General features: G+C 38.0%; 1 long non-coding RNA gene across 1 annotated transcript; it reads right to left on the reverse strand.

The window, feature by feature from the left end:
* Nucleotides 1-28,380: 28,380 nt before the first annotated feature.
* LOC106036992 (uncharacterized) lies at nucleotides 28,381-33,946 on the reverse strand. Its single transcript, XR_007169430.2, has 3 exons — nucleotides 33,673-33,946; nucleotides 29,151-29,318; nucleotides 28,381-28,471 (listed from the first exon to the last, which is right to left on the reverse strand). It is a non-coding gene; the product is annotated as an uncharacterized lncRNA (long non-coding RNA).
* Between the last annotated feature and the right edge of the window lie 38,143 nt (nucleotides 33,947-72,089).

Below are 72,089 nucleotides of genomic sequence, written 5' to 3' on the forward strand. Positions count from 1 at the left end.
TGAATCTGCAGAGTATAAATTACAGTTTCTCAAATGGAAGCCTTATCCAAAACGTTTTTCCTTGTAAGAATGACAGACATTTGTGTTCCCAGAGAGATATAGTAGCCTTTCTCACCAATCGACTCAAACTTGTTTTGATTTTCAACACTGCAACACAATGCTGGGAGGGAGAAAGTTTAAGATACTGGACTAGAGGCAAAGACTTGTGTTCAGGGGAGAAGAAAACATTTTGCATTTTGATTGTCAGATTTCTGATGTCCTTAATAACTACCATCATTTCTCACTCAAAGTTTAGGGATCTGAACAACTTTATCCTTCACAGAGCATTCAGTTAATATATATAACAGCTTTAGAAAGCAACACTTTTACGACCATGGCAATGGATATTAAATGCAATGTAAGGAGGCATTGTTCTGAACACAGCAATAGAGTACCTGAAGGTTTTTTTTGTTTTGTTTTGTTTTTTTTTGTTTTGTTTTGTTTTTTATCTATACATTAGGTGAAGTGTGCTACTGAGCATATCCAGATACTTAAAGGCAGATATTCATCTGAACGGGCAACTGAAGGGCATGGAAACATGCAACTGAAGGGCATGGAAACTGTATATACAAACTCACAAAACATTAAAGAAAACAAAATTGCAGATAGTGCAGAAGATTTCCTATTTGTAGGTTTACTTTAGCACTCTCATTCTCCTTTAAATTTTACTCCATTTAAATCGGGCGCCACCGCCATTTCACAGCCACTTGCCAAGGCGATCGGCTCCAGAGCAGACGCGTTCTGCAGCGGAGTGGGGGATCGGGACAGGCAGGGTTTTTTTTCCGGCATCGAGGCCACTCGAGGTAGCCGCCAGGACCTGACAGCCCTTGCGAGGAAGGCTGACGAGGCATAGGTGGAGCCAGCAGCGCCCCCTCCCCGGCCGTTCAAAAGCAGCCCCTAGGGAGCGCGACTGACCGGAAGTGTGCAAACAGGGCGGGCAAACTGGGCATGGTGCGTCAGAAGGGGCGCGGCAGTTTGCGCGACAGTTCGTGCAGGAAGGGCGAGGAAGGAAGGCAGAAAGCACAGAACGTTCCCTCCCCGACCATACGAACAACTCCTCTAATGGCTGTCGACCGCTAGCTGGGCTGCAATGGTCTACACCAGGCAGACTGCTCTCTCTAGAAAGTCTGTAACCACCCTCAAAAATGCGGCAGTTCAGGTCTCCGGATGCAGGGAGTGTCTGAGCCTGTTGCTGCCATCTGAGGGAGGCAGAGAGACTGTGTGTGTGAGGTGCGAGCAGGTGGATGACCTGGTCCGCTTGGTGTCAGAGCTCAGGGAGGAGGTGGAGAGGTTGAGGGCTATCAGGGAGTGTGAGCGGGAGATAGACTGGTGGAGCAACTCCCCGCAGGACCTGAAGGAGAGGTACCAGGGTGAGACACCCCAAATGGGGGTGGACCCCCTGCCCTGTCAGGCAGAGGGAAGGGACCTAGGAGTTGAGGAGGGATGGAGACAGGTCCCTGCTCGACCTCGCAGGAGACACCACCCTCTACCACCCCCACCTTCCCAGGTGCGAGTACGCAACAGGTTTGAGGCCTTAGAGCTTGAGAACTGGTGGGTGAAGATGAGGTAGAAAGTCTACCCAGGAGGATACCTAGGGCGAGGAGGTCGATTCCACACCTCAAGACTGCCTCCACCAAGAAAGACAGAAAGGTAATTGTTGTAGGTGACTCCCTTCTCCGGGGGACAGAGGGCCCTATTTGTCGGCCTGACCCTACCCATAGGGAAGTCTGCTGCCTCCCTGGGGCCAGGGTCAGGGATGTTGCCAGAAAGCTTCCCAAGCTGGTTCGACCCTCTGAGTACTATCTGCTTTTGATAGTCCAGGCTGGCAGTGATAATATTGAAGAAAGAAGACTGAAGGCTATCAAACGGGACTTTAGGGGACTGGGACGGTTAGTGGATGGAGCGGGAGTACAGGTGGTGTTTTCGTCCATCCCTAAGGTGGCAGGGAGGGGTACAGAGTGGACACGGAAAGCCCACCTGATTAACATGTGGCTCAGAGGCTGGTGCCAACACAGAAATTTTGTTTTTTTTTGACCATGGGGCGCTTTACTCGGCACCCAGCCTGATGGCCGCAGACGGGTCCCACCTATCTCTAAGGGGAAAATGGATCCTAGCCCAGAAGCTGGCAGGGCTCATTGAGAGGGCTTTAAACTAGGTAAGAAGGGGGATGGGGCTGAAATAAGGCTTGTTGGAGCTGTGCCAGGGGGAACAATGGCAAGGCCGGGGGAGAAGGCAATGGCCCAACTGAAGTGCATCTACACTAATGCACGCAGCATGGGTAACAAACAAGAGGAGCTGGAAGCCATCGTGCAGCAGGCAGGCTATGACTTGGTTGCAATCACTGAAACATGGTGGGACCACTCTCATGACTGGAGTGCTGCAATGTCTGGCTATAGGCTCTTCAGAAGGGACAGGCAGCACAGAAGGGGTGGTGGTGTGGCTCTCTATATTAGAGAGTGTTTTGATGTTGTGGAACTTGAGGCTGGGACTGATAAGGTTGAGTCTCTGTGGGTTAGGATCAGTGGGAAGGCCAACAAAGCAAGCATCCTGGTGGGGGTCTGTTATAGACCGCCGAACCAGGATGAGGAGACGGATGAGGAGTTCTACAGGCAGCTGGCAGAAGTTGCAAAATCGTCGATGCTTGTTCTCGTGGGGGACTTCAACTTCCCAGACATATCCTGGAAGCACAACACAGCACAGAGAAAGCAGGTTTCTGGAGAGCGTGGAAGATAGCTTCCTGACGCAGCTGGTTAGTGAGCCGACCAGGGGAGGTGCCCCGCTAGACCTTCTGTTCACAAACAGTGACGGACTGGTGGGAGATGTGGTGGTCGGGAGTTGTCTTGGGCAGAGTGACCACGAAATGGTCGAAGTCTCTATTCTTGGCGAAGCCAGGAGGGGGACCAGTAAAACTGCTGTCTTGGACTTCCGGAGGGCTGACTTTGAGCTGTTCAGGACACTGGTTGGCAGAGTCCCTTGGGAGGTGGTTCTGAAGGGCAGAGGAGTCCAGGAAGGCTGGGCACTCTTCAAGAAGGAAATCTTAATGGCTCAGGAGCGGTCTGTACCCATGTGTCCAAAGACGAGCCGACGCAGAAGAAGACCGGCCTGGCTGAACAGAGAGTTGTGGTTCGAGCTTAGCAGAAAAAAGAGGGTTTATAATCTTTGGAAAAGAGGGCAGGCCACTCAGGAGGACTATAAGGCTGTTGCGAGGCTGTGCAGGGACAAAATTAGAAGGGCCAAACCTCATCTGGAGCTCAATCTGGCTACTGCAGTTAAAGATAACAAAAAATGTTTTTACAAATACATCAACACCAAAAGGAGGACTAAGGAGAATCTCCATCCTTTACTGGATGCGGGGGGAAACTTAGTTACAAGAGATGAGGAAAAAGCTGAGGTGCTTAATGCCTTCATTGCCTCAGTCTTTAGCGGCAAAACCAGTTGTTCTCTGCATACCCAGTACCCTGAGCTGGTGGAAGGGGATGGGGAGCAGGATGTGGCCCTCACAATCCACGAGGAAATGGTTGGCGACCTGCTACAGCACTTGGACATACACAAGTTGGTGGAACCGGATGGGATCCACCCGAGGGTACTGAGAGAACTGGCAGAGGAGCTGGCCAAGCCGCTTTCCATCATTTATCAGCAGTCCTGGCTATCAGGGGAGGTCCCAGTCGACTGGCGGCTAGCAAATGTGACGCCCATCTACAAGAAGGGTCGGAGGGTAGACCCAGGGAACTATAGGCCTGTTAGTTTGACGTCAGTGCCAGGGAAGCTCATGGAGCAGATTATCTTGAGTGTCATCACGCGGCACTTGCAGGGCAACAAGGCGATCAGGCCCAGTCAGCATGGGTTTATGAAAGGCAGGTCCTGCTTGACGAACCTGATCTCCTTCTATGACAAAGTGATGTGCTTAGTGGATGAGGGAAAGGCTATGGATGTGGTCTACCTTGATTTCAGTAAGGCTTTTGACACCGTTTCCCACAACATTCTCCTCAAAAACTGGCTGCTTGTGGCTGGGACTGGCGTCAGCTTCGTTGGGTTACAAACTGGCTTGATAGCCGGGCCCAAAGAGTTGTGGTGAATGGAGTCACATCCAGTTGGAGGCCGGTCACTAGTGGAGTCCCCCAGGGCTCAGTACTGGGGCCAGTCCTCTTCAATATCATTAATGATGATCTGGATGAGGGGATTGAGTGCACCCCCAGTAAGTTTGCAGACGACACCAAGTTAGGTGCATGTGTCGATCTGCTCAAGGGTAGGAAGGCTCTGCAGGAGGATCTGGATAGGCTGGACCAATGGGCTGAGGCCAACTGTATGAAGTTCAACAAGGCCAAGTGCCGGGTCCTGCATCTGGGGCGTAACAACCCCAAGCAGCGCTACAGGCTGGGAGATGAGTAGTTGGAAAGCTGCCTGGCAGAGAAGGACCTGGGAGTACTGGTTGATAGTCGGCTGAATATGAGCCAGCAGTGTGCTCGGGTGGCCAAGAAGGCCAACAGCATCCTGGCTTATATAAGAAGCAGTGTGGCCAGCAGGTCTAGGGAAGTGATTGTCCCCCTGTACTCGGCTCTGGTGAGGCCGCACCTTGAGTACTGTGTTCAGTTTTGGGCCCCTTGCTACAAGAAGGACGTCGAGATGCTCGAGAGAGTCCAGAGAAGGAGAGAAGGGCGACGAAGCTGGTGAGGGGTCTGGAGAACAAGTCTTACGAGGAGCGGCTGAGGGAGCTGGAATTGTTCAGCCTGGAGAAGAGGAGGCTCAGGGGCGACCTTATTGCTCTCTACAGGTACCTTAAAGGAGGCTGTAGCGGGGTGGGGTTTGGTCTATTCTCCCACATGCCTGGTGACAGGACAAGGAGGAATGGGCTAAAGTTGTGCCAGGGGAGGTTTAGGATGGATATTAGGAAGAACTTCTTTACCGAAAGGGTTGTTAGGCATTGGAATGGGCTGCCCAGGGAAGTGGTTGAGTCACCATCCCTGGAGGTCTTTAAGAGACATTTAGATGTAGCCCTTAGTGATATGGTATAGTGGAGGACTTGTTAGTATTAGGTCAGAGGTTGGACTGGGTGATCTTGGAGGTCTCTTCCAACCTAGACAATTCTGTGATTCTGTGATTTATTCTATTAGAATGGAACTGTTTTGCATATATCCCTCAGAATCTCGACAATCTTTTTTCCTCAGATTATTCATTAAAATATATCAACTAATATTGACCAACAAAGAAAAGCTAAGCAAGCCTCCAGAAATTTTGCCTCCCCGTGTATGTCCTCCAGTGTACGCAGACAAAAAAAAAAAAAATTACAATAGTCAGTTTGTCAGTCCTGATGTGCTTAAATTTAGTTTTTTGTTATCCCTGTGAATCTATATGCATAGGCCACTAGAGCAGATTCTATAGATCCATTGAAACTAAACATCCTTTTCACTGTCGTTCATAGTTATGTGCAGGTATTTTAGGGAAGTATCAGAACTATTCATATTCCTATCCATTTTCATTCAGAAAATGGAAAAAATGCAACAATCTGAAGTGTGAAAGTGAAAGTCAAAAGGGAAATGTGATTTTTTTTTAGGATTTGAATTTTTCAGAAATGAGAAGCCACAATCCCTATTCTCCTATTGTATTTCTCCTATTGTAGATAACAAGCATACCTCCAATTAGCTACAATCTGATAAAAGGAGGCACAGAATATATCTTCAGTTAAATTCATTTATCAGGTATGATGGCCCTATTACAAATACAAAAAATAACCAAACAATCTTAAGAAATTATTTAAATTACACCTTCAAAAGAATGAGATATGACCTTAGTATCATTCATTTTATACTTTCCTAAGTCATGGTAGCCTTAATCGGCTAGAGTATCAAGGTTCAGTTCCAACAACTATTACTTTATTCTAGACTGTCAGAACTTATTCAGGTTACTGATTTCTTACATCACTGATGTATAGATATACTCCCACAGGATGACTTCACATCTGCAAATGCATGGCCAAGTTTGTCCTGCATAATATTATTATCAAATGAGCCAGCTCAAAACTTGCAATAAAATAAAAGCACTTTCCTTTTCCAAGATACAAACATTGACACAACCATCACCATCTTCTATCCACCTCTAATATCCACTAGAATGATTTAAGAAGGAGGTTTCTATCCTCATTTTTTTTGTGTGCTGAAGAAAGAAGGCATCTCCAATGGCAATGCTTCACCTGAAAATGTTAAGTTTAGCCAAGGCAGTCTAGTACGCATGGCAACACAGCAACAACTTGGTGAACTGAATTATACTCAAAGTTTTATCAGGGATATTCTTGGTGAATTAAGACACCACCTTGTTTTGCTACTTTTTCAGTTGCCATCTCTCACACGCTGTTGCCGTGAATCTGGTGTTTCCCAGAGTAGTAGATATAATGGTCATGACGATGATTCAAATTCCAGCTTTATTATTTTAAAGATTCTTATTAAAGTTGCAAAAGCTTAAAAGTGTGAATTCTGAAATGATCACAAGCAGGTAAGAAAAGATCTTCAAAGCTATTTAAGGTATCTCATAATTTGTCACTGATCTTTCTATTGTGCTAGTGTATTTTAAGGATTGAAATTAACAAATACTGATATTTTAAGTTCTTCAAACCACGACATCTATCTGGCTCTATTTGAATAGTGTTTTCGACAGTGGTTTTCTAACTTTAATCAAGGCTTCCAGATATTTTGTTTATTAATTTTACAAAGTGCTGCCTAAAATCAAGGCTACTCTTTCTTACAAAAACAATGCATAAATGCCCTTTTCAATCTTGCATGTTTATCTGTAGCTAACTCAAAGATAGATGTATCCAAAAATATAAGAAACTACAATAGCACCTTTTTTGTTGTTTCTGATCCACTTTAAAGTTAACAGCTGTTTTTTTCATTGCCCTTAAAATGTTTATACAAGTATTGAAATGTTCATAAATGATTGCTTAGTTCATGTTCACCGAGTTTTCTCTATTTTCCTTTTTTCATTTTAATCAACATTCTCTAAAACTATTCATTAATATTAGAAATTAAAAATAAGCACAATTACACTAAGGATGCAACTAGCTTCTGTTTAAAGTTATTTAGCAATAATTAGAGCACTAAGATGGCTGTAATCACCCTGTAGAGGATAGTTGCAGTTATTAATTCAACAAAACTTGACTGATAGAAATGAGCTCTTGGTCTCAACTGTGTTTGGGAAAAAGAACCTCACAATAACATAGAAACTAATACTATTGTAACTATATCTGACTGTAAGCACAACTCAAATACATTTTTTTTTCTGTTTTTTAATGGTTCAGGTGGTTTTGTTCTTACACTGAAGAAGAAAAGAAATAATGCTTCAGATTGATAACAATTACAACAAAACAGTGGTAATTGAAAAATCAAGCTTTTTGTTTACAAGTGCTATTGCACTCACAGATAGTGATTTCTGTTGATCCTATAATGAGTATTACCTGGAAACTATACACTGAAGGAACTTAAAGCTTTCATGCTTATCAGCACAACAGTATGTCAGATATGTGCCCCCAATTTTCCAGCTTCCACTTGTCTCACTTTCCAGACTGCTCTTTCTGGTGAATTACCAAACAAGAGCCTTAGTTATTGAACTCATACAGCTCGCTGCTTTGAGTTTTAGAGTTGCTACTATGGGTCAAAATCTAGTACTCTGAAAGTAGCAAACTTGAGGAGAAATTTATGTGCGTAGTACATCTTACTTAAAAAATCTTTTTCTTCTAACAGTAAAAAGCAAAAAGTTCAAGAGATTCCTATGGATAGAGATGAACCCAGATTTTAATTGATAAATGTTGTCATCTAAATCTCTTTATACTATATATATAGAGAGAGATATCATTAAGAAATTAGCACTGATTTAAGTAAACTTGCCAAAGCTTGTATGAGGTCTGCTTTCTCACCAAGAACCAAGAAAATAAACTGTTTAAGCCATTTTCAATCAGCACTGTTGACTGTTCAACCAGCAAGTTACATCGTCTATATTTTTCCCTTTATTTATATTAAGGTTCCCTATCACTATTAAAAAATAAACTAGATAGAATGGATCGAGCTTGCTTCCCTCCTCTCCCCCAACTCAAAGTGCTGCTCTTCTTTCTCCCCCGTATCCTCTCCTCAGATTGGCATTCCCTACGCCACTCCTGGAGCACTAATGGCTCTCGTGCAAACCATCTGGTAAGCCAGGTCCAGGAACTTGTCTGCCCCAGCCTAACAGTTAGTGCTTCAATTTTCACCGTCTCATCACCCTGAACAGACCTATCACTAATCGAGCAGAAGAGAACAGAACAGTTCACTCGGGAGGGACCTTCAAAGACCATCTAGTCCAACTGCCTGACCACTTCAGGGCTACCCAAAAGTTCAAGCATATTATTGAGTGATGTGTCAAAATGTTTCTTGGACATTGACCAGCATGGGGCATCAATCACCCCTCTAGAAAACCTGACCAGTACTTGACCACCCTCACAGTAAAGAATTTTTCCCTAATGTCCAGTCTGACCCACCCCAGCGCAACTTGGTGCCACTCCCTTGTGTCCTGTCATCGAAGATCAGGGAGCAGAGACCGGCACGTCCCTCTCCACTTCCCCTCCTCAGGGTGTCTCAGAGAGCCATGAGGTCACCTCTTGGCCTTCTCTTCTCCTGACTGGACAACCCAAGTGTCCTCAGCCTCTCCTCACGGAACATGCCTTATCGGATTTGCTGCCCTCGTCTGGATGTTTTCAAGTACCTTAGCATCATTTTTATATTGTGAAGCCCAGAACTGCATGCAGTATTTGAGATGAGGCTACACCAATGCTCAATGTAGCAGGAGAACCACCTTGTTACTCCCTGTAAGGCCAGACCTTGCTACCATATTTTCTTCTTCAGCTCTAGTTCCAGGCAGAGTTCCCTGTTCAGCCAGGCTGGTCTTCTGCCCCTCTTGCTTCGCTTGAGGCACAGTGAGATTACCCACTCCTGGGCTTTCAAAACTCGGTTCTTGAAAAGAGACGAGCTCTCATGGAGCCCTAAACCTCCTAGATCAAATTCCCAGGGAACACTGCTAGCTAGCTCCCCGAGAAGCTTAAAGTCTGGTCTCTTCAAGTTCACAGTAGCAACTCTGCTCACTGTTTTTCTCCTTACACCAACATTTTTGAACTCACCTAATCCATGATCACTGTGGCCAAGACAGCCACCTACCGTCATGTCTCCCACAAGGCCTTTGCTGTTCTCAAACAACAGGTCCAGGAGGGTTTCTGTCCTCATTGGCTCACTCAGTGCTTGTGGCAGGAGGCTATCTTTAACACACTTCAGGTATTTCCCAGCCTTACTTATCACAGCAGTATTATATTCCCAGTTTACGTCTGGGAATTTGAAGTCTCCCATAAAGGGCAACCAATCCCAAGATTTCCCCCAGCTCATCTGTGCCATCATCCCAGGTGGGCAGTCGATAGAAGACACCCACAACAACATCTGCTTTGCTCTTAATCCTCACCCAGAGGATTACCTCACCCAGAGGACTACCACATCACCCCTAACAGCAATGGCCGCACAGTCTGATCTCTTCCTTACCTACATTGCAACCCCTCCCTCTTGCCTGCCCTGCCTGTCCCTCCTGAACAGCTGACAGCTCTCCATCCCAGTACTAAAGCCATGGGGCTTGTCCCACCAAGACTCACTAATACCTGTGATATCATAGCTCTGGGAAAGGTCAAAAACTTCCACTGCATTCTTTTCATTCCTCATACTGCATGCGTTGGTATACAAGCAATCCAGGTGTGCTCCTGAACCCACATCTCTCCCTGGAGTGGCATAGATGCTCCCATTAGCCTTGCTGTCCTCAGACAGTACCACACCATCCCTTGGCACAACCTCACTGTTCCTAATGATATGCTACAATTGTTCCCAATGCCACAAGCATCAGAACTAGTGCACGAGTTCTTGAGACTTGAATTTTCCATGTTCATACAAAAAGTTACACAGTGCATAGATATTTCTGCGTACAAAGTAAACAGACATCGAACACACTGAGAGCTTACTTATAGCTACAACTTCAAAAATTATTCAGAAGAGGTGTTTTGTCAAAATTATAATCAAAGCATAGGAACTGTCTAGGAAAACCATCAGTCAAAACACTAGTAAAAAGACAAAAACTGATAGCAGTGAAGGTTATCATTGTATTGATTATTGTAGCTTGTGCAGGTCCTGAACATCCAGTGAGCTTTCTGACCTTGGAAACCTGATGAAATACAGGATATAATCAATGAGTGGTGCTTTTATCAAAACATCTGGTGATGGAAAGAGATTTCATATAGTTACTGATGAAATATCCCATGTACCATCAGCACCGAACTGCTAGCAGGTAGGCAGTATTAGGGGATTTTACTCTCAAGAGGCAGGATTCTTTCCTACCTCTTTATTCTAAGCAAGAGATTGCTAACCCATCTTTAAACAGCATCATCTTTTTCTTATTCCTTTTAAGGAGAATCAGATATACTGCTTTCTACTGACATTGAGAAGTAGGCAAGGAGAAGGACAGTAAAATTCTATTTTACCTTCATCAAAAAGGAACACTTCAGCTGCAAGTTACTTAAAACTTTGTAAAGTCCCTTTACAGGCTCAGGAAAGCCCCAAATTGAAATAAAGTCACCAGGGGATCAAAGATCAAACACGGCAGTAGTTTAATATCCGCTATGTCCTCTGCTGGGTGAATGTATGCTGCCCTGGCAAGAGAATAGAATTTTATGATCCAGTAATGGGTCTTTTCCATCTCTAATTACCACCTCACAGGAGCACTGTGAAGATTATTTAGTTAATGTTTGCACACTTCTCTGACCATGTAAAGTACTGTTAAAGTATTAAGCATTACTATTATCATCCACTTATATAATCAATCCAAATTTGAGTAGCACTAAAGTAAGTTCCAGTTCCAATTATGCTAATGAAACTGCAAAGGGACTGTACATCCAGGAGTTCATACAATAGCCAATGCTGTTGTCATACCTTTGAGACCCCTCACTACAGTGACTTTCCCCTGCATCCATTAAACCAGTATTTACTTGAGGCCAGACTAGAAACGTCATGTGTGTGCTTGTACAGGGCAGTGCAGACCTATATAGCCCTCAAAGACAGATGATGAATACAGAAACACTAGACATAAATTTACTTCTGGGTCCACAGTGCCAAAGCATACACTCGTAACAAACATTAAGTCCAGGTCAACTAACCTCTTGTTTAGACTGGTAAGCCCCTCACCCAAGACTCAGGGGAGCGTTGGGACAGAGTTCAGGTGGTGGGGCTGGCTTGCTTCTATTTTGCAATTTAAACAGTATTCAGTTCACAGACAAAGGGTTTTGAAGCTTTCCCACCTGCCTTTCACTGTTACCTGTGTAAGTTCGACAGAAAAAACTAGAGGGAGAAAATAAATCTCTACTCTGCAGTACTGGACTGACTCCAGCATCACCTTGAATGACAGAACTCTGAAAGCAGCCAAATAGAGGGGTGTACTGTTTCTAATCCTTCATTTCTGGGCTCCAGCTTTACTCTAGGATCACCTCCTATGCAACTGATAGCTCCTGTGTCAAGCAGTGTAAAGGACTAAAATGACTCTGCAGATACTATTTGTGAAGCTAGACCCCACTGTCTGACTGTGAACGTAACCAGGGGGCAGGCAAACTTGACTGCTTGTACTTGCACTCAAGCTTTGGTCTCAGAATCCATCAGAAATGATCTAACATGGGCTCTGTGGAGTTGGACCAAAGAAGTCCAGAGCAGCTACCTAAAACACTTAAAAAACACTACAGCTAGTGATTTACATACATATCTTCATATATCCCAAGAAAACAAAACAAAAAAGTCCCACTCACAGTATCAGTAGAAGTTTCTCTCTTCAACATGGGAGCAACAGCTTTAGGAGAAAGGAGATTTTCTACTCTCTGACATCATTCACATCATGGAAACCTGAGATCTTTCAACCCACCCCCTTTCTAACTTAACTAGTGTTCATATGCTCATAAAAATCATCTGCCTCATTAAGGATCAGGATAGCATATCTCCACATGTTAGCTTGGAAGAGATTGATGGTGGATATTTACTGGATTATTATTGCTACCCAAAAGATTTCTCGACTCTGCAGGGATTTGATCCATTGGATACTGGCTCTTGATTTCTCCTGATGTTTTCTTTTGGTGTGTACAGTTGAAGGTTATATCCTTGACTAAGGAGTTCACATTTGCTGCAGGGTCCTCAGAAGATAAAATGCGGTAGATATTTTAGAAACTCTTCAGGGGTAAGGGCCTTCTACATGACTGTGTGCAGAACAGCAATTCAGGCAGGATCTTTTAGTTCTGTGTTTGCAGTATCACTGTTAATAAGCAAGCAAACAAACTAGTGAGCTGTCTCTTCCCTTTAGCTACTATTAACTTCTTTCCTTCAACAATCCCTTTCCATGTACAGATTCTGCTTGTCACAACTTTTTAAGCCTTCTCCCATAACAGATATAAAAAGAAGATGGGGGAAATGATATATTCAAACCATTGCAAACTGCTTAAGTTATACACTGCACAATCTTCTATACACAGTGTTCTGCTGTTTGGAGCTTTTAAGCACAACCCCAAATTCAGTAGCAAACTCAAATACAACAGTTCTACTTGCACTCTCCCTTACAGGCATGAGAGAAGACAAGACATGGCTGGAGCTACAATCAACTATAATAGCCTCAAAAGGGAACAGAGACTCATTCTGAAGCACATCCCTCAGTTATTCATCCAAAGACATACATAGATTTTTAAGGTATTTAGCATATCCTTATTATACAAACAGGTTCTTTGTTTATTTGTTTTTATTTCTTCCTAGTATTTTTGACTCTTTCAGAGATTTTAAAGCCTTATCTATATCTAAAGGAGTCTTAGACTAATTAGTTCTGCAATTATCAGTATTTTTAATACATTAAAATCTCAATTTATTAAACTCATACAAGTCAAAACTGCTTTCCAAATACATAATCCAGCCATCATGTGAAGGCAATGGAAATAAAAAGGCAAAAATATAGAAAGGGATTATTTCTTTCATCATAAAAAAAACATGATTCTCCGAAACAGAACCACTTAAGAGTACAAAATACTACCACTTTTTATATAATGGCTCCAAAAAGCAATATCTGAATCTGAACATTATATTTGGACATCTGTGTACAGATGTGAATATACATATATCTGGAAAATATAATAGCATATAAAGTGTTATCTTCACAAATAGGATCCCAATCATGAGATTGCAAAACCATTGGGACAGCTTGTCAGTGGAGTGAAACAGAGAAACTTCTAGGTATTGATCTAAGTATTACATTTCTATAAATGCATTCAAAATCTCCCATAAATTTCTAGCTACCAATGTGCAGCATGGATTTTCAGAGCAAGAAGTATTATGTATAAATAATAGTTCTTATTATAATTTTGTATATACTTATTTTACAACAAAGTAAGCTTCATTTTTACTACCAAAATACCTTTTTCAAAATTCCCTTTCCTTAACTGGAAAACAAGTTTAACCTTATGTAGCTATTTCAAAAAAGGCTAGTGCTCAGTGCAGTTGAAGAAGCTAGTAGAAAGTTAGCAATTATTAGAAAAGGAAAATAACAAATCCTAAAGTATTCACTGTGGTACAGTATAGATAGTGTAGTAGAAACTGAACTGGTAAAAAGAACTGGCAGTTCTACAGCCCCAAAATTTACTACCTCTCAAAGGGCATGGTACAACCAGAAATGGTCCAAAAAAATATTTAGGAGATGCTTCCATACAATGAAGAACAAAATACACCAAGATTCTCAAGTTTACAAAAGGGATGAGAAAATGTATTATGAAAATAAACAAAAATTCTGATTTGTACAGAAAAGGTGAAAAGGGAGCAATTATTCACTATTTCTTATAACACAGAGCCTACAACAAATTCATCTACCAGCAAGTTTAAAATTTCTTGTGGTGCAAGTATGGTGCAAGCATGATTATAGAATTATTATTACTGTTATTATTGTCTACATATGCTAAATGCTTCTAAAAGCAAGGTTTCAACACACTGATGTGATTATCACAGAATCACAGAATTGTCTAGGTTGGAAGAGACCTCCAAGATCACCTAGTCCAACCTCTGACCTAACACTAACAAGTCCTCCACTAAACCATATCACTAAGCTCTACATCTAAACATCTTTTAAAGACCTCCAGGCATGGTGAAACACCGCTTTCAGGAGTGAAAGCTGAAACATTTAGCTTTTTTTTTTTTTTTTTTTTAATCACTCTTATTTTTCTGATAACTACAGAATATGGAAAAACACATTTCTGTATTTATTTGTAAGGCATTCAAATTATTGATATATTTCAATATGTACACTTCACAAAACTGGTTTCAGATGTTCTCTGAAACAAAAAATGAACATGCTTAGAGAAAAAATAATCAAAATACATCATTTTAACAATTTCAAGCACAATTTCAATTAGGGAAGTCATTTAGGCAAGAACTTCCCTGTCCATAATTTCAGTTGAGATGACCTAGCTTTCTTCAGTAAGATGTATTTAATCAGATGTCTGGTAGCATGCTTGCCAATACTGTCACTGACTGCTAAAATATTTATGACACTAAAATATTTATAGCACTAACTAGAAGGTTTGTTGAAAACATGCCTTTTCATGTAGAGGAAAAAAAATCTTTTTTGTCCCTTAAAAATCTTATGAAGTACACATTAAAAATAGGGTAATAAACTATATCCACCCTATAGTCACCCTGGTCATTTGGGATTAGAATCTAAGGTTCCAAAGTTTTATTTAAACAAGATAATTTCTCTAGAATTTCTGAATAACTGCTTTTCAAACAATCCTGTTCACTAACTGTGTGCTCCTTAATTTTTGAAAATATGTTATACTTCATATATACATCATATAAAGGCATCTGGGCCTTTACTAGAAAGGTCATATTTTTTACTTTCCACTTTCTCAGCTGATCCTTCCTCTCCAAATATCCCAGTGATCCCTTCCCATGTCTGTCCTAGGTGCTCTCTTCCAGCTCCTCCACTGAAAGTCCCAGGGTACTGCTCCTCTACCACAGACATCTATGACACCCCCGGTATTTCCTTGACCTCTGACAGGACAAGCCAGGCAGTTCTCAGAAACAGCTTTTGTAAAGGATCATTGCCTTCTCACCATCTCTGACAATGGATTTGTAGAGGTGAAGTCTTCCCACTGAGCAAGCTCAATGATGGTTAGTCAAATGAGATACCGTAGAGATGACGTGAGCTGGAGCTATGCCAATGAGTCTGTGTTTGACTAAGGGGAATCTTATGTTCCCTCACACATAACAAATCCAATGTCCAGCCAAGACTGTTGCAATTTCAATTCATTCTTGCTCTTACAGACCCAAAACCTCAAAATAAACATTCAGAAAAGTAGAGAATTATACCCAACAGGCTCCTAAATCTCCTTCCATGCTGTTTTGAGAGCCTGCATAAGAGAATCTTCTCAATACCCAGATTTTGTGTGTGTGAGGACAAAAATGTAGTTCAGGCCAAAGTTTCTGACAAACTGCTCTTTGTCTTCCATCTCTACTTTCTATTCCTGCTTCCTGACATTACAACTATGGTTCATGGCAGGAAGCATCAGCTTACAGTACTGGCACGCAGAGTGCTCTGAGGAAATGTAAATCATCAGAAATCCAGCTTTGTCCTGGGACCGATGTTAGAAATAAATTGGAACATCTGGACATGCAACAGAAAAGAGAAAAGAACATTACCAGGCCTGGAAAAATTTACCATCTCTAGTATTTTAGGCCCAGTGCCACGTTTTCAGCTGTCATTTACTGTCCTCAGCTCTGTCAAATTCTGATGAAATATAACAATTTAGGGAGTGACATTTTGACAGTTATTTTCTTTCTGAATTTAACAAAATTTTGCCTTCTGGTTTAGGAATGTTTGTGATGTTTTTTAAAATCCACTAGAAAAATATTTGACTTTTTTTTTGTAGATTGTCCAGCTGAAAAATGGGGCCGACTCCAAATTTCACATTTGATCTCTTTCAAATGAATTTTAAAAAAGAATGGTGCTTATTAACTGAAAAGATTTCTCCATAGTCAAGTCCCAAATAATTCACACAATTTTGCCAAGACTTCCTGTTGGTTTTACTGTTTTTTTCATCTGGTTTTACTGTTCACAAACATATCTTATCCTTAGACGGCCTGTCCTCTAATAAATTTTGAGACAGTACAGTTGTCCGCACTCAGAGAATGTCAGAACTTATTGATCATAGTAAAGTCACAAAGAATGGATTAATGGGTCTATAATAAATTCTTGTAAACAAAATGACACACTTACTGCGATTGTGCATTTTATGTTTAACAAAGCAAAACCAAAGCAAGTTAAAGAAATAAATCTAAAGATGTTATTCTAACACTAGATTACTCTAAGAAGTTTTTCAAGCATTCTGAAAGTTCGCTGAGGATTTTTTTTTCTTCTGCTTTTCACAGATTCTTTGATATATGTTTGTACATTATGGTCACTACATGGAGTTGTAAGACACCATGTATTTAGGCTGACTGGTCTAGAGATTCAAACACCAAAGTACAAAATGGACTTTACATTTGCTGACCTTTGAGAGGCAGGACAGTGAGATTTCTTTTCAAAAGAACAAAATGAATCCTCAGGTATGTACTTGAGGCATTCTAGACAAATTCACAATTGTCATGTTGTTTTCAAACCATCTAACATTACATCTATGTGGCTTTCATATAAAACATATATATATATAAGCCTATATAAAAATTGCAATGTGCATTAAAGAGATTCATGATGGAGCCAACTATATCGACAGCAAGAACTACAATTTTAGATGTATAACTTCATGAAATTCTCTCTCTCAGAAATCAACCAAACTGCTTTGCAGAAATAGTTTAAAATCAAGTTGCATTTTGTCTGTTCTGAAGTTTATCCTGAACTAGCAGTAAACCTTATTTTCTTTCTGAAAAATTTGTTTTGAATATTTTGTTTGTACGTATCTCAAAAAGCAAGAGTGTGTCTTTCAGTTTGCAAGCTACTACTGACAAAGTTTAAAATCCTTTTAAAACTTAACTGTATTTCTAGTAATGCTTGAGAGAAATCACGTAATCAGAATTTCTCAAACTATGTATTAAGTCAATAGATGGCACAAAATAGTGCCACCCACACACTTTGAGAGCAAAGTGAAGCTCCTTAGCCGTTGTGGGGTACTACTTTTTTTTTTTTTTTTTTTTTTAATCCTCTAAGACATTACAGCTATTACATTTTTTTTCTTAAATTTCAGAGATCTTTTGCCCCAAAAAACAAAAGCAAAACAAGTCTCCTCCCTAAATCTCCAACAGTTTATGTCAGAAGAAATGGTGAAAAATTCTGACTTTTCTCTTTTGATACAGTTCTGGGTTGTCTCTTCATTTAAGGTGAAATGACAAAAACTGGAAAAAAAGACTGAAGAGGAAAAATACTGTGTGAAGACGTGCTACTTTTTAAGCACCTCCAATTCAGGACAGGAAGTTCTTCTACACCCTAACACAATTCACATTTCTGCTATACAGCCAGGAGGCCACAACCACAGTGTGTGGTGTCAAAGCATGCACTGCTTCAGGCAGTGCTTATGATGTGGCTAATCCCTGGGCAGCATTATGCAGCCAAATGGCACAACAAAATCTATGAGTGAGAGCTAGAAATTGTTTTGAAAATAATGAATACACAGAAATTCACCCCATCCAAAATGTGCAAGACAGGGTGAGAAAGAGTGGTAAGAGGGTGAAAGCAGAAAACTCTTCATCTGGCATTCACAAAATGTGAGATTTGTTCTGACATCTCCAGCCTAGCAAAACAATAGATCTATAAAAAACATACGTAAATTTAATAGTTTCTCCTTTATGTAAAGGACTATGGAAATACATAAGCACTCGGAAATTCACAACAGTAAAGTAACGGTGATAAAAAACATTAAGCCTAAGGGATTATACTGAAGTTAATAACTCCTGCCTATTCATAGCAAAAAAATGTAGTAATAAGTTCTGCTAGATCTAAAAAAAGTGATGGCTGCCATTTTTGCTAGAGGAAACTCCTAAGGCTTCTGTCTTCAGATGGGCTGAAACAAAAACTACATTAACGCATTGAGGTTCATTAAACTCAAAAAAATATCAATACATCATCATCTTTAGATGAATGAGTTTCAATTAAGTACTAATGATGGATTAAATTGAATATGTATTTATTTAAAGGAAGTGATTCTAAAGTGAATCTGAAAACACTACCAAATTACTGCCTTCTCCTAGCAATCTGCCCGTTAAAACAAAACAAAACAACAAAAAAAGTTTTGGTTATTTCTGTGCTAAAAGCTGTGTATATTCCATTGCTATTTCCATAGTCACAATTTTAAGGTGCAGATGGTGAAATCGTCTATAACAGTAGTTTACTACTCATGCCCTCTCCAGAGTTTTAAGTTCAAATTGCACCTATAAAAAGGGGTAATTAGTCCTTCCGGTTTTATTGCTGTTAGGGGAAAGGAAGCAGTTTCAGTTAACTACCAACTAGACACCACTCCAGATTAAATATCCTAGATTTGGTACCTTATACTGGCTTTCAAATACCAAACTGAGAGTTCAAAGAAAGTAGGAAATGTCACCTTCCCAAACATTATGGACTATTAATTATGTCTTTGCAGTGAACTTTCTCAGTGCAATTAGTCTACAGACATGAAGATCATTCTTTATAAAAGACTATGGGCTGGAACAAGGTTAATTCCAATTTAAATTGTGTTAATAACAAGTGTGACTGTGTTCAGACAGTTGAACAATTATCTGCTAAGCACAATACATGTAATGAAGCAGATAAAATGGACTAATTTTAAAACAAGCATCGGTATGCAACAATGTATATGTTTTTCTTTTCTACCATACACTGTTGTTCTATGCTGCCCTTTAACTATCTAGTTCTCTATGTAGAAAGGATTCATGAACAGTCAATCACATCTGGATATAAGTAACATGAAAACTGATTTTTCAGTTCACTGGCTGAGGTAGAGGGGAAAAACATTTAATTTTCAAAATAAAAACCAAATATGTGCAATTTCTAAGATCAGATGTGTTCCATTTTAAGAAATAAACAAAACCAAACTAAATACCATGACTTTTTTTTTTCTTTCCCAGAAAAAATATATACCTGCCTTTAACACAAATCTTACAGCACCTTTGGAATGCACGCCCCTTGAAGTTACTTAACAAAAAAAAACTCCACACAAGATATCTTCTGACACCACATTACTTATTCATCAACAGACTACTCTCAGAGTCAATAGGAACTCTGAGTGCACAGGGGATCCTAGGCTGAAATTTCTTGTGAATGTTTCTCTGGTGGCAAATTTTATTTAAAAGACTTCTAACCACTTTATTTTTTTTTTAATTCTTTTTCCCAGATACTGTGTTTTCCCAGTTAGTTTGATGTACGCTAGATAATACTCAGTAAAATGAGTGAGAAGTTCTTGTGTAGAAAGTGTCATAGGGAGAACTGCACTGATTTAGCTTATAGGGGTATCAATTTCAGTGGGAAGGGGAAGGCTGCAAAGTGAAAAGCTCTTAAGCTGGTCTTGCTAGAGCTGAATGCATACCTTACAACAGTAGCCTCAAGAATAATCATCTAAAAGGACACAGCCCATAATTTAAAGTATTTTAGAAAGGTAGGACTGGGCCATTACCTTTCAGCATATTTTTAGAGAAATAAAAATGAGACTCAATGAAATATTCAAAATTTGCTACTCTGCAAGAAACTGTACATAGTGCTACTATTTATGGAGTGGAGAAAACTAGACTGTGATTTCTTTCATTTTTATTTAAGAATAACCTAATTCACTATGTTTGAATTCCTCTCCAAGGAAGCAAAACACACTCCCTACCCAGTCTAGGATTTAAATGTGATTTCTGATATGAATTCCAATAACCACTCTAAACTTATTCTCCCCCCTCCCCTGCCAATATAAATATAAACATAATAAATATAAACATAAATATAAATAATAATAATAAATATAATAAATATAAGCATAATAGTATGACTTAAGACTTTCCATTCCACCTTTTTGTTCCCTTTTCACCAAATTTTAAAACTTTCCCGTGGGATTTTTCTTATTACAGCACTTTTAAGCTTGCCATCTTTACCTTTGAAAGCCTCTCCCCAATTCTAGCCTCTTTGCTTTCAAAACTTCAATTTCTTACCAGTTTCTCTCTTCTACACAGTACAGCATAATGCTCCTTACCCAATGACTGTTATACCCTTTGCATACAAATGGCTTTTCTGACCAAAGTCAGTCAGAGGCCATAGTTAAATGAGAACTCTCACTTTAAATATTTTTCCAGGTTCACTACTTCCCTTCTCTCATGAAACTAGGTGGCTGACATACTGATAGGCAATAAAAATGAAAAATACTACCTAAACAGTCAGTAGAGTTGAACTTTTAAAATACTGTTCATACTGACCTCTTCTAAACATTTCCCTTAGAGTGAATCACATTTTAGAGTGACTACAGAGAGAGTAGCTCGAGGTAGCTATTTTGCCTAGTGACTTCCATCCTACGTTTAATTTCATAACCTACTACAGGTTTAGCTCATTTGGGACTTCAGTATTTTAAAAATTCTATTTGCTTCATTTCATTTCTGTAGACAGTATGGCAATTATGGGCACGTTACTAGTAAATCTGTGAAGTAAACTGTGCAGTGTAATCACAATCAATTTGTTTCATGCAACTGAATTGAGAAATGAGCTAAACTTAAAACTGACTCAATGGCCTGCACCTCAGAGATAAAGAGACTAGCATCTAGAAGCATGCATAAGGAATATTATTTACATGATGAAATCAAAGGAATTTCCTTTTTTTTTTTTTTTAAGGAAAATAAAGGGAAATGCATAGCCACGTGCACTTGGTATGTTTCGTTCCATTTCACACATCTCACTAGGTAGGAATCTTGTTGATTAGTCTTCCTATGTATGGTGAGTCCTGACTTCTAGTGAAACCCAGGCAGAAACAACCATCAGTCTCTACTGGCACTGATGCCTGAGTCAGCCCAAACTTTCCATCAGTTATTAGGGATTGGTGTGGTTTTCCCCCTGAAGACTGTATATGTTGCTCTCTGTGATACTTCTACTGTAAGTGTTTACTCCTCTGCAGCTCCAGAGCCTCACACAAATTTTCTCACTTCTTAACTGTCAGCCTTAAAAAATGATTGCCTGACTACCATGGAACTACATAAATAAACTACAGAAATGGTAAAGATAGGGTTTATGAATCTTAATAATGAATCTGTGAGTTTCTCATTGTTGTGGTTTAACCCGGCTGGCAGCTAAACACCACACAGCCGTTCGCTCACCCGCCCCCCTCCCTCTCTGGGGTGGGGGAGAGAAACGGGAAAGTGAAGCCTGTGAGTTGAGATAAAGACAGTTTATTAAAACAGGATAATAATAATAATAATAATAACAATGTATGAAACAAGTGATGCACAATGCAATTGCTCACCACCTGCTGACCGATGCCCAGCCTATCCCCGAGCAGCCGGCCCCCATCCCGGCCAGCCACCCCTATATATCGTTTAGCATGACGTCAGATGGTATGGAATACCCCTTTGGCCAGTTTGGGTCAGCTGTCCTGGGTCTGTCCCCTCCCAGCTCCTGCTGCACCCCTAGCCTGCTCGCTGGCAGGACAGAGCGAGAAGCTGAAAAGTCCTTGGCTTGGTGTAAGCACTGCTCTGCAACAATTAAAACATCAGCACGTTATCAGCACTCTTCTCATCCTAATCCAAAACATAGCACCCTACCAGCTACTAGGAGGAAAATTAACTCTGTCCTAACTGAAACCAGGACACTCATTCATATTAAATAATGTGTTCCTAATCCTTAATTTTAATCCAATATTTTGTATAGAATGGGAATGCTGATGCTTATAGCAAAATTTGTAAGACAGTCTTGCTTGGGGTCTTTTCTGGTGACTGGAAAAAGGGAAACATCACTCCCATTTTTAAAAAGGGTATAAAGGAAGATCTGGGGAACTACAGACTAGGGAGCTTCACCTCTGTGCCTGGGAACATCACAGAACAAATCCTCCTGGAGGCAATTTTAATGCACATGCAGGACAAGGAGGTGGTCTGGGGCAGACAGCGTAGCTTCACCAAGTGTAAATCGCGCCTGACTAGTCTGGTGGCCTTCTCTGATGGAGTGACTGCATCAGTCGACACAGAAAGACCAGTTGACGTCATCTACTTGGATTTCTACAAGGCCTTTGACACGGTCCTACATGACATCCTGATCTCTAAATTGGAAAGTGATGGATTTGATCTGGCTGCATCCAGAGAGTAGTGTTCGATGGTTCTATGTCCAGGCGGAGGCCAATAACGAGTCGTGACCCTCAGGGGTCTCTCTTGGGACTGGTGCTTTTCAATATCTTCATCAGTGATGTAGACGATGGCACTGAGTGTACCCTTAGCAAGTTTGCAGATGACACCAAGCTGAGTATTGCGGTTGATACAATGGAAGGAAGAGATGCCATCCAAAGGGACATGCACAGCCTGGAGAAGTGGCCCCATGTGAACCGCATGAGGCTCAACAAGTCCAAATGCAAGGTGTTGCACCTGGGTCGAGGCAATCCCAGACATGAGCACAGACTGCGAGAAGAACTCATTGAGAGCAGCCCTGCAGAGAGACTTGGGGGTTCTGGCAGATGAAAGGCTTGACACGAGCCAGCAGTGTGCACTTCCAGCACAGAAGGACAACTGCATCCTGGGCTGCATCAAGAGGTGTGACCTCTTGGTCAAGGGAGGTCATTGTCCCCCTCTGCTCTGCCCTTGTGAGGTCCCATCTGGAGGAGTATGTACATGTGTGGGGCACCCAGCACAAGAAGGATGATGATCTATTAGAGCGGCTCCAGAGGAGGGACACAAAGATGATCAAGAGGCTGGAGCACCTCTCGTATGAAGAAAGGCCGAGAGAGCCAGGGCTGTTCAGCCTGGAGAAGAGAAGGCTCCAGGAAGACCTCATTGTGACCTTTCAATACTTAAAGGGGTCTTATAAAAAAGATGGAGAAGGACTCCTTACTCGTGTAGATAATGATAGGACAAGGGGAAATGGTCTTAAACTAAAAGAGGATAGATTTAGACTAGACGTTATGAGGAAATTCTTCACTATATGGGTAGTGAGGCACTGGAACAGGTTACCCAGAGAAGCTGCGGCTGCCCCTCCCTGGAGGTGTTCAAGACTAGGTTGGATGGGGCTTTGAGCAACCTGGTCTAGTGGGAGGTGTCCGTGCCTATGGCAGGGGTGTTGGAGTTGGATGATCTTTAAGGTCCCTTCCAACACAAGTCGTTCTATGATTCTATGCATGCAAAGGCATACCACAGTGGATTAATTTCCTTGCTTGATTTACACTGTCAAGGAGTAGTTTTGCTATCTGTCAGCTAATTATATACAAGCATATTGTCTAATTTTCAGCATGATTGACCTCCCCATTCTTCAATAGTGAAGTGGGTTAAAGAAGATTGGTGGTATTTTTTATCTGTAGCAGAAATAAAGAAAAGGAACCAACAGAGTTTATGCAAACAAAACGCTGCATTAAAGGAGTATTAAACATGAACAGCCAAACATCCCATAACAAGGAAGAGTTAGCTTGTTGTATTCATATCAACCTTAAATGAACTCCATCATGCATAGGCAAAATAACATTTTGGTTCACTACACAATCCCTTCACTGCCTTTTCTTTGCTTTACATAATAAAGGCTTGTTAGATAATTTCCCCTGCCTCCAACCCTTCCCCCCCCCCCCCCCCCCCCCCCCCCCCCCGCCATCAGTCTTTGAAGCCTCAGGACACACGTGCACTGGTCAGATCCTGCCTGCTTCAATCACTTCCCTTGTGGCACTGGGCAAGTACCTGCTTGTCCTGCAAGAACTTTCTTTGAATCCACTCGGCAAGGCTGCAGCAGAGCTACAAATTACACTCTTGGGCACCCAGGTCTCTGCCTTTGCTCACAAGGGCAGCTCCCTGCAGAAGGTAAATTTGGTATTTCTCATGAGGCCCTGAAAGAGTTAAGTGACAAAATCCCTCTCTTGATTGCTTTGTAACAACATTACAACAGGTAAGTGCTCCTTTTGAGGAGCTGATCTCTGTAGTCAGATTGTGTGCAGAGCACTTCCATCAGCCAGCTAAAAAGAATTTCACCGTTTTCCCTCCTGAAGTGTTTCTACCCCAGCTGAGCAAGCCAAATTGCTTTGTGTGGTTTGATTTCTATCTTCTGCACTCACAGTTGGCTTGTTTCCTCTACTGTTGCTCCAGTGCCTAACGACATTCTCTTTGATATAAGTTTTGAATCCCTTTGATAAAAATGGAACCTCATTATCACTCACTGAACACTTACAGAAGTTTCTACATTGTAAATAAGTGTTTAGGGCAGCTGTGACTGCTGTACCCCTGGCAGTCAGCAGTGCATCTGCAGTATTTTGTTGTGGCGTTTACAGCACGATATGAATTCTGTACTGACCTTGTTAAAATTTATTTTTCTGCTGCATGTCTCTAAGCAGTTATTTACTTTTCCTTGCTTCCTGTCAGTTTGTAGGAAGGTTTTGTTTTCTGCACTATAATGAAAATGTTTTGTCCCTGTAAAGATAGATTTACTTGTTATTTGCAACATTAAAAGGTGGTATTTCTGTCATTTTCAAAAAGCTTGTTAATAAATCCAGTAGAACAGTGCTTCTGTAGGTGCTGACTATCTGATAGACTCTTCTGATTTTTGAAGTTATCTTGCCCTCTCATGTTTCCCTTCTTCATGAGGTGACAATTCAAGTCTCATACATTAGCTTAGAGTTTATGTCACAGCTGATGCTCTGGAAGTATATGTAGTTAGTGCCTGAGTTTCAAACTACTCTTTCTAACATTTTATATCATCTAAATACTCACATTTCAATAAAATTATCCTACATCACAAAAATGCTGATTTTCAGTTTTCATGTTGCACAAGAACTTGTGCTAAAACTCTATAAAATAGGATGCAAATTACACAACATCACATTATAGTCGTCTTTATAATATTTACAAAATACATATTCTACATGTCTATTAAAAACAAACTGAAAATGGAACATTTTTCTTCAAAAAAAGCACAAGCTTTCTCTTCAAACCATTGCAGACATCCCTGTGTATCACTTTTACATTGCTGTTGCTGCATCACTGACAGATACTCAGAAAGCAGATAGCTAACCTTCTCAATTACATTATTCATGTTTCCATAATAGCATTCTAAAGATTATAATGCTGTACCAGTTCTAAATTATTTATTTATTTATTTTAAAGGGCAAAATGCTGTCAACTTTCAAATGTGCAGCTTTATAAACATGCAGGACCCTAACTGTGATTTTAATGGAACAGAAACATTTGAGCCTGTACTAACACGTCTCTTTTAAAATGCAATTGTCGGGGCTGGAAATAGTTGCTTATTGCAGCTAAAGAGTAAATTTTCTGTTTCTTCTTCTCCCAAACACTTGTGTGGTTGTGGAACAGCCTCTGACCAGCCTGAGGACTTGAGTTATTTTTCTATAGAGTAGGCCCCTAGAGCTGTTCTGTCATGCTTCTGCAATCTAAGCATGCAAAAGACACTTAATTGTTGCCCTGTAGTAATCTCATTAATTATATAGGATGGTTTCAGACGAGGATATAATCTACAAGCGAGACTGACTCACTTTAAGGGTCACAGTGAGCCACCTTGATTCCTTAGGGAAGAGTTAGGAATATATAATTGTTGTACTGTATCAAAGTCTGGGTTCATTGAACCCTATACCCTGTGTATGAAGGTGACGGTAGCTCAAGTGCTTCAGAAGTCTGCATATGACCCCCATGGGAACTATGGATTAATCTTCCATCTTAAATCTTGAAGTGCAACGATGGCCTGAATACTGATATAAATTTCCAGTTCCTCTTAGAACCTTGTAAAATTCTTGGCTTCAAAAATTAAGCCTGCAACATGAGGATTCATGTTCTGCCCTCTCAGGTGATGGGTCTTGCACAGCCAAAACCAGAGCTCAAGCCACAGCTGCAGCTCCCTTGCTGGTAGGGAGAGAAGGATAAATTTGATTCAGCAGGAACAAGCTGCATCCAGCTCTCTGTATAAACAACCACCAGAGGATGCTCAGCAGAGTCCATGACTCCCTAAGCTACAATGCTGTTCAAACATTTTGCTTTAAGAAAAGGCCTGGCCACTTCTTAAACTTTATTTACTCTTATTTTACTCTGCAGAATGTGCTTTAATTTCCAATTATTTTATTTTGTATTTTCCCCTGCTACTGTGAAGCTGCCATTACTGTAGCACTGTGGACCCAAGCCATGTGGAATAACATGGAAGATTTCATCTGCGATCTGCTTTTAGTATCCCCTGAAATATTTTTTCTCTCATTGTTTGCATGCGTGGATTCAGTCATTCAGACTCTACCCTGCAACAGTGGCAGAACAGTGGGCCTGAGGCTGAACTTAACCTTTGTACCTAAGTCAGATGTGAGTTGAAAGTTTTGATAGACTTATCTGGATGGCCTCAAAGATACTAGTAAATTTAATATTTTGCTTGGGTAGGTAAAAGAAAGATTAATCAAGGCAGATTATAGAGATAATAGATAAAGATCAATGTCCATCGGCTACTCCAGTATTTACTATAAAACTATCTGCTTTCTATAATTTTCATGTCAACTTCTATAGGTAAAAGTCATATACCTCAAACAAGAACATAACTGTGTATAGAAAATATAACATATATAAGGATGAAAATAAACAGGGCAGAATGCATCCCTGAGTCTTCATAAACTGTTTCATGACATGTTTTCCAATGACTTTATGTGCTGTTAATAATTACTGTGATAAGCACTGTATTGAAAAATCAATCTAACCAGACCATGTTTAGCAAATTCAGCCCACGTTAGAACGTGTGTGCATGATATATATGTATTATGTATGTATTTTATATATAGTTGGAATTAGATGATCTTCAAGGTCCCTTCCAAACCAAACTATTCTATAATCTGCCTATCAGGATTATGAGGCTCAGCCTTACTACTGGAGAGACCAGGAAACTGAGCTTGAGTAGGAGGAAGCTGGGCCCTAGAGACCACCACCACAGACGTACCAGAGACAGAGGAAGAGCAATCTTCTAGGTTCCCAAATTCACCTGATTGGGTCATTTCAACAAGCACAATGGAAAGGATGATGAGAATAACCAAAACCAACCAACCAAACAAACAAAAAAAACCAAACACACAAGGCATTCACTGCAGCTATCTTCTCTAGACTGTAATGGGTCTTACAACCTCACCATCATATGAGATACAAGAGAGGACGTGACTAGGCCACAATGCCTGCAAAAACCAATTTCATCAACAAGCTTTGTACCTATATCTAGTCAATCATTGTCCATTGTACCAATTAACTTAAAGCACGAAGTTTGAAATTAGTTATTGTGGTTTCACTCTATACTCTGTGGAGAAAACAAACAAACAAACAAAACAAAGAAAAAATCAACAAAACAAACATCTCTAGAGACTGATTCAGCTGATCCAAAAAAAAAAAAAGATTTTTTTTTTTTTTTCCCTTTGAAGGTAAAATGACGAAGCAGGGTGTATTTATGTAAGTTATGTCTGGGTCACAGCTCTAATAGACCTAGTCTCTTTAAATAATTAAAACCCTAAATTACTTTCATAACAGAATAGGTAGGGGGCAGGCTTTGGGACTACAGGGAGAAAACACACTTTAACATAGTCTGAAAATAATGCAAGTGTGTGGTTCTTAGTATCTTCCTGCTTGTGCCAACTGTTTTGTCTAACCTTATGGACAGCTGCATGTGCAAACATTTGCTTTGTGACCAAAACATACAGAGTTGTAGAGTCATACTTTACTTTTCAAAGGTACATTTGGACCAAGACAGTCTCTGTCTCTAAAATCTATGCTGTTCCAGTGGTAATACGAAGCACTCCTTTCAAAGGTTAGGGCATGAATTTTTGAGCATTCCTCTTAATAAAGGAAATTCTAAAGTGCATAGCTGAGCATAAGCCACAGATGAGTGCACAATTGCTGATACATTTACTTACACATTTAGTGCAGTATTAGTATTTAACTTACAGCTTTATGAAGTGCTTTGTAATATTTTAAACATAAAAGGTGAGGTATCAAGGTAAAATATTCCTTATTCAATTCAAGTGATCAATCACATCTGAAGTAGAAAGGTCAGAGAAGATGAATTTCAAAACCGTAACATGAATTTTCCAGGGCCTTTGGGATTAGGATTTTTTTTTATTATTATTATTTTTATCCCGGATAAAGAGATCTTCAAAAATACCTTGTTAGTCACTTTTCTCTGAAGACACTTCTGCAATTCATCACCATGGTTCCACACCTCTCAGGGGTCACTGAAAAACAGCATAAGGCATCTCTATTGATTTTTGTGGTTCTAAATCACAACAGATTGTAAAAAAAAATACAAATACAAAAAAATACAACTACAATGCAAAACTACAATAAAAACAATACAAAACTACAATACAATGCAAAAAAAAAAATACAACCCTTGTAAAAAAATAACAACAATAAAAACAACAAACACAACCAATACTGCTGTTTCTGATCAGTGGTTCTTAAGTACTGAACCATTATTCTGCCCATAATATGGCCAAATCTTTAAGACTGTCTTAAGATTTAAGAGAATTAGGTCAGTATCTGCAATATCCAAAGAACACAATGAACAAACATCACATAATAGAATACAACTCATTCTAGATACTTAGTCCTGTGTTTTTAGGAAGCCAGTCAGTAAAGAACCAACAAAAACATTATTTTCATCTGATTTGAGCGAGGAAAAATACGTTAATGAAACAGTCAACTTGCCACAGGAAACTACTGTAGGATTTTGTACATTTTTAAAAGAACATAATTACAGAATCATTTAGGTTAGCAGGGAGCTCAGTTAGACCTCTATTCCAACTTTCTGTTCAAGGCAGGGCATGTATTTGGATGGGGAGCAAAGCAAAACTGGACTCATTAATATCCTTATGGTCTAACAAGAACTCACTAAGGGGAATAATCGCTTACCTCAATCTAGCAGCCATGCTCCTGTTAATACAGGCCAGTGTCAGAGTGCACTACTAATTCCTGTTCAGTTGACTGTCCATCAGGACCTCCAGGTTTCAGCTTTTAGCTGGAGCAGCTTCCCGGTAAGTCAAGTTCTCACCTTATCCTACCAGAGGGGATTAGTCCACCCTAGGTGCAAAAATTTGCATTTGCCATATATAGAACATACCAAGTGCAAAATATATTGATTATCTGTTTGATATACTGCAAAACTGAAGGACAGCTTTGAACAATAAACCAAAGAGTTGAAAAGTTGCTAACCTAGTATACTGTGCACATTCTTCCTGGGCAATAGACCACAACACATCTCTAGGTCCTACCCCCCACTTTCTAAACTCTGAGCAAATTTTTTTTTTTCCCTTGCTTTATCAGTTACAGGCTTCTGTAGTTCTGAGATTACATAGACACAAAAGGAAAAAGATTTTTGCTGATACATCCAACTATCTCTGCAGATTGCAAGTGACTTGATTTACAACCCAAAAAAAAAAAAAAAAGTAATCTTGAGAAAAAACACTTTCTGAAACTAAGTGTAAGTATGTGGTTTAATATAAGTAGTAACAGACTGATAGAGTACTAATGTATGTGTGTATAAATAAGTCTGTAATAATTTGTTAACATAGCATTAATAACAAAGTAAAACTCAAACTAGGTTATTAAAAAACTAAAGTACTACTTATATCACAAACCGTTCCCAAAAGATCTAAGTAAAAACACAGGCCCACATAGAAGCTTAAGAGTAAAATACATAAAATCTAAGAGTTTATGTGCTTCATATCATTCAGGTAAATTAAAAAAAAAAATCAATTGCTTTTTTTGTTGTTGTTGCAAATGACTTTTTCAGTCTTGTAGTTTTAAAGCAAATGCAAATTTCAGATTTTAGGGAAGGGAAGGGGTAAGAAAGGGGTAAGGAAGGGGTAAGGAGAAGAACAAGTAACACAGACTTGTGACTATAATGTCAATATGCACTGATATTAAAGTATTGGTTTTAGCTGAGCTTAACTGACACTTCTCATTCAAGGCCTGCTATTGAGACATCTGGTACTTACTATTCTATAGTTAAACAGTCACTTGGGAGAAAAAGACAAACTTGGAAGAACTACACTAGTCATTCAACTACAGATTGAGCGTAATTTACAACAGTAGCATTACAACAATTTATGCTTCAAAACCATGATAATTTGAATATACTGTTTCTGAGAAAAAAAACAAACAAACAAACAAAGTGCCTAAAATTAACTAGGTAAATTATAACTTCTATAGAATTATAGCTTTTGTAGAGCTTGCCATTTTGCCAGCTCTACACAAATGGCATATCATCAAGTTTAATCAAACTGCCCCTAGATTTATACTGTGCTGAACTCTGAATTAAGCCTATCAAGACCATACACATCTCTATTTTGGCCAGTTGCTAAGCACTGTATAGACAATATTCAAGGCAGAAATATTTAATAAAAATCTTTATGAAGCAACTCAGGCCTTCCAGTAGTAGCTGACAAAATAGAATATATATATATATATATATTAATTCCCTGTGGTATTTAGTTCTTGTGTATCTCTAATTCACATTAACTTTGTTGGAGGAAAAAAAAAAAAAGAATCTAACAGTAGGATCCCTTAGTAGCTCAGAACAGTTTGTTTTCTGGAAAGAAGTCAGAGTGATAAAATGTGTTTGCAATCAGTTTACAGAGAGTCTGCAAAAATTTTTCAGTGATCGCTGTATCTAACCAGCTTTCAGTTGTATGAGATATTCTGAATTATGTAAGCCACAAACACTCTAGAGGTAAACTATTTTCCAACATAAGTGAGTTCTGAGCCAACTGAAATTACTAGGGAGATATACAGGAATAAAAGCTAAATAGATGCCTTTGGTTTACCTAGAGCTCAGTGTAACACTCTGAAGTATCTGGTGCTGAAAATCAAAAGGTTGTCATGGGGCTGTATGTGGTTCGTTTTAATACTTGATATAATGTAATAACTTGATGCAGGGATTTAAGCTTTCCTAGATCTGGTCTCTGTTTGCCATGCTTTGAACAGGTCAATTATGCTTGTCTGCTTTGACTGATTGTTATGGGGATGTGATCAGCATTAACTACACCTGAGCTAATAAGCCCATATAAATGCTAGGTATATTTACTTTGGTTCTATGCCATGTGTTTTCACCAGCTTGAAGCATGAAAAAAGTAGTCTTGTGCTCTGCTAGCAAAGTCTGTGTAAATATTATCTAAGAAAATCTTAACTGATATATCTTAACCTAGAAAAGAAATTTAAAATTCCAGTAGGTACATGTGGACTTTTTATAGCCATTTTAAGTATAAATATATCAATCACAAAAATGTATTGCACACCTGACTAAAGTAAATTTCATACTCATTGAAATTAGAGTAATCTCAGCTTCACTGTTTTAAATGTAAAGCAAATCAATATTTAAATTTCTGTTAACCTCAGGTAATTCCATCAACTCAAGTAGAATCATTCCAGATTTATAAAACTTTCTGAAATATCATAACCAGTCCTAAATTTTATTATTGCTATGACAGTGATGCACTTGCTGTCAAAAAAAAAAATATCTATTTTAATGTTAAAAAAAAAAACAAAAACAAAAAACACACCACCACCAAAACCAATATGCATTACAATATACTGTAGTGAGTACTTTTATTCAATTACAATAAATCCTTGTAACGTACACACCATGGCAAATCAATTTTTTATAGCCCATCAAATTTCACTGATTCCTAAAGTGACACTTTAAGAGGGAACTTTATCTGAAGAAAAAAATATTAAGCATGCACCCCATCATTAGTAATACTTACACATACCTATACAACTGTTTTCAATTTCAATTAACCTATACAAATCAACTGTAATTCCACTGAAGTCAAGGATGTTACACTAGTTTTACAGAAGGCTGAAGAAACAATCACTCTTACACCGTCTAGAGAACATGGAATGATTTACAGAGTTTTTTACTGTGTGAACTCAGCAGCTTTTGGAGAAGGACTATAAGTACTTTTTTTTTTGACCCAAAATATATCTGATGTTTTCTTCCAATCTGTAGTTACTGAAGGAGAAGATTCACCCTTTTCAAATTCATTCTTAAAAAGGTAGTAAAAGATTTTCTCCCATCACAGGTCATCTCCAATGAGTAAATAAATGGGTATGGACACAATGGTCTTTCCTGTAACATTGCTGCTTGCCAACAGCAATGATGAAGGCATCACAGCACCTTATGAGAAAAGACCTTAAAATAACCCTTGCCATTTATCTGAGCCAGAGAATAAAAGTTTGTCAAGGAAATGCATTGTTGTATTTCAAATTCTTTCTTGATTCCAGAAATAAAAAAAATAAAAAAGGCGGCCACCATCCTCAACCCAACCCCGCTCTCCTCGCTGGGGCTGCCTGTGGAGGGAGGTGCCATACTGCCCTGACAGCCCCAGGCCTTCTCCCCATGGCATGCTGGCAGATACTAAGGGGACATTCCTAGTGGGGTCCTCCCTTCAGTACAGCCTCCACCCTGCAAGACAGAACCCACACCCACATCCCTTGCTATTAGGAAACTTCCAGGCCTTTCCTCTGAATCCAGGTTATTAATTCTGATGTGAGAGAGTCCATTTAGCCCAAGCCCAGTCACCCATGATTAGACACGCTGTAGGAGTGCTGTGATGGCAGCAGAGATTTGCCATGCCTGACGCATGAAAGATTCCCTGACTTCAAACTGGGCATGAGTCATTTCTACAAAGTACTTGAATCCTTTCATTTTTTTCACACTTGTATTTTCAGCAGAAACTGCTGGTCTCTAAGGTACACAGAAAGGTCTTATCCTGTGTACTCTGTGGTGTCACAAGAGTACATCTACACAAGATAAGACATAATTTGCAAGCCTGTCATGTTTCCTATATGGCCCTGGAACTTGCTGATAGCTTATCTAAGAAGACTTTGAAAAAAAGTGATGTGAGATGATAGCAGAAGGGAAGAGTGAAGAAATCTGCAAACCAAGGCAAGCTGCAGCTACTGTTGCCAAGTAGTAGAGCTTCAGACTATACTAGTGAGTACTTATGGAAGCGGTAAGACTAAATCATCCCAAACATGTACCAAATGACACCTGAACATAATTTTTGAAGATAAATTGCTTTCCAGTGCTGAATGAAATATCCCTTTATAGAAAGGTATTACGTGACCCAGCGTCCAGCAGTCCCTCTTTGCATTTCCATGTTATTACTCAAACTTGGGAAAAGGACATAAATGGACAAATACATTTATCTGATGGGCAGAGTCTTGGAAAGACACCCAGCTCTTTCCAGCAGACTATTAAGCCCATCAAGTGACCAAGCTTTGGCGGCACAAAGAGCAGTTAATACCCATTTAGTGATAAATCTTCGAAAACAAATCTTGCTGTGACTCAGAAGAGCTGAAATACTTGGCTGGCTTGAACACACTTCAAATGATTCTAATTAGCTCCCTGGTATAAGATTTCCAACCATACCTGCTTATAGGGAAGCCACACCAATAATTCCAGTTGTATCTAGTCCAGAAAACTGAGAGGGAAGAGATGGATTCCGAGGACAAAACTAAACAAGTCACAGAGACTTGGAAAAAAAAAAAAAAAAAAAAAAGGAAATAATGTTAAGAAACATCAAACCGACAAATAGAATACACCTAGACTGTAACTGAGATATATCTTTAGATTTAAATGTGCTGTCTCGGCCCTTTTCAACAATACAAGACAGTATCAATGTTGATATCAGCATTTTACAGAAATCCACCAAAAGCTGAAGATTTTAAAAGCACAATACACTAAATGTATACACTGCTAGTTTCTGAGTTGGTGTTAAAGTAGCAGTCAACTTGAAACACTGATGCACACACATCACAGCACAAGTGGTGTGTAAGTGCCAGAAAAGCTAGAGATTCCTAGACTGAAATGGCTAGTCATGATCTTCAGCTTAGTCTCCTGTCTGGAAGTCTCAGGCAGGAAAATGAAGTGTCAGCCAGGAACTTTAGCAGCAGAGGAAAAATCATCTCTGAATTACGTACAAGTGAATCTTCAGAAAATTTGCTTTTGAGTTTTGAGGGGAAACGTGCATGTACGTAGACATATACAATTTCTTGCTGTTACTGCACAGTTGAATAAAAAGAGATATACTCCAGTTATCGTAGTTTTAGTCAGTAACAGAAAATGTTCGAAAGTTACTGTTTCTTTCATTTGATTTCTCTTCACAGAAAATGCCTTGGTTATGGTTAGCTTGCTATTAGCTCAGGTGGGAGAAAGAAAATTTCAAGGACTGGCTCTAGTATCAGCTTTACGTTATCAAGAATATTCTACAGTAGACTAGAATCACATCTGAATAAAATGAGATACTGCAGCAAACTGAATTCTTTTACCACCCTGAACATAAAATTTTACTGCTGCCTAATAAATGTTCCCCGACTCCAGCCTTACACAGCAGACTTTTTCTAGACTGTTTAACATGAGTAATCCCTGGCCATATGGAACTCATCTGATAAGGCACACAGGGCAACAGACCATGACAGAGGCAGAAAAGCTACTATGTGCTGAACGTGAACTCAGATTTGCATATGAGCATAGGTTTAAAACATCTACTTTTAGGATATAATTTGGAGCCAGAAAATTCCAGATGCATCTGCGCACCTCTGCTTGCAGCCTGATCAGACAGTACATCTGTGCATAAGTAGGTCAGATTTCAGAGAACAGCTAAAGCAACTAATTTTGCTTGGTTTTGTTTCATTTGCATAAGACTGTTATTTTCCAGTGCTGAAGCTGTAAAAGATTCATGAAATGTAAAGACAAAGTATTGTCCTTGCTTGACAGCATATTTATAGAGTGAAAAGTATTAGACATGCAAAACATGCATGCAGCTTTGTACTACCAGTCATACTGGGTTTCTTAAAAAACCTTTCTGAACAACACGGGACTAGCCAGAGTCCCTTATCCCTGAGCTTCATATAAATTCAAGCAAAACCTTCCAATGTCTGGAAAAAAAGTCACAAAAAGCGAGCTCCAAACTCCCACATGAGGGAGGAGCTTCCCAAGTGGGAACTCTAGGCCAGTGGGCAGCCAAGGTTGCAGCACTCAGGCATGACAAAATGGGATCGAGCTCAGGCTTAGGACAGCCTAGCGAGGTCATCTGTAAGAGTACAAATATATTTGTCTAATAACTGAGAATTGAGACTGGCCAGGAAACCTTCCAACACTGCAGTCCCATGGCTGGTGAGGTGCAGGAAACTCAGTTTAAAGCTGCATGCAAATACCTTCAGAGTCACAAGCCAGTGATTGCAGAACCAAACAGACTGACTTAATCAGTGTAACAGCAGCCCAAATGTGAGAAAACTAATGGTTTAGATGTTTCTTGTAATGCTGTTAGACTTGTGTTCTGATCATTATGCTGGTTAGACTTTAATAGAAACTTTGAGACCATACTCATAAATACAGTTCGTCAGAAAAAAACACAGATATATGACTACATCAGTGACACCATTAACAGCAACTAATATATACACATGAACACAGCCAGCTGTTCTGACCTTCTCTAGAAAAACGGCTTTCAAAACAATACATAGATCAATGTAACACAACTTGTAAGATTTTATCAGTGGAATGCATACTTGCTACCGTAGTACTTTAAAATTCTTTTCATAACATTACTATTCTTAAGCTGAGTTTCAACCCAACAAATAGGAGAAACGTCAAAGCTCCAGGAATCAGTTTTAATCTTTGGGATTTTGATTAAAAGTGTTTTAGAACAGGCTTTTCCAAAGCTTTTTCTGATCATCTATACCTGGGTCAAAGAGGAGAGCTTTTCAGCTATGCATACTTATTTCCTACTGAAGATCAATGTTACTTAATCCATATGCAGAATCCTAACATACAAGTGATCCCTTTGGAAAATGCTGGCTGCAATGTTTTCAAAAACTCCTGTGCCTTGGATTGGGAATGACCTTCTCTGGGAATGTCTCCTGGTCTCAGGTTTGCTTCAGTCATGAATCAGGACAGAAACTGAATCAGCAAGTTTCATATAATGAAACCACACAGTATTTCTTATTAAAAACAAGTGTTTCTGCATTTGATGATTGAAGTATTACCGGCTTAGTTTCAAGTCAATCCTTGTTCAACTAAACTGCCACCATCTCCCTCGCAAATGGCAGTCCATGTACCTCCTCAGTCAGGTGCACTGCAGCCTGTGCTGGTTTACCTGAGCTCAGCTGTGTCTGAGGCATGTCCATCAGGAACTGCTTATGATCCCACACCAGGGAAGACTACAGATGAGACAACAATATTAGAGTAGAACTCAAATGGATTACATGATCCTGGATGTCTTAGTTATAGAGGACAATGAAGATGGTAAAGGGTCTAGAGGGGAAGACATATGAGGAGCATCTGAAGTCACTTGGATTGTTCAGCCTGGAGAAGAGGAGACATCATCGCAGTTCACAACTTCCTCATGAAGGGATCCGAAGGGCAGGCACTGATCTCTGCTCTCTGGGGACAGTGACAGGGCCTGAGGGAACGGCATGGAGCTAGGATAAGGGAGGGTCAGGCAGGATATAAGGAAAAGGGTCTTCACCGAGAGAAAATGGAACAGGCTCCCCAGGGAAGTGGTCACAGCACCAAACCTGCCGGAGATCAAAAAGTGTTTCAACAATGCTTTCAGACACATGGTCTGCTTTCGTTTTTTGGATGGTCCTTTTGGGACCCAGGAGTTGGACTCAGTGATCCTTGTGGGTCCCTTCCAACTCAGAGATTCTATGATATAACTCTCACAATGAACCACACAGACTGAAATAGCTGGAAAAAACGGAAGAGACTCCATCCATCAATCGTGAAAACAGAAATGCAATGCATTTTCTATTTCTCTTTAGACAACAGAAGTGGCCTTAGAAAACTAAAATACGGAAAGAAGACATAATACATAATTTCATTACAGACTTGTATTATTTTATTCAGGAGGTTCAGAAGAAGATATTTGCATACACTGACAAGATATACAGTGTCTTTCTTCTTCCTCTTATGTTTCTTTCACCAGTTCTTTTTTTTTTTTATATGTATGAAACATCTTAGTACTTTTTTTTTTTTTTAAGTGGATGTGTTAGGCTATTACTCTCCATTTACCTTTGTTTCTATGTAACTACTAGGTTTACCCCAGAAATATCTGAATCAAAGCTTTAATTTGAAGATTGCAATTCTGTTTTACAATACCCCAGCATCACTTTTTTTTTTTTTTTGTAAATAAGCATCAGACCAGTACACCTTTCCTGATTGCATCAGTTGAACAAAGTAAAGCAAATATTAGAACTAACTATGGAAAGCACTCAGCAAATATCAAAAAGCATCCATAAAGTTTTATTATCATGTGACCAAGTAATGGTAAAAAGAAAAAAAAAGTTTATCATGGACAGAAATCTAGAGCAAGCATCCAAACCTTGCACAGCTTTATGCCAAATTGGCTAACTGCATGGTGCTCGAGGACTGCAGATAACTATTTATATTACAAGAGCTTATGGCCATAATGATATATTATGTTTGCAACTTAATAATAAGAAATTACTTGCTGTTCTGGTCCATGTTTAACAAAAATCATTTGATTGCTTTTTTAATAAGCTAACTATTACAGAAAACATGACCCAGCGACTGTTCTTAACCATTTGGATGACGATGCATTCCCTAATTAAAAAGAAAAATAAGCAGGTGTATTCCATCTCTGAAAATTACATTGATTAGTCTTACACACATTAACTGTTTATTACAGACAAGCCTCTTGGAGCACTCTTCTAAGTAATTCATGAATTTCTGAATATTTTAATCAGGCATAATTCTCTTCCACTACAGAGATTTTTCCCGTTCGTTTGTCCTACCCATTGCTAGTATCTATTTTCTGTAGTTTTATTCCCAAAGTTCTCTATGTAGACTGGGGTTCTGTATTAACAATTTAAAGTAAAGATTTTCAGGTGAGCGTTCCAAATATTTTAAACTAACTAAGGTATTTGTAGGAATGAATATAAAAGATTTAAACTATTTTCTCTTAATATTCTCATTTCCCTCAAAAAAAACATTTGTCAGGTTGAAAAAGAAAACTAAAATTAAGGTAAAAATAGTCGTTCAGAACACAATGGCTCTTTCCCATGAAACAATAACCAACATGAGGGTTAGGAGTCTAATTATTCTTGGATCAATATAACTTAATACATCTTCAGGGACACGTTACAGCAAGGGAATGACAAAATTATACTACAAAGAATATTTGCCTCCAATAAATAATTTCCTCTGGAAAGCTGAAGGATTAACAACTGAAAAGACTATTTTATTTTATTTTTATTTTTTTACAAGTAACTACGATTACATAATGCCTTGCTAAAGACTGTGCATCCCATTCTGCATAATCTTTTCTTAAGGTTCAACTTTACCTAAACGTAATTCAGGTACAGGCTATTGTTTCTGACCCACATTACAAGCAGTTATGGCAAAAACACCAACCCAACTGAGGCAGGAAAACCAAAACATGCCCTTGTCCTCGCTTTATGGGATATTTCACCAAATTCTACCCCCCACCCACCGAAAGTCTATTCTGGTACTCATTTCCTCACTTGAAGACTTCAAAGTACATACTCATTCTAAGAAGACCAGTACTTTCTGCCAAAACAAGTTACTAAAAGAAACAACACTGTCCCGTAAAGATGTTTTTGAGTATCTTGTGTTTTCAAACTAGGCTGAGTTCTACCTGAAATCTTCTACCATCTCAACTATTTCTACTGAAAAATACTAAGCCTTATGACTCAAGACTATGATTTCCTGAAATAAAAGCACAATTATGCAACATAAATGAGTGGACGGTAACATATCCCTTTTAAGATAAAGATTCACAAAATTAGAGGGGACTACTTACTGCTACACTCATGCAAATGGAGGAAGCACTGAGATGCCTTACAGGCGGGTCAGGGCTTCATTCTGAGTAACTCTCTCTTCACTGTGGAAAAGGTGAAGAGCAGTGTTCCTTATTCATTGAGTTAAAGCTTCAGAAATGGGGGAAAATAAAAAAAAATAATAATAAAGGTATTTGTAATTAAAGCTCCAAGTCTGATCCCTAAATAGGCTTCCAGTGAAGCAGAATTTAAAGCAGAAGTTTACTGTGCCTTTGACTTCACACAGGAATCAAAACTATGGACCAAATGGCAATTCAGTATCAACTTTAAACAGTCCTGGCCTTCTAAGAGCATTCTTCTGTCTTTAGCGTATGTATTTTCAAAACCATTCTGGATTTTAGCAGACCTCATAATCTATGTTTCCCCCAGAAGTGCTGCAAAACACTCAGACAACATCACAACTGGAAGGAAGAGGGCTTCTATTTCACATCCACCAGGAAGGTACTGCATACTAGATTTAAACTGGTGTTCTGGCTAGCTCGTCTCTCCTACCAGGTAAAGCAGTTATCGTCCTGATAGATACTTTGAGCAGAAAAGTTCCCACCTGGCTTCAAATCAGAGAGGTAATTGGCAATGAGTATCATGGGAAAAACCTATTTTCTCTTTGTTCCAATCCCAGTGCCAGCTAAATGCAAAGTCACTCTTACATCTGCAAGTGCACAAAAAGAAACTTTATCTGACGAACAACACAGGTGTTTTAATTCCCTAGCTACTTACTTTATGGAGTCTTGCCTGTTGTGCATCCTAACGAAGTTTCTAGTCTTTTTTTTTTTTTGAAAATGGGTATTTTGAGAACACAAATAAAATTGTCATTGTAAAAACAATGCCAATGTAATAGCCTATCTTTTAATTTTTCAAATTAAGGGCAGCTTAACTTTTGAAGATTTTCAGAAGTAATTATTTTGTGCTCAACAACAGTATAAATTATTCAGCAGTTCTGGAATGCCCCTATTTCATTATTATTTATACTTTATTGCTATAATATATTTCTCACATCTCAGATAATTGCAAGGTAGCCTCCTTCCTTGTCCCAGGAGTCAGAACACTCAGTAGAGTTGCTGTTCCCTCACAAATACTCCTCGTTTCTGCCATCATTTAGGTAACCTGCTCATATTTTTGACTCCACCCAACCCCTCATGAACATTTAATTAAGAATATAAACTCACCATCTGAGAGCTATAAGTGAAGCTGCATTGTATTGCTGCTCTAGTCAGCTCAGTAGAGATATTACATCTTCTCATGGCTAGAGTGAGAATAGTTCAAACACAAGTTAACCTGATACTTTGTGCAGGGCACACGTACCCAGGCAGTGGCACGGGTCTGGGGGTCGCTGCGTGAGGCGATGCTGGGGCTGCCCCGTGCGGGCCCCAACAGCCCCATGGCAGGGCACAACTAGGCCCCACAGCCAAGATGGTGGCACCTCAAGGAAAATGTATATATTTTTTTTTCCCCCCAAGGCCATTCCTCTCACTGCCCCCTGCTGTGCAGTGTGTGTGTATATATGTATATATATATATACACAGATATATTACACAGCAATAGATATATACACACATATATATACATATATATAAATACACATGCATATGTGTATATATATATATACACACACGCATATGTGTGTGTATGTGTATATATATATACACACACTGCCTGGCAGGGGAATGGAGCTGCACAGACAGCAAGGGGAGAGGAGGAGGAGGGCAGGAGGTGCCCCTGCAGCCTGTGAGACGGACCTACAGTGGAGAAAAGTGTGAGGAGGAAGGAGCTGCAGAGAGGAGCTCTGAGGGACTGACCACAGCCCTCATACCCCTAGTGGGGAGGATGAGAATGAAGGAGGAAGTTTGAGCCATGACAAAAAAATAAATTATTATTATTATTATTAATAATAATAATGATGATAATAATAATGATAATAATAATAAAAACTGGTTTTGCCAGATTCAGATGGAGTAGGGCTCACAAGATTCCCGTGACATCTTTATGTTCCTTTACTAGATGTTGGCAGGAAACTGTCCTTAAACCTTCACGAAGCTCTGTTTCTAGAAATCACACAATTTCTATGTGAGGCATCTTAAACAGTATACATTCCCACACAGCTATGCAACCTACTTCTTAAACCAGAAATACAAAGATACCTGTACAAATGCATTCTACTATTGAATAAGAGACTTCTTCTTTCCCAGTGTTTTTTTTTTTTTTTTTTTTAAATGAAGTTTCATCAAAAAGGGACAAAAAAGTAAGGATTTTAACAGTTTCAACCTCTTCTTTCATGTTTGCTCAGATTTCGTTTTGTTAGTACTTTTAATGTGCAATTCTAGCTGTTGTTTATCTGGACAGAAAGTTTTCGGGTATATATTGCCTCTATTTCCTGACCAAACCTTTTCTCCTCTTCTAAATTGACTTGTATATTCTATTCTTCAAACACCCTTTAAATATCATGGGAAAAAAAAGCATGTGCTCAGTTTTCTGTTTTTCCCCATTGCTGGTCTTTACAATTACATAGCATTTTCCTATGCTATTTGAAATGTCAGAAGAGAATTAAAAATAATAAAAAAAAATTGCAACTGAAGAAAAAAAAAACAGATTTGTTTTAACAGAATGAAACAGATGATAAACTTTCAAAATAGACAGTCAAATAATTAAATTCCAATGTAAAATCACAGGATTGCCACTGCTATAAATATTCAGAGGCTACACAGACTGGATATTAACATCCATCACAGATGATTTAGAAATAGTAAAACAGCTATGGACAGAAGATAACCTATGAAACAAAGGGGAATATTCTCTAGTCCTATAGTAATTTTTGTGTCACTCTCTGGAAAATAAGCAACCCATTGTAGCCTGCAGAAAGTATGACTTAAAAAGTTTTACTATAAACACTAAAATTAGTTGTGGCACAACTAACTTGGATATTATCCTTATTAGTTTTGTCAGCAGATCCCTTTTAGACTGACTACGTGAACTCCATGAACTCTTGACTTACTCTTGTCCAACTCTGACATTAGAAAGGGAATGGAAGAGCCTGTGTCAACTACCATCATCATGATGTTAATCTCAAAACAATGTCTCCAAATTTTATATGCAATTTTATAACCATGTGAAAACTACACTTACAGTAGACGCATGATTTTCAAATTAAACTTCTTTCTCAATTCTTTTTTTCACAGTGTATACTGTTTTTAGCTGAGGAGAATTGGAAAGTAATTTAAAACTTAATAGAACACATTCAGCCACCATTGATTACTGTTAGGATTTTAACAATGAAGAAATATAATCTTTTGCAAAACAAGATATCAAGACACTTCTGCAAACATAATTTAATTTTAAATTTGATCATCATTCACTCTTCGTTGCAATTAGAGTTTAACTTTTTAAATACCATCTATTTTCTAAATATCAAGGAGTAGTCTGAAAAGATTTCTCTAAAAGAAGAAAAAAACACAACAAGAACTTTTTTATCATTTTTTTTTTATCAACACAACAAAAGCTTCTTTATCATTGCTTTGCATGCTGGCTTTTTAAACCTTTTAACAAGAAAAAAAATAGTTGAGCAATAAAATAATAAATGCATCTGCTAAAAGGATGAGAATGTGATAATGATAAACTTTTCAAAAATACAAGTTTCAGTGTATTTGCCCCTTAACCACACTTATCTATAAGGAATTTAGAGAAAAATGCAGTTTAAAATATTTTTAATCTGACCTCTTTTTTCTTTTCTCTCTTTCTTTTTTTTTTTTTTTTTTCTTCAATAGGTCAATTAAAAGTATTATAAAACTCTTCTTGCAAGGATGCAATCTATAGACCCAAAAAGCCCAAACCATTATGCTGCCTTTAAGTCCCAGAATAGTCAGCAGTCACAAGTGTTACTCAAGCTGAACTGATTGCATTGCAAGCGCCCAGGAGAGTACAGCAGTTCATGGCAGAAGCAGATGGAGAAGTTCCCATTAAAGAAACACACACCATTTCCACATAACATTAATGGAATTTAAGGTCAGATATGACCAGTAGGATCATACAGTCTGATATCCAGTTTATTATCACGTTATGGAATCACATTTGTAGTGAACCCAATAACTTACGGTTAATTAGTTCATACATTGTGTCTGTTGAAAACTTTGCCTTCTGGAAAAGCACTCTGTTGTGATCTGGAAGTGCTGAAGAGGTGGAAAACTCACCATTTATCTTGAAAGTTTTTTTTCTAAAGTTAGCTGTTGTCAATAATTTGTGTATAGGAAACTGATAACATTCCATCTCTTATGCTGAAAGTCTTGTTATGGGCAGAAATGAAACATCTTATACATAACCATTAATTTCCTGTTAGTGTAATTGTGATCTTAATCTAGTCACAGAATTAGTCCAGATTTGCTGTGTAATTAGGATTACATGGAAAAAAAGAGTAATGAAACAAGAATACAGTAACAGAGAAAAGTCACAATAATACAGTTAAAATAATGGTATAAAAGCTTCCTGGCATCTGCCCTTTCCTCAGGTTTTATGCATATTTTTCCACTGCCCCTCTGTGTCCTGAAGTCAGTGTGGATGGATCTGGTGAGATGTCAGTAACTTGAATCTACCTTGGGAGGAAAATGATGTTGAAGTTGATACTTTCGTATCCCAAACTGAGAAAGAATTTTGGGGTCATTGTTATGTTTGGTAAGACCAAACACACAAGGTGCTTTTCACCTTGATTTTTCTTCTGTGGCCTGCAACTCCATGTTATATCCAAATTTTCTATATGTGGTGTGTTTTTATTAATGTTAAACACTATTTTTCTTCTCTCTGTTATAACTAGCTTTTCATAGCTCCAGGTCTTCAAGTGCTTCTTTACCTGATCACAGAAGAGGAATTTATTGCCATGTGTTCTTGAGTTCCAGCCTCTGCCCCATCTTTTACTGTCCCTTGCCTGGTTATGTCAAAGAGTAACCGTATTCACTTGGCTTCCTGGACCATAGTTTTTGTTTGAGGTGAGCATGCATCATGCTATTAATTCTATTGCAGTTATGAAGATTCACAAAGCCTGTGTGTTTGTCTTGGGATAAACAAGTCTGTGTGTTAGAAAATGCTTGGTTTTTTCCATGTTTTTGTTTTTGATTTTTCCTCTTCCTTTCCCTGTTTTCTCTTTATTTACACAGTGAAGTTTAACATCAATTTCACATCTAAAGAAAGTTATTTCTCCTTTACTTTGTGCCTCCCCAATCTACCTGATATTTTTAGTTTGCTGCAGAAATAGAACAGTCTGAAGCAACACCTTTAAACATACAACAAACATCACTGTTGTACAACTTACTGGAAAAAAAAATGCTATTTGAATGATTTTTCTCAAATAGCTGTCCAGTTGGATAAATTAGTCCTTGCAATCCTATGCATGTTTGAGACTAGAAAAATCCAGGTTTCAGAAATGATTGCATTTACTAGACAGTAAGCTTGAATTAAGCTATAGGCTGGCTATACACACACCTTGCAGCTCAAAGATGTCAATGATATTTCAATGCCATTCTTTCATCATCAAGCACCCTTAAAAAAAAAAAAAAAAAAAAGTCACCTGGTCTTCTGCAAGAGGCATACAACCAGAAAAACAAAACAAAACAAAAATCTAGTCTAAACTCTGAAGTATACTCTGACATATGACATATTGTGGTTAAATGGTAACAATGGACTTGCATGTCTATGACTACACAGACCTGGTACTAATGGCAGTGTGGGTCTGATTGTGGGACAGAAGCTGAATTCTGTTTCCAGATTAAGTCTCTGCATTCACACTCCAAAGAACTACTCAAATTTCAGAAATTTGAACACAACCCTGACAATGAAAGAACACTTCAAAAGAAAATGTTTCAAAAGAAAAAAAATATCAAAAGCAACTACATTAACTAAACATCTCTTAACATCTGGAAGAAATGTAACTGTAACATTCTGAATCTAGAAAATAAAGAACATTAAGGAGCTTATTAACATTCTTCATTCATTTCAAAATGGCAACAGTACGACAATTCCACCTGCATTTCTAGCAAAGAACTTTTTCATTTGTTTTTTGATTGAAAAGTAAGAAAATGTGTAAGTGTGCATGAGTATGTGGGCAGGTGAGTGTGAGGGCGTGTGTGAGAGTGAGGAGGAGACTAAGATTATGAAACTCAAATTTTAATACAAAGTCTGAGAATATTGGGCTACTCTGCAAAGTTTTCATTTTGTGGCTTGACACAATATATTTGTAAGGTCATTATGCAGAATAATTATATCAATGGTTAGAAGGGCTCTTCTGGTAATAAATGCTGCTTCAGTTAATGAAATATTTGAAGATTTTTTTCTACAGGTCTTATTGTAGTACTCTTTCCAAAACATTACTAATGGTACTCCTTGCTTGAACCCTGTGATTAGAGTATGAGAACTGACTGACAAGGAGCAAAGCAACTATGGAAAACTTTGAAATAAAAGGATATTGTATCATTTTGATCCCAAATGCAAATACTAAATGTAGCTGACAAGATACCTCTATGAAATGAACACCTAAGGCCAAACTCTGCTCTCAGTTTCACCCATGAGACCTCTCTTGAGCTTAATGAAAATATACATTGAAAGAAAATAAGAAAGATGTATTTTAAGTGAGGGCAAAAGGAGGTAACAGGAGGTTTCTATGCTAGCACATTATTTTTACTGTGCAACCTCCTTATTAAATGGGTGTAGTCATACTAAATCACTCAAGTTAAATCAGGAGTGTAAGAGGACTTGTTTTCATAGGAATTGGAAAAAATGAGTATTAATTTAGAATACATTAAGTAACTTTTCTTTGTAGTCACTTGTTTTTCAGGCTTTTTATGCTACACAAACACTGCTAAATTCTGTAAAATCAACTGAGGTCAGAAAATACGTAGGTATCTTAAAACTTAGCTCATTGAGCCAGAGTTTAGAAAAAAGTTATTTAGAAAACAAACAAACAAAAACCACAAACACATAGCACAAACAGCAACTTGCAACTGGATCCATTTTTGGAGATTTCAGTTCCCTTTATCATTTGTCTGTCAGGAGGCCTTTTCATTTTTTGGATGTCACAGAAAATTTTTGCTTTCGTAACACATAAGCACCCTTCCTCGATAGGTCAAATGGGTACTGCAGAAACAGTTTGCTTTGGCATACTGAGTATTTTCCTTCATATCCCACCTCTAAATGCATTTATCAGCCAGCTTTCTGCTACAAGCCCCTTTAGTCTTCCCTAACCTCCCTCATCAGAAGAGTTTCTTCACATACAGTCTAACACCCACATTTCTTGAGAGGAGAAGCTAAGTGTGAAGAAAATTGAATTCAGAGATGAAAAAGAATCTCAAACACATTCTTCAGTTCTGCATACAACAATATATAAATCTTTTGCTTATTTCTTTATTTTACAAGAAAAACTTATAAACTGAAGAAAACTGTGCTAAAGAAGAGGAATAAACAAGCTTAAATACCGCACTTTTTGGACCACAACTTCTGGTTTCAAGAACAACAGTGACATCAGAACTACTACTGTCAGGACTACTTATGTGTAGAATTGTATAGATTTGCTCTTAAGGATTAAGACAACTAGGAAGAAAGGGTCACTTGTACAGATTCACCATACTAATCCTTGGTATCTTTGATACCAAAGTAACTCCACTGATTTCAGTGGAGTGGCTGTCATTTAAAATGAAAGCCAAATGCTAATGAATTGGCTCCTACAACTTTCTGAATATTTACTTCCAGGATGAGGCTTTAGTGAAACATAACTTAATGTCCTGAAATACAGAGCAACATTTCAGTGTCCAGAATTTCACAACCAGAAGAGCACTTTTGATCCTATGAACTGTGTGAAACAATATCCAAGGCACCAGAAATGACTTATGCTTTTCAGTGGTCACCTGCAGGAGACAGAGGGTGAGGAACAGTGGTTTTTTGTTTCTTTTTGTTGTTGTTGTTGTTATTTTGTTTGTTTGTTTTGTTTTGTTTTTCAATAAATGTCAAAAGTATTACCACTGGGCTGACTCTGAGATATAAAAACTCCTTTAAAGTGTTGAGTGTTCCCAGTCGAGTAAGAATGGCTGGCTTTTGACTTCTTCAACCTGACCAATGAAGAAAATCCTTTTGGAGGTGTTTTTGTTATTTTTTAAAATTATTTTTATTTTTCTAAGCTAGTACTTAATAATTTAACACAGTTCCAAATTCTAGCACAGGTAGACCTAAGCACTTGGTCTACAAAATGCACTGTAGTCCTTATTCAGCTTTGTAAAATTCTTTTTTAGCAAATATTTGTACCATACTGAAACAGGAATCAGAAAACTAGTTAATGAATTAAAATGTGTAAACAATCATGAAAAAAAATGTACTCTGGCTATTGACTCTCTTCAACCTGACATTCTAATTCTTATATATCATGACCTAGGTTGTAGCCTGGCTTGCTAACACTGTATTGAAGCACTGAGCATATACTGACATTAGATGAAACTTCTCAACCAAAAAACTGATATATTTTTAAAATTAATTTATCTGGAGAGTCATATTTTCTCTACTTGCCATAAAGGTCTTAGAAGTCATATCTAGACCTTTGTTTTCTCCTCTGTTCTTCTCTCATATATAACTGTAAGATACTTTCAGAACAACCTGGCTTGCACCTGGATTCACTACACCCTGTTGTCAAGCTATAGTTTTCCCCAATTTTCACTGTGTGGGGAACATGCCTTTTTTTCTTTTTAATGGTTTAAAAAAAAAAAAAAAAGGAATTAATAATATCTTCATGCCATCTGATATCGAGTAAAGAAAGAAAAAAGAAAACCCATAAGAATCAGAATCAATTGGTTTCATATCAAACATTTTTCAAATGACACTGATAAAATAACATGCATAACAAAGCATGTAACAAAGTGGCAATTCAATAATACAAAAAAAAAAAAATCAGTCAGGTAAATAACTAATATCTTAAAGTATTTGTTGTACTTCATGTCTGTGATTTGCATAATGTCAAAGTTATAAGCAATGCTGACTTTAAAGAGTTGAGTTTGAATCATTACATAGATGGTTGGTTGTTTTAATCAAACACCAGCCACATTATTTATTTAGCTTGTCCTATTCCCTCTTCTCTTCATTAGGTCTTTTTGGCATGAAATTCAGCTATTCTACTGGAAAAAGAGTTTTGTAAATATTTTCCATTGATGTATTAGTGTGTAACAGCCAAAACCCAAAGCTGTCAACCTGTTCTTTGCCTCCAGCATTAAAACGAGCTCAAAAGTACTATCAATAAGAAACAAAGTTGCTAATTTTGCAACTATTTTAGAACAGTACTGACCATATTAACAGAAAATACAACTGATACTGTATAAAATTCAGTGGAATTGCCCTGTATTTAGTATCACACAATTATTTGGCATTTCCCCAACATACTCAATAAAATGCTACTATATATTTTACCCAAACAATTATTGTATTATGTAGAGAAACTCTGCATCATACCTTTATATCTGTTTAGTTATAAATTCAGAAAACAAAATGCTTTTTCTCTATATTTTCTTGTTTGTTTTCAGACAGTTACTCTTTTTAAGAGCGTTCTCAAATTTCTTTCAGCAAAACAAAAGCTAAAAAATTGAAGAGTTGTTTCATTTTGTGCTGAAAAATATATGGAGACTACAGTGAACCTTTTTTCCCTTCATTTTTTGAGCTTCCCCCCCACCCCCATCTCCCTGTTCCAGTTGCTTCTAGCAGTGTACAAACAGTGAAAAAGTGTTTACCATTTATTTTAATATCTGCAGCTAGCCTTCGGTACACATGGCACTACCCCAGATCCAGTTCTGACCAGAGTCAAACAAGTAATGGAAGATTTGCTTAACAATTTTGCTACAAGGAAAAAAGAAACAACACCACTTTTAATTCACTTTTTTTTTTTTTTCTTTTTTCCTCCCTACTTCTTCAAGATTGTTGCAGTCTTGGGAGTTTAAGAAAATGATAAATCTGTTTTTAAAAGAACAACACTTTTTTGTTTGTTTTTAATGGTGGGAGAATTGACTCCAATTGAACTGTACATTTAATGTGTCTTTAAGAAGTACAATAGCAAAATCTTTAAATGGCTGAAACATGCAGGAAATGTGAAGATAAATCTTCTTACACATATTTTGGCAGCATCTGTAAAATCTTTGTGCTATAAAGACTAATACTTCTGACATAAGCTGCAAAGATGACCAAAAGACAAACAACAAGAAAAAAAATCCAAAAACATGAATAATATCATTTTCAGAATATCTGTTAATATATGGCTTAAAAACATTCAAGTATTTTGTTAGATATGCATTTTTGTTAGTATTTGTTAAATCAATAATACAAATATAAACTATGGAGATAAAGGAGAAATAATAATAAATTTTAATGTCTTGTGGTAATTTGAGGACAAATTCTATTTTAGCCTGTCTTTACAGCTTTCAGTTATAGCCAAGTTGCAAAATGGCGTTAACGTACATATTTTGTTAAGTCTGTAAGAGAGCATTCAGTGACTAAGAAAGCTGTACCTGTCTTTGAGATGATGTAGATGAAGTTAACGCAGACCTTACATGGGGTCAATCCTGTACAGGTAGGTTTTACTATCTGTATCACATTGAGGGCAGTTACTGAAGTATGGCACCTTGTTCTGGTGGACACAATAAAAAACACATCAATAGGTTGCTCGTGCTTGAAAAGCAATTGTGCAAGTGCTACTTGAATTTTTAAAAACTGCCTATAGTTAGATACATTAGCTCAGTCTATATTTAAAATACATGAGAAGGTTAATATGACTTGATCTTAGCATACAATTATTTATACTGTATTGGGTTTAAGTGGGAAGGTTTTGGTAGCGGGGGGGCTGCAAAGGTGGTCTCTGTGAGCAGAGCCCAACAGCTGCCCCATGTCAGCTCAGAGCCAGCTCCCTCCAACTCCAAATGGGACCTGCCACTGGCCAGAGCTGAGCCAGGGAGCGATGCTGGTTGGGCCTCTGGGAGAACAGATTGAAGAAAGAAGAAAAAACTGCTGCAGCACAGCAGCTAAGAGAGAGGAGTGACAAACAGCCATGCAGACACCAAGGTCAGTGAAGAATGAGGGGTAAGAGGTGCTCCAGGTGCTGGAGCAGAAGTTCTTCTGCAGCCTGTGGAGAGGCCCCTGGTGGAGCAGGCTGTCCCTCTGCAGCCCATGGGTCCCATGGTGGAGGAGCCCACGCAGGAGCAGGGGATCTAGGGGAACCTGGTGCCAATGAGAAACCCATGTTGGGGGAGTTTGCTCCTGATGGATGGACCTCTTGTTATGGACCCATGTTAGAGCAGTTCTTGAAGAGCTGCTGCCTGTAAGAAGCCCACACAAGATCAGTCCCTCATTAGGAGGGACCCCATGTGGAGCAGGGGCAGAGAGTGACCATGAAGGAGTGGTGGAGCCTGCACTGCTCGTGGGGAGGAGGTAGAAGAGGGTGGATTGGGGGAAGTTGTTTTTAGTTTGCATTTAGTTCCTCACTGTTCTAGTCTGCTAGGGATAGACAAATTATGTTAATTTTACTTTGCTGAGTCTGCTTTGCCAATGACAGTAATTGATGAGTGATCTCCCTGTCCTTACCTCAACCCTTGAGCCCTTTCATTGTATTTTCTCCCCCTTTGCCTTTGAGGAGAGGGGGTGAGAGAGCAGTTGTGGTAGAGTTCAGCTGCCCAGCAGGGTAAAACCACCACACAGACATAAAAATAAATAAATAGGTGGATTTTTACTCCAGCAGATAAAGACGAGCCAATACTAGAAACTGGATACATTGGTAACAAGAACAGCTGAATTATTCCACTAGCTACCAAGGAATAGATATTTTTCCTGTTAAGTTTCAAAGCCTTCTGACTTTCTTGAGACTCCATAGCACAGGTTCCTGAAAAGGAGCAGGAGTTCAGGGTGGCCAGGTAACATCTCTGCCATGTAGAGCCCAGCTGGAACCCACCTCCACCCTCAGGGCCCACACACTGCAACAATGAAAGGTGAATGCTATAAGAGTGCTAGAGAAAATGGTTTGAACCTTAGTTTTCCCCCAGACCTGATGTCTGCTTCCCAGCAACCTCTCCCGAAGGCAGGTGGGGGGTGAGTGCCCACCCCTGCAAACCACAAAGGCTAGAGGTACCTTCCTCACCACATGCCCTATCCTTCCCCACTCATCCTCACACACTCTGCCAAGGCTGGTGCTACCCTATGTACCAGGGACAGCCTTTCTCCTTGGAGGTTGGCAGCCCTTAAACTCCAACAAGCTGCTGCCCTCCACCACAGCAAGGGATATGATATCTGAGAGCGAATAAGAGTCTGTTAAAGGTGACATCTTGCAACCTTTCATCTTCTTTGGTGCCTGTGGCCCGAGATACGAAACTGGACAGATAAGTGGGGACAGACAGGGTAGCCAGCCCCTTCCTCAGCCACCAGCAGAAGATGTAGCTGCCTGGGAGTAGGATGCCAGACCTGGGGATGTGATGTGACATGAAGCCAAGGAGAAAATGGGGAAAAATTGGCTCTGAGGTGCACACAGAATCAAGGAAAAGCAGACCACTCCATCAGCCCTTTTGGTAAGGGCTTTGTTACGCTTTGAGAAAGAATAAAGGAGTGAAAGAACCTCTATGCCCTAACTCCACAGCCATAGTACAAATTTAATCTTGATTAACCCTGTTTCATCTTTACTCCTTTTCTGTTTTTCCTTTTCATCTTACTCAGTTTCAAAAAGCTGCACATCTCCCTTTTCCTCCCACAAGATAAACAATAAAATGGACAAAAGATAAATGACTAAAAAGAACAAATCATGCAGTGCTGGCAAAATGTTGTCCTCAGGAAAAAAATCCCACTGATTGCAAGAGACAAGAGATTTAAATAGGAGCTTTGCCTGAGGAAATAATAGAGAATTAAACCCAAATAAAATAATGATATGAGTTATCACAAATGTGAGAAATCGGATCCTGCTTTAATTCTCACATGGACAGCAAAGTCTTTGTCCCACTAATGGCAATAGAAATTTTGCCATTGATTTTCAGTGAAGCCAAGATTTCACCTTATGGCATTTTCTCTCAAATCTTATCTTTTTTACTACAATATAACTCATAAGTATCTTCTAATACTTACAGCCTAATGAATAGTCATGTATTCCAGACCAGATATCATCATCCATTGCAGGCTTGTATATACAATAGTTATTTCCAGAGGCATTATGAGGTTTTGAGGAGAAAAACAACAACATCAAACAAACAAAAAAACACCACAAGCTGAATTCTGGCACTGAAATTAAAGGGAACAAAATCTGACTATCAAATCCCTTCTAAGAAAAATAATCACTGTATACAGTCAGCTGCTGACTGTCTTTTCCTAAGTTTTCCATTGTACTGCCTTTTGAGAGACAATAAGTGTGGTAAGAGCTAAATTCATCCAAATAGTTTAATGCAGAATGGTATGCACCTTATGCAAGTGAAAATTATGGATTTTGCAATTCATCAAGTGTGCAATATTTCTGATTTTAAAAGAAACCATCACAGACTTTGTAGTTTATTATGGTTGTAACAAGGCTGTACTTCTCTGCTGCATTTAAGAATACATGTTAAAAAGCTATGCTTCTATTCAGAAACATCTTTAAGGTAGTAAAACAGTGTTTTGGGGAAAATACTGCTGGGCTCTCAGAAGAAAGCAATTCCTGAATAGTTTGCACTGTATTTTGCTATACCACAGATGGCTGAAAAGCTGTTAGTAAGTTCTTATACTGTAAGTTGATAGCAGCTGCAAACTTCTAGGAACAAGATAGTATGAAATATTTTAAGATCTCCAGATGTGGTCTGGGAATGTCAGTTTCCATAACAACAATTTTTGGTGCCATGATTATGGGGCTGTTTGCACCTCTTGATTTCTGTAGCCATCCAGTTGTTGTTGCCAGTACAATACTGCTATTTTGGTCTAGCACTAAATTCTCTACTTGTACTCATACATTTGCATAGACAGAGTATTACCAGCAATTTTAAAAGAGAAAATGAAGTCACTAATGTACACTAAAGCTTTGGTATAGTTATACCAGAAGAAGGATCCTTCTTTAATACCTCACTAGTTAATAAAGCTGGAACACTCCTGTGCACCTGAGATATTATAGTCGAATAAATATGCAGGTGCTCAAAATATCAAGCAACCAGGAGTGAAATATGGAATTCAGAAAACAAAAGGTTTTCTTTTAGTGTTTTCACTCAAACTAAGCCTAAGAACTCAACTTTTGGAGGAACAACCTTGAAATACAGGAGTGAGATATATAAGGTAATATAAAACTGTAAATTGTTCTGAGCACAAAGGAAAAAACAACTCAGACCCACAGCTTTCTCTTAGCAAGACAGCTCCCAGGCAGTGCCTGTGCACATTTTCCTTTTAAATGCCAACTCCAGCAGGCACAGACCTTGTAATCTTCAAAGCAGAATAATTAAGGTCTTTATAACTGCTTTTTTTTTATAGCAATACACGACCCCATATAAAGGTGCAATATCAGTCTTGCAACTGGAATACAGTGATCCCGTTACACCACTTCTGAAGGCAAACTATGCACTGCCTGAAGCTGATGATGTTACTTCAGTTTGTAGGATTTAATGTAGTCAATCCACTATCTTTGCCAGGCTTCTTGTTAAAAATTTTCTGGTGAAGCTACCTGACTGTCTCTCCAACTGGTTTCTCCCTCTCCCATTTTTCTTACATGGACTTCATGCATTACTGTTTTTTTATTTCCTATTTTCTTGTTGTTGCTCCATGTTCTGGTTTTATCTTCTGCTTCCCCTCTTATCAGGTCATTTTGCAAATATTTATTTTTCTGCTATTATTTCTTTTTGACTTTCATCTTTAGTCATTAACCAGTTTGGCCATTTTGTCATCTTATGTCATCTTATCCCTTTTCCTAGATCCTTGCACTCTTTAATACCTCTCTCGCTTACCAGGATAAATAAGTGAGTAAATAGCATAAACAAACAAACAAACAAATAAATAAATAAATAAATTTGCACTAAAGACCACAACAGAAGGTTGTTATTTGGGATGCGTTTCCTGCAAATATGTCTGTGAGACTGAGCTGAACCATGGAACTGATCCTTGGTAGCAAAAGCTGGAGAACTGCTTGGGCAGAGCTCACATTTGAAGATCCTCTGCTCAGAGGTGAATGAAATACAATCAGTTTTCAGGTCACTTGGATGTCTGGACAAACTTAATATTTAGTCTCATATATTATTTTATATTTTTTTCCAAAAAGGAGCTCCCCTTGCTTTCTCCCATCTGTGCAATATTAGATGAACTTCAGACTAGAACAACATACTGATATACGCTTGTATACTCGATAAAGTTGCTAGCAAGCTAAATCTCTTTATGGGAAATACCTATTAAAATCAACCAATCAGAATTACAAAAGAAAACAAATATAGGATTTTAATAGAAAACGGCCTTTAGCAATGTTAGTCACATCATTTAATTCACTGTTGGGGGCATGTAGACACTAACATAGTGTATTTGATGCAAGACTAGAAAACAAAGCATGACAGAACTGAACAGAGAAAACATAATTTTGCCAGCCTCAACCTGAGAGTAATGGGAAGGAAATGAATGCAGTAGAATAGGGAGCAGTAATGGGTGTGAAAGAAAGGTCAATTCTTCATGAAATTATTCCATTTCTAACATGCTACTACTCTAGCAAATATTTTGCTTCTTCTTTGAGCCCACATTGAAGAGAAGATATAAACATCAGTAAATAATTAGCAAATTTCAAAGAAACATCAACAGAAACAGGTCATACAGTATTTCACATGGAAGATCATATCACACCAAGATCATCTCTTTCTGAATCTACATGCCCATCCTGGGAAATATAAACTGATATATCACTGAGGTCAAAGTTACGTTTCTGAAAGGAATGAGAGGCTACTGGGCTTTGTACATATTTCCTTGGCTTTGGGAGACCTGTTTTGTGTTTACATAAAAGAAGTCAAAGATAGATAGATAGATACATATATGTATATTAAGTAAAGGTATTAGATGAAAAATATCTCTTTTTATTCAAAGTTGGAAAAACATTTTAAATTCTGTGAGTTTCAACAGTTGTGAATTGGAGGCCTGACCACTGAGATAAGAATGTGTGAAACAGAAGAGACTTGAACAGTGTTGGTGTTAAGAGCACTGTTTCCACACTTGAGGAGGTGAACCCTGTTTACATTCTCCAAAACTGGAAGAAAAAGCTTTTTAGCATTTTCAGTGATACTCAATATCATAGAGCCACTACAATGATATATATATATATATATATTTTTTTTTTTTTCTAATTTGTGAAGCTACATAACAACTAGATTTAAGCCAAAATTACTCTTCTTGCCTGTTTGCAGCTGGTGATCCAGAGGTAAAAGTAATACCCTTGTCAATATTTGGACCCAATAGTTCCCATTCAGATTCAATTTTAACAGGCAAAAAAGCAATAAGTAATCTTTCATCACTCATAACTCTTCATCTTAACTCTATAATCATAGCTCTTTTTTTTTTTTCAATTAGAAATAATTTTAAGGAACTATCACTATATAAGATATCTTCTTATTTCTGTCCCCTATAATTGATTACAGTATGACAGGATATTATTTTAAAAATCCTTCCAAAAGTAAAATCTGCAGAAAGTACAAATTCTCTTCTACAGTGGCTCCAAAATGATGACTGTATTTAGAAGTCCTAACTAGCAGTTTGCAAATATGCAATTAAAATTCTGGCTCTTCTCTAATTATGGAACACTTAAGTTAAATTGTTGTAATAGACATATAATGATGGCTTTATAAACCTACAGTTACTTATAATCTGAAGTAATTTTACTTCGCTTTAAAAAGCATCCATTAAATGGCTAATACGATCTTTGTGTAATTTAGCAAGACATTTAATGAATGCTTTATAAACCTAAATAGCAATTATTACCAAAGACAAGTGTTCGCCATATAGATTAACATTCTATTAATATGAATTAGCTTTTTTTTTTTTTTTTTTTTTTTTTTGTTCAGGTTAAATAGTGAAACTTGTACTTAAAGTCTATTGGTCTAAATGTAGATTAAAATTTTACACATTTGAAAGGGAAACTTCAGAGGTTCCTAAAAAGAGAAAAATGTTCTTAAAGAAATTTTTCATTAGGGTATGTATTTATTAAAAACCTGATCAAACTGCATACAACTAAGAAAGCTAACTCAAATAAAAATACTTATTTTTATAAAAATAGTTGTCATGTTTATGAACTGTAGTCCTCAGCTCTATGAACCTTCTGGACATTCCCAGATGATTAAAGAATCGCTATGATTTCATTGCATTATAATTTCTAACATTTTCAAGACTATGTACATAGTTCAAAGTTAGTGCAAGTGTTTGGGTAATGATCACTTTTAATGATCACTTTTACCATTACATACGAATCAATAGTAATTACATCAATGACCAAAGATTACAGAAATTAAAACATAGAATGGGGTACCGAGAGTCCAGTTGACATAGTTTCAGTGCCTAATATTGGAGGAAAAAACATCAAATCCATGTTTAAAGGACTATATTTCCATTTTCATGGAACACAGGTTGAAATAGAATATTTAGACAGATGTTTGTGTTTTCCCTATGATACATAGATGAGTTGCATTTTGGCCATTTAGTTTTTGTCTGTTTTATCTTACAGATTTTTAAAAATAATTTTAAAATAAAGATTTTGATGTTTGTTTTGATATTATACAGAAGTTACTTTCCTTCTAAAAGTTCTGAAAAATGCAACTATCTTCATTCGTAACAAATTTGAAAGTGTTGAAATTTACCACGAGATGGAAATTTTGTTTAATTTTGTCCTACTTCTAACACTTCTTTATAATAATACAGTATGAGAAAAATCTGAAGCCACATAATCGTTGCTTGTACCAACAAGAACATCTGGTTAACTTCTGCTTTACTAAAAAACCTGAAATTCTGAATTCTATTTTGTCCTTTATCTTTTGTTTTAGAGAAAGTCCTTTGTATACCCATCCTGATTTGTGAGCATCTGATTCATATAACAAGAATAAAGAAATATTATATGGCTACATACCAGAGATGGATGATATTATCATAGAATTATATAATCATTAAGGTTGGAAAAGAACTCCAAGAACATCTGGTCCAACTGTCAAATATTATCTCGTGTTATCAGATCAAATACTATGAATCAAAATTTGTTTGATGTCACCAAAGTTATGAAAGGACTGGATCTGATGCCCTGACTTAATAAGCTTTACTTGCATTTATTTTGGAGAAGCTGTGAAAAAAAAGATGAAAAACAAATTATAGAGAGAACAGAGAACAGGGGAGAAAAACAGAGATAGAGAAACAGGGAGTGAAAGACAAAAATAATGAATGCTAAACATAAATAGTGGCTTCTATAGGGTACACTTTCTGCCTATCGAGCTTCTATGCTAAGGAAGGTTCTGACCATGATTTTTGATAGAATATAATAGAAGTGACACTCTTGGCATTACTACATCATGCTACAAGCAATGATCCCAATTAAACTGTATTATACCAGGCAGCAGCATTCATAGCATCATTAAACAAATAAGACTACAGAAAAAAACTGCTTCTGTTGAGAAAACATTTCTGTATGGAAAGAAAGAAAGACCATATCATATCTGTAAAACACAGTAAGATTTCTCTTTGGTTATATATTAGGAGGTTATATTTGCTTATATTTTTGACTGAACATTAAAAAAGGAATAATTTTTCATTGTTTCAAACCCAAAGCAACTGCAGATATTATTTTGGGAACCTTCTAACTCCAGCAAAATAGCTTAGTCATAACTTAAATGAAGCTGCATCCTATCTGACTGTTCTATTCCAACAAGTAATTTTAGCCAACATTACTATGGAGAACTATACTAAATCTTTTTTTTTTTTTTTTTTTTTTTTTTTTAAGATAAAACATTGAAAATGGAGGAGAAAATTGTCCCAGAATAAAAATTAAAAAAGCAAAAAGGCAATTGCTAAAAATCATGCAGCCACTATAATGTTATATTCTTTAGTGACTTATTCCCTGGGTGTGGAAATATTTACATGTATAATACAGAGCTGAATAACAGTTCGTTACCTCTTATATTACAGCAACCATGAGCACAAAGAGAAGTAAAAAAGTGAAGTAGACATAGCTTTCTAAGAAGCAACAGAGATTTTATCAACCTGTTTAACTTCAGATGTAAGACAAAATTTTACTTGTTCAACCCACAAAGAAATTATTTCTTGTAAGTTTCATGTCAAAACTCTTAGAATAGAAAAAAATAAATAAATAAAAAAAAATCCTTCTCCCCCCTCCTCCCCCCCAAAATCAGGAGTTCAAAAAGACTGGGAGACCAGACCCAAACCAAAGAAATATCATCCCAAAGAAATGGGGGAAGAGAAGAGAGAAAATGTATTCTTCAGGTAGAACTTCCCTGAAGTACTTTCTTCATCAAAAAATGCTTATACCTTATAGTGAAAAGGGCTGGTTTCAAATAAGTTAGATTCTCTCAATGACTGCAACAGAATATTTGAAAAATTTCCTTGAAGAACTGTGGTTTCATAGCTAAAAAATACTTTGCATTTCTAAATGTGAATTAATCACATTAAAGTCAGAAAAAAAAAAAGAAAAAGAAAAATTAAAAAAAAAAAAGAAAGCTCTCAAAATATCAAACGGAAAGCTTCATGGCTGAATTAAATTTTTGAATTAAAGAAAGATTTTCTGATGGTTTGCAAACTTCAGACTGACATTGTTTCATTCTTATTTTGATTTTTTTAAATTTAAAATTATTTTAATAAGATCACAATTTTCCCTATCCAGCCTTAATATGAATTTGAAATAGAGAAGAGAACAAGGCATGAATCCAATGCCTAAGCTGTCATCAATTTTATTTTATGACTATAGGTCTGTGTCTATGTTGTTATGTGGGACTTGCTAATAAAGGTCCCATTATTACTGAATGTCACTATGCAACTACTTAATAGCATTAGGTATCATGGTGATATGTATAAAACTTGTATTACAACTATAAACTATTAATTGCGAAATAAATAAATTGATTGAAAGTTATTTATGTGTAGCAACATTCCTGTTCTTATTATTTTTTGTTGCATAAAGAAACATTTGAACAATGTACACATGTAAGGATAGCACAAGCAGCTAAACACTTAATTCCAAGAATGCCTACAGTTCCTAATAAACTCATATCAAGGCAGAATAATAAAGGGCTTTTGGTCCATAGGAAGTTTAGATGACCAGGTGTCCAGGACAGTCTACTAATGCATCCTTAATACACTGACAGTTCAGGTATCTTGAAGGAAATCTTCAGGGCAATATTTAGTCACCTATTTTTACTCACATCATGAGAGTTTCCCTTCCTCCACATATTCTCAGCATTGGTAGAGAAAATGAAGACAAAAACTTCTGACCTGTTTTCTGGGTCACAAATTCTTCCTTTTCAACCTGTGACTAAAACATCACTAACAATGAAGCTTCAGTGAAGATATCTTGCTTGGTTTAGAGGTTTTTAATGTTCTTCTACAAGGAGGTATACTATGGTTCCTTGTTTACAATTTCTCTGACAAGTAGATTATGTTTTCACATTCACGGAATCCCTCCAATTTCATCTCCTTGACACTAATGTAAAAAGTGTTTGCATGCTTTTTTAAATGAGCTAATTAAACAGACTTGATTAATGCAGGGCAATTCTTCTTGCTTTCTGGATAAATAAATGTGCATACAGAGGTGCCTTTTTGTCAGGTAAGTGCTTTTAGTCATTTGCACTATATATTTTACAGAATCTTGAAACTCATTGGCTGCAGTATCTAAACAAAAAGCAATGCAAATCCTATTTTATGATGAAGTATGCCCAACAAACCCTATTAAGAAGATGTTTTGTATCTTCTTACAGGAGAGAATCAACAATCTCACTTAATGCAGTTTAAAAACGTAATCACCAGTTACATCTCCAGAATTGTTGACCAATGAAAACCTCTATGTTACTTTCAAGGGAAATCGAACAGAGCCCCTAAAATAATAAACTGAATACACTCATTTATAAATCAACATTTCTGAAGCAGCTGGCCACACCTATTAAACATTTTGATGATCAAATTTTGCTGTGACTGGGCTTCATTTAATTTCGTTACCTATAGTGTTTTGATTTTACCAGTGCCTTTTTACTACTAATGGCCCTATTTTACAATACTACCCTGTAAAAACTAGATTTCATTGTAATCTGGTATATACTGAGAATGTCTATTTTATTATTGAACTAAAATACAATACAAAACTACTGAAGGAGGGGTCAAGACCTCTACATCATTGATTTTAGTTAACCCAGTCTGCTAATGGCCAAACAGAAACTGCCATGACTGCTCTCTCATGGACACCTGGAGCACTTTTGCTGCCCTTATCTTTGAAAGAATGTTTCTCACTCAAAAACTGGGAGGTGTTAGCAACTCTGCTATCAAGAAAAAAAGCAAAAGACCAGTCCAGAATGCACCATCCTTTTATCTAGGTTTCATAACAAGGTGTAAAGGAGGTTGAATATAATTCCCCATAATCTATCAGTTCTGTTGATTTTCTATTGCAAGATTTTAGACAACAGTTAAAAGTTTTGAATATTTCCACAGAAAAATTAAGATTTCTCCCACACATAATTCAAAAGAAAGCTAAGGTTTCTGTTTATTTTAAGTTAGGCAGTCCCTGCAGCACATGAAAAATGAAAAACAATAGTATTGAACTTTGAATGTTAAGAATAACAATGGTATTCACCCAAGAGGTCTTCAATATGTTGCGTTGTCATCTACTAAATGTTTCAGGGACTGCCTGCATTGCAGTGGAACACAGACACTACTATATTGTGAGAAGAGACATCTAAATGGAATGAATTACCATCTTCACTAGAACACAAAGGAATCTCAAACTCCTCTATTGTGGCAAGTAACATTTCTAAAAATGTATGTATACTAAAAATTGCACTTATATAAATATATATATTGCAAGAATGCATAAAAAAATTCTTATGACACTGGAGAAAGTATTGACCTCAGTGAAAAAATAAAAATAATCTCTGTATTAAGGAGAAAAAAGTAACAAGGGTCTATTTCATATTCAGGTGTTCTAGAGAGGTAATTTATAGCTAAAGGAATTGAGTACATTAAATAGCAATCTTTTCATTTTAGGTAAATAAGGTAGAATTGGTTAGATCTATTGATAGTATGATCAGTAGTTAAAGACAAATATGCTTTCCCATTTACTTTCTCTGCTTAGCTTGAGAAAGATATGGCTTTTGTATTATATCTCAAATGCATGCATTTTATCTTTTTCATCTAGTTAAATTTGACTTGTTTCATGGAGACCATACCTAAACTACAGTTTTTAGAAAAAATGATAGAGAAAGAGAGTTGTAGAACTGCAGATTTGTTCAAAGAGAAATGATAAGCTGGCACAAACAAATGCTTGTAGCATGCAAAACTACCAGGTTGTCTTAGTGATAGGAGACAAAGAACTCCCAGTCAGTGCAATAGAAAGTGTGGGCATCAAAAAAAAAATAGCCTTACATATGGAGTAAATTAATTGCACTCCACTATCATTTGCACGATGGTGTAGAAACAATTAGTTTTCAAACTTTCTCTGACATCAGAATAGATTTACACTACTTACAATATCAATATTAATTAAATTATGTTTAGCATTTTTAAGCATGGCAATTTGAAACAACCCACACACAGTATGTTTCTGGGTCAAGAATGACAAGATTAATTTAAAAGCATTCAAATAACTTCTTTCATGTCAAAAGTTATAATTAAGGTGGCACACAATAATATAATTTATTACTTGAGATACACTAAATGATTCTGATCTGCATAATTTAAATATAACAGTAGGCAATATCTCATGCTGCTAATATTATGTGACTGTAGCTGGTATTACCTATTCATGTATTTTCATTAAAATCTTATCCATAATTTATAGTTCTGTTGGCTTGGGAAAATATTTACTGAAAGAAAAGCGTATTGTGGCCCCATAGTTAACAGTTAGACTGATGACATTAGGTGACTTCAATGGTGACTTAAGAAGTATTTGTCTTAAATTACAGACTTACTAAAATGAAAGAGTGTATTTGTTTATTTATTTATTGTGTTTAGCGCACCATTATTTGTTTGTCCTCAGTAAAGTCAGCAGCAATACCGGAGCTTCAGCATTAGTCAGAAGAAAGCAGCATGTCATTCAATTCTGCAAATCTGTGGTATTGAAAGCAAAGTCTGAAGGGAAAAAAAAAAAAAAAAAAAAAAAGCTTCCCGAAGGAGGAGAATGTAGCACTCAAATAGGTACTCTTTTCCCCTCTTAAGCATTCTGCTATTCCTGTCCATATAAAACACAGGAAATGTACTGAGGACAGAACCACATCTCACATAGCAATTCAAATGTTATATGAAATTTTCACAATACAGATTCTTAAAAAGCATCTTTAAAAAGCATTTGGCCACATAGACATTTAATAAAGGATAGGGTTTGAACATGTTTTCCATGAGTAGCACATGTGCCAGGTTAAGAGTTGGCTTTCAAATATACTGATTCCAGGCAAACTGATGCTCACTTAATTTCCAGCAGCAATTAGGCTTTCCTTATTATGAGAAATGACTATCTTTACATGAGAAATATAGAACAAGATATCTTATTTGAAGACACTCATAGGCAATCATTTAACTTATTTTGAACAATAATTTTATTATTTTGAACAATAATAGCAAAACAACATGTGGATATGGTTAAGCTTTTTATTGGCAAGTTTTAAGTCTTCTCATTAAACATAAATCATTGTATTGAAAATATCACCCCCTCAATCACTTCTTCAAATCAATATCTTTTACACCCTGCTATCCTGTCTGATAAGATACAGTCTGCATGTGCAGTATTGACTCCAATTCTCTTAGAAGATCGTATTGCATGCCACTGAGATCCTTCAGATCTCTCCAGCATAACGAAAAATCTCAATGTGAATGAACCACAAGGTTATTGTGACAAATCAAAGAATTGTGTGGAAAGCACACATATACTATTTTGTGATTTCCCATTACTGTAATCACATTAAGGTAACAAAGGGAGATTTCTTCCTACATATCCATTCCCATGTGTAAAAGGATACTTTTGCATATATGCGCAGTACAAAAAAAGTTATTTTCAAGATCTCAGCTGACACTTTTAAAGCACAATTTTATTAGAGACTATATAGAGGAAATAAAGACTCAAGAGTGTTTGCCATTAAGCTTAACAAAATACCACTTTGAGCAAGCCATTAAAAATAAACTATCAACTAGGTGCTTTATTTTCTTCTTTAAGCCTTCTAATAACAATCTAATTGCTTTCAGAAAGAGGTTTCCAGCATGAATTACCTACTATACTGAGAAAATGGTAAGCATTCGATATTTATTTGAAACATATGCAGATCACTTGTATATAATGATAAATAAAACATTTTTCCCTTTAATCATAGCTTAGTAGAATAAATAAAAACAAACAAACAAACAAAAAACAACAGTTTAAAAACCAAGAGATCTAATCTAAGCTCATATATAGGTTTTTGCTTCCATTTAGAGGCTTTTAAAGCCATTAAAGTGAATGCATTTAAGTAATGAGATGGAATTCAGTTTAGACTCAGAATTTCTTGAAAGACAAGTGTACTGGGTCTGGCTGGTACAGAGTTAACTTTCCTTGCAGTGGCCCATGTTGTGGCCTGCACTTGTAGCTAGAACAGTCCTGGTATACCACCAATGTTTTGTCTATTGCTGAGCAATGTTGGCACAGCATCCAGACTCTCCAACCCCCACCAAAGCCACTGGCTGAGGGTGGGCAAGAGGTGTACAGAGTACAGGGTGTGAATCATCACCTTTGACCTGCTGGCCATGCTGTGCTGGGTCTGGCTGGCATGGAGTTAACTGTCTCTGCAGCAACCCATACAGTGCTGTGCTCTGCACTTGTATCTAGAACAGCAAAGGTATCACACCAATGTTGTGTCTATTGCTGCACAATACTGGCACAACATTAGGACTCCCTCCAAACCCCAGCCCCCCTCCCCCCCCCAAGCCAGGAGGCTGGGGGTGGGCAAGTGATGGGGAGGGGACATCACCAGGGCAGCTGACCTAAACTGACCAAAGGAATACTGCACAGCATGTGGTGTCACACTCAGCAATAAAAGGTGGGAAAGAAAGGAGAGGGGAGGGTAGGCTCTCATGAAAACATCTGTCCTCCCAAAGAAATGCTATGCTTATTGAGGCCCTGCTTCCCAGGATGAAGCCAAACATGGCTTGTTGATGGGAAGTAGAGAATAATTCCACACACACACCCCGCCCACTTTGCTTCCACACAGCCTTTTTTTTTTTTTTCTTCTTTTTCCTTTTAATTAAATTATCTAAACCTGTGAGACACACTTTCTTGTCTTCCCTCATCATTTAAGGAGGGGGAATGAGAGAGCAGTTGTGGTGGAGTTTAGCTGCCCAGCAGGATAAAAAACACCACAACAAGAAAGTTCTGTAGATATTTGAGAAAATGAGTTTATATAATGAACATGATAAGTACAGATTTTTTTTTTTTCATATTTTTGGCTTACACTACTTCTCTTGGGCATTGAGCAAAATCCCCCTTCAAATCAATGTGTTTTTTCAGTTACACAGCAGGCAGATTCATGGAAGTGATTAAAGATCAAATCTCCAAACACACAGCTATGGTGTTGGCTACTGCAAGCAATCTGACAGAATAGCTCAGTGGGAATACACAATAAAGCAGCTATTTATTATTTTCATTCCAGTAGCTTTAAGTGAGCCCCCAGCAGAAGGAGCAGTTATGATCAGACATAATAAAGATCCTCAGGACAGTGGCTACCACAAGAAAAGCAGAGACAGAAGGTACCTTCTTTCAGGGAGAAGTCATACTGATGTCCATACTCCCCCATCCATGTCTTATTTCCTATCCATGTTAGGGACCAGGTCAGAAGCATTAGATCTCCTGTGGTACGTAAATAGCGTTTAAGATCTGTACATTCTTAGAAATTGGTTGAGGGCAGGGTGAAGCAATTCAAATAGGAAATGCTAGGATTTTTTGAGGCTGTTGTATAGGGTGGAAGCTTTTCTGCATGCTTGATTGCATGGCTCTGAGTTCTGGAGAGGTATCAAAGAAATAATGAAAGAATTTGGTTGTATAGCTCCTTGAAGGTCTCCTGCCTGAATCATGCCTTGTTTCTGATTGTGAGGAAGAGCAGAAAAGGCACTAAGAGGTTGCTCCCAAACTGTCGCTATCAATCCTATGCCAAGAATCTAGCCATTCACTATTACTGACAGCTCTGTAACCAACTTTCATTTTTTAAAACGTCTGCCACTTTTTCCTGCAGCTTTCTCACACCATGTTTTTTAAACATTCAACAGCTTTCCCTTCCCAGCTCCTCTCCAGTGCCCTTTCACTTTACACCAGCAGCAAAAAAATGTAAAGATGAGAAATGCTACCAAGCCTGCAGCTGCTGAAAGCAAACAAAATTAGTACAGACAAAAAAAGGGAAGAATAAAAAAAGTTCAAAAATGCATATGTGGTCAGGTGTTAATAGCATACAATTAGTAATTTTAGATTGGCTACTTAATGTAGACTGGGCATGCTCAAAGGCTGTGCTTCATGGGACCCATAACAAAAAAGTCAGATGCCGTCATAAGAACAGACTGATCTAAGAGGCTAAAAAGCCATGCAGTGCCAAATTCTGCACTGGATCATCATCCTATCTCAAGGATAATGAAAAAAAAAAAATGTTATTCTGTCAGCAGAGTGAAGGCAATCTCTAGCGATGCTAGAAAGAGTACCACTGCTAGGAGAAAAAAATGAGCCACAGCTACAAGTATGCTTATCATACTGAGAACAATGATTGCACAGTGGGGAGAAAAACAACATGAAAACATCAAAAACTAGATTTTTTGAGCATATCAGAAAATTGAATATTGAAATAGAGTCGTTGGGATAGTAGTAAAAAAGACAACTCCACAACTCCTCAAGGAACTTACACCTCTTTTCACCTCAATACATTTTTTTCAGTCTCAAGGCGTTTACAGAGAAAGCTATCTGTATTAACTTTATCATTTCTTATAGATAGAGACTGATGTTTGGTCAGACTTGTTTCTTGCTTTTTCTGCTTACACAACAAATGAAAATAAAATACTTCACTTGGGAGGGACCTTCAAAGACCATCTAGTCCAACTGCCTGACCACTTCAGGGCTACCCAAAAGTTCAAGCATATTAAGGGCAGTGTCCAAACATCTCTTCAACACTGATAGGCATGGGGCATCAACCAACTTGCAAGGAAACCTGTCCAGCACTTGACCACCCTCACAGTAAAGAAATGTTTCCTAATGTCCAGTCTGAACCTGCCCAGCACAGCTTTTTGTCATTTCCATGTGTCCTGTCATCGGATACTGAGGAGGAAAAGACCAGCACCTCCCTCTCCCCTTCCCCTCCTCCAGAATGTGCTGAGAGCACTGAGGTTGCCTCTCAGACTTTTATTCTCAAGACCAGACAAACCAAGCGTCCTCAGCCTCTCCTCATAGGACTTATCTTCCGGGCCTTTCATCAGCTTTGCTGCCCTCCTCTGTACAGTTTCAAGGACCTTAACATCATTATTACGTTGTGGAGCCTAGAACTGCATGCGATATTCAAAGTGAGACTGCACCAATGCTAAATATAGTGGGAGAACCACCTCTTTTGATTGGTTGGCTGTGCTGTGTTTAATGCACCCCAAAACATGGTTTGCCCTCGGCTGTTAGGGTGTGCTGCTGGCTCATGCTGATCCACCTGTCAAACAACACCCCCAGATCCCTTTCTGCTGAGCTTCCCTCCAGACACTCCTCTCCCAGTCTGTACCTGTGTCTGGCATCTGTCCCAGGTACAGACCCCGGCATTTTCCTTTGGTGAACTTCATGCTGTTGCAGGTCACCCAGTGTTTCAATCTGTCTAGATTCCTATGCAAGGCCTCTCATCCCTCCAGGGAGTCAACAGCACCTCCCAGTTTAGTATCATCAGCAAACTTGCTGAGGATGTGCTCCACTCTGGCACACAGATCACTGATCAACAGGGCTGGCCCTAGAATGGAGCCCAGGAGAACACCACCAGTGACTGTCCACCAGCCAGGTGTAGCCTCATTTACTACAACCCTTTGAGCTCAAACGTCAAGCCAGTTCATCAATCAGCATAGCATGAACATTTTTATCTCACAGTCGGATGATTTGGGCTAAAGTATACTGTGAGGGATGTTATCAAAGGCCTTAGTGAAATCCAGAAAGATTACATCTGCCACCTTCATTTGTCTACCAAGAAGGTGACCTTGTCATAGAAGGAGAACAAATTACTAAGGCAGGACTTTCCCCTGATGAACCCACGTTGACTATGTTTGATAATTGCTTTGTTCTTTAAGTGCCTTTCAATAGCACACAGGACAATCTTCTCCATAGCTTCTCCTCAGAAAGAGGTTAGACTAATAGGTCTGTAGTTTCCTGGATCTTCTACTATGACTTTTTTTTTTTTATTAATGATTATAAGGCCGGCAAGCTTCCATTCAGTAGAGACCTGCTCAGACTCCCAAAAGATGTGATCAATTGCTGAGAAGGGTCCAGCTATAATGTCTACTAATTACTTCAGCACTCTGGGGTGAATCCCGTCCAGCTGCATGGACACATGAATGTTGATCGTCACTGCTGCCCCAGTCATGGTCTTCCAACTCTGAGGAATGGACAGCACAAGATCTGTCATTACTCTTAAATATTGAGGCATAAAAAGTATTAAGTGACTCTTCCTTTTCCTCTTCCTTACTTGTCAGGTGACCATCTGCTCCAAGTATCAGTCCAACATTTTCCTTTGACCTCCTCTTACTGTTGACATACATGAAAAAGCCTTTTTTGTTGTCTGACACCACAGTGGCCACTGTCAACTCAGGTTGGGTTTTGGCTTTTCTCATTTTCAACCTGAAGATGCAAATTGCAGTTCTGTACTCTCCCTGTAAGGCCGGAGCTTGCTACTATATTTTATTCTTCTGTCCTAGTTCCAGGCAGAGTTCTCTGTTCATCCAGGCTGGTCTTCTGCCCCTCTTGCTTGGCTTGAGACTCAGTGAGATTACCCACTCCTGGGCTTTCAAAACTCGGTTCTTGAAAAGAGACGAGCTCTCATGGAGCCCTAAACCTCCTAGATCAAATTCCCAGGGAACACTGCTAGCTAGCTCCCCGAGAAGCTTAAAGTCTGGTCTCTTCAAGTTCACAGTAGCAACTCTGCTCACTGTTTTTCTCCTTACACCAATATTTTTGAACTCACCTAATCCATGATCACTGTGGCCAAGACAGACACCTACCGTCATGTCTCCCATAAGGCCTTCGCTGTTCTCAAACAACAGGTCCAGGAGGGTTTCTGTCCTCATTGGCTCACTCAGTGCTTGTGGCAGGAGGTTATCTTTAACACGCCTCAGGTATTTTCCTGCCTGCCCAGCCTATCCCTCCTGAAGAGCCGACAGGTCTCCATCCTAGTACTAAAGCCATGGGGCTTGTCCCAGCTAGTCTCACTAATACTAGTAGTGGAAGCTGAGTAGGCTCCTCTTTTGACTCCATGCAGTAATTTGCTACTAGTCTTCAGTGTCCCTCAAGTTGCTGCCTTTATCCTGATGCAGATCAGATGCCAGGCCTGCCTTAGCAGTGGCTGTGCCAGGTTGGTATGTGCATACCTGAGAAAGCATAGCATGGTTCCATTGATCTACCACTTTATCAGACTCACAGATGCTTCTCATTCTCCCCATCTCTTCCTGAAGCTTGTCCACCAGGCAGAGCCGTTGATCTACCTGGGCACATCTCACATGGGTGCACTTGCCCTCACCCTCCATCTCAGGGAGTAGCACCAGGCACATCTCACTACCTGTATGATCTGAATGAGTTATGGAACGAGTTTTATTTGTTTCAGGCAAGATTTTGGAGCATGCCTCAAGTGATAGTACTTAGATCTGTGATCAGCTGAAACATAGCACATCTGACTACACACCAAGTTTTACACAACTTTTCAAGTAACCCATTAGAGACAGAAAGTTTGTAGGTATGCATTTGAAAAGCAAGAAATATTGCTTAACTTGTTATTTTATCTATTTTATTCAAATGATGGCAAATGATAGTTCTTCACACTTTTATTCTAAAAAAATAAAATGGAAAGGTTATGTTTTATTGCAAAATAGCCAGTTAATTTTCTACATTCTGCAGAAGTAAAGTGAAAAGCAGCAATTGAAACTAAAATACAAGTTTCAGCCTCTGGCAGCTAATATCTGTTTTGCAGATATTATCTAAGTATATAGTCCTGTTAAGCATAAAATCCATGGAAGTAGGTGTTCCTGCTGAAACTCATTTGCAACTCACTACTGCAATTTTTAATGAAATAACCCAATGGCTTTTTTTTTTTTTTTTTTTTTTTTATCACACACACTCAAATCCCAAGGTGGACCAGTGTTTCTTCTGTTACCACCACTCCTTATTTCCAGTGGTAAACACTCTACAAAAATCCTACCTAAAAGCGATTTTCCTCAAGGTTTACAGGTGATTAGCTTTGGATCTTGTTCTCCCACAGTATTTAAAACTCAGCTTAATAAACATAGGATGAAAGCCTGCAAACTTTACTGCCCTGAGACCTAATTAGGTATTAACAAGTACAAAATAGGTCCAGTCAATAGGACACAGAAAAAAGCTGGTTTGCATCACTAGTTAATCGATATACATGCCTCTACAACATTCACTGGTAGGGAAAGCAACATTACACTGTTTGTGTTAGATGTTCTGTGTGGTTAGTCAAGTATATTATCTTGCCATTTACAGGTAAATACTTCACCTTTTCCCCCTCCTGTAGCCTTCAGATCATGAATAGTTTATAATAGTAGAAAGAAAATGTGTGATAAGATTAATGGACAATTGCTGAATATCATGTTTAAGAGAACAGCAAATATTCAAAGGATTGAACAGTGTTCCCTTCTGAATAAATATCTTTGATTATTATATGCTGTGGTAGAGCAGCTGTATAAAACATGATGAGGTCTGATGCTCTGTTGATATATTACAGGCTGAAGGAAAGTTAATGGTATAGTTAGCCTGGGCCTGCCTGCCTTTCTTTTCTCATTTTCTAAGCTGCAGTGTGGCAAAGCCTTTAGCCAATACAGCATCTCCCAACTGAGAAAGTATTAAACTGAACAGATGAATGGCAGCATTTTAAAGCAGATCTGATAACCTAGACATGCTTGTGGGTTTTAAAGAGTCCACATTAGATAAAAAGAACTACCGGACACTTGAGAGCTGACATATTCTTCTAAAAAGAGAAAATGCTAAGAATTCAATTGGACCAGAGAGAATATTCTTAGAAAAAAAAAAAAAATCAAAAAGGGGAAATGCAGTTTTTATTTTGCCAAAAAGAAAAAAGAACAGTAATACAAAATCTTTCCACTCAAGAAATACACTCAATAGAAAGGACACTTACATACATTTGTATGGTACTACTTTATACAGAAATCATTATAGTTATTTCATAATTAGTAACTACTTTTACATAGAACTTAGAGATGCAATGGGAAATGAAGCTTCAGTCATTCTGAGTGCAATTAGTGTATTACAAATTTTCATGAAATTGAGAAAAATTAACTCAAATTTAATTTTCATATTGAATGCATGCAATTTTATCCCACAGAGTAAAAGGAAAACTTTTTATGAATTTATGAGAAAGTAGCAAGTTAGTTAATGCTGTATTTTCATACTGTGATTTCTAAGCTAAACAGAATAGTGTTGTGCTCTAGTCAGTGTGTCTGAACAATCTTTTATATAATTAATTTAAACACAATATTTAATGAAAATAAGTAAAAAACAAACAAATAACTAGAACTTTGCAGAATGCACATCAATTTGTTTTGCTAACATTAAATATACTGGCAGCTATTTAACTGTTCCTACACTAGAGAAAACAATCAAGTAGTTTGCAAAAATGGTATGGATCTGAGCTTAGTGTTTGAGCCAGCTGCTACAGTCACACACACATTAATCTCTTTCTTAGCTGCTCCATAGTTGTATATTCCCAGACCCTTTTACCTATAAAGGGTGGTGGTCATAAGTCTTATTCTGAAGCTCTACAATGAGAGAGGGTGAACAAGAAAATATTTAATCCACAACTATTTTCTGTACCAGCAGCAGTCCAGGCTGGTGCAGGTAATGAGAAATCAGGGAACTCCTCTTGTCTTTCTTCAATTTAAAATATTGCTACTCAGAAGTTTAGCAACGTAGATGACATTAAATTATGACTCTTAAAACACGTTTCAGTATTCTTAAATGTATTTCTATCAAGCATAAAAATATTTTAGATATTGGAGGTTTAAGGGTCAGCATACTGCCACCTAATCTTAAGTAACCATCACAGAGAATAGTTCAGAGCTTATATGTAGCAGCAGAACTCAAACTATGACTCTTTTGCAAAGACTGATGGTTTAACAGCTGTTTTGGATGTTTGTGGGACTGATGTTAGTATTCATTAAACTATCATCATTACATTACTATCATCATTAAAACATCATTGAGCATAGCCAACTTGGAAATGCTGGGTTATTTTTGAAGGGTTATTACATGGGTAACACTCACAAAAGCTGACAAGTCATAGTCCCCAAATACCCATGAATAAGCACTCCCAAGGACTTCAGAGTCTGTAGAGGAATGCATCATTTTTGGTGCTAGTTTTTTGAGAACTTCTGCAAATAATGAAATATGGCATATGAGCCTGAAAATATGGGAGTCATTTTCTTCGAAATTTCAACTTTTTTGTTCCTTCCCGTCCCTGTTTTCTTAATCCCCTATCTGCACTATTTTTTTTTCTATTTTATCACAATAGCCTATCCAAAGTGCTTTTAATAGATTTGCTTAATTACAATGAA

The sequence above is a fragment of the Anser cygnoides genome, chromosome 1, assembly GCF_040182565.1.
Source record: "Anser cygnoides isolate HZ-2024a breed goose chromosome 1, Taihu_goose_T2T_genome, whole genome shotgun sequence".
In the NCBI taxonomy this organism is placed as follows: domain Eukaryota; kingdom Metazoa; phylum Chordata; class Aves; order Anseriformes; family Anatidae; genus Anser; species Anser cygnoides.